At 34.9% G+C, this 62,551-nt stretch overlaps 5 protein-coding genes and 1 pseudogene across 5 annotated transcripts; 4 read left to right on the plus strand and 2 right to left on the minus strand.

The window, feature by feature from the left end:
- Positions 1-18,235: 18,235 nt before the first annotated feature.
- Positions 18,236-18,819, plus strand: LOC123661823. Its single transcript, XM_045596763.1, has one exon. It carries the CDS (start codon positions 18,236-18,238, stop codon positions 18,710-18,712), a length of 477 nt encoding a protein of 158 aa, XP_045452719.1. The 3' UTR covers positions 18,713-18,819.
- Positions 18,820-21,228: 2,409 nt separating this feature from the next.
- Positions 21,229-21,901, minus strand: LOC123661351. The gene has a single exon (XM_045596320.1). The coding sequence runs from the start codon at positions 21,899-21,901 to the stop codon at positions 21,335-21,337; it is 567 nt and encodes a 188-aa protein (XP_045452276.1). The 3' UTR covers positions 21,229-21,334.
- Positions 21,902-35,327: 13,426 nt separating this feature from the next.
- Positions 35,328-36,034, plus strand: LOC123661927. Its single transcript, XM_045596859.1, has one exon. It carries the CDS (start codon positions 35,328-35,330, stop codon positions 35,892-35,894), a length of 567 nt encoding a protein of 188 aa, XP_045452815.1. The 3' UTR covers positions 35,895-36,034.
- A 7,280-nt stretch (positions 36,035-43,314) lies between these two features.
- Positions 43,315-43,903, minus strand: LOC123661824 (protein FraH-like). The gene has a single exon (XM_045596764.1). It carries the CDS (start codon positions 43,901-43,903, stop codon positions 43,367-43,369), a length of 537 nt encoding a protein of 178 aa, XP_045452720.1. The 3' UTR covers positions 43,315-43,366.
- A 10,259-nt stretch (positions 43,904-54,162) lies between these two features.
- On the plus strand, positions 54,163-54,549 carry LOC123661825 (36.4 kDa proline-rich protein-like). Its single transcript, XM_045596765.1, has one exon. The coding sequence runs from the start codon at positions 54,163-54,165 to the stop codon at positions 54,547-54,549; it is 387 nt and encodes a 128-aa protein (XP_045452721.1).
- A 2,960-nt stretch (positions 54,550-57,509) lies between these two features.
- Positions 57,510-57,626, plus strand: LOC123661961 (annotated as a pseudogene).
- Positions 57,627-62,551: the final 4,925 nt, after the last annotated feature.

Below are 62,551 nucleotides of genomic sequence, written 5' to 3' on the forward strand. Positions count from 1 at the left end.
TTTTGTCACAATTATTGAAACTAACATAGTTAACGAAAAAAAATGTTACTAACAGAAATATGGACATACGTCTGAAATAAATTACAATAATAATTATTATTATTATGTCAGAGATTCTGAGAGCTCAAACCAGTGTTTCTAGAAGCAGAAATACTCGTACACCGTATGGTGGTGGCTTAAAAGTTTAAAAGTAAGTTTATAAAATTTAATGGGAAACAAAACTAACAAAAAATAGTGTGTGTGTCAGCTCCGACTCACGACCGGAATTTTCTCCTTCAGATCCACTCTAAATTGGCACAAAAAAGACTTATTAGTCTAAGAAAAAGATAGTAGCTTCCCGCTGTCTGTATGCTAAGATTAAATCTACTCCACGGATTTTAATGCGGTTTTCTTCAGTAAATAGAGTGGTTCCAGAAGAAGATTTATATGTATAATACATGCATTATATAGTTAGTAGAGGAACACTGATTTTCAACCGTGCGAATCCGGGCGGGTCGCTTGTATAGAATGTTAAATAAACGAATCAAATAACGTCATCTATCGGCGATAGATGGCGTTATTAGAAAACATCGTCGTCTATCGGAACCCTATTGAGTTCCTATAGATGGCGTTACGTAAAACGTAAAGAGGTCATTCGTTCAGTAGATTTTACTCTTCATATTTTTTTAATACCGGGGGCCTTATATGAAGATCGATTTTTAAGGAGTAAACTCCAAAAAAGATTTGAAATCTTTTCTGAAGTTTTAAAAGAAAGGATCATTGAAATGACCGGAATGAAAGTACCTGCTGTATGCTTGGAACCAGTGCGGTGACCCACTGATTAAAAACTATAGGGGGCTATAGTTATATAGGCAAGTAGACGTTAGGAAAAAAAAAGTTCCCAATTCCCAACTGCTTATGTTTTTGTAAATTAATTATTGATGCAGCTTTAGTCAAGACTTACCAGTTTGAATTATCTAACAGTTTATAGCATTTTATTACATAGGTACTTAAACATTTTGACGATTTCATCCATTTACAAATAATTATATTCAAAGTTTATACATTTATTAACTAAAAATGTGTGATATGTTAGTGGGGATTATATCAACTACTGGCTTAGAAATACACAAGCCGAAGACGGGCAGTAGCGTCTTCGATGCGATAAAACTAGCCCTGCTGTCACCAACCCGCCTGCCCAGCGGTCACCAACCCGCCTGCTCAGCGTGGTGACTATGGGCAACACATGAGTTTCCGCCATTTTTAGGGTGAACTTGTGGAGGCCTATGTCCAGGAGTGGACTGCGATAGGCTGTAATAGTGAGCGAGTAGTGAGTAGTAGGGGTAAACAAAATTTAAACCTGACGAACCATGATTGTTACTTATTTAATTAATATAGGTACTTAATTGATAGCATTTTATACTCTGAAGAGTCTCATGACTTATCCAAGTTAAATGAGTTGACACTGTTGGTCATGAAAAACTTACCAGTTCAGTACCAAGTACTAGTATGATTTGCTTAATATCTTAAATTATTTGATATTGTTAAGTAACAAAGCAATAACAGCATATTTACCTATCAATTTATAACGACCTATTGTGAAGGTTATGTAATTTTCATTACAGTTATTTATCTTCCATACTTTTCCATTTACTTTAGAAAACTTATTTGTATAGTGTTGTGCTATCGTAACCTGATATCTCGACAATTCCATTTTTTCTTGATCATCCCTATGGAAAAATCTCATAAAACATGTACAAATGCAGACCAAATTATCATACCGAGTTATAAGAATCTATCAGATCTCATAGACTTTCATAACCCTGTATGACAATTTGGTCTGCATTTGTCCATGTTTTATGAGATACGAGTATATTCCATAGGAATCGCTTTGAAAAAATTATAAACTAAACAGAATTTATTGTTTCAAATTAGTTAAATTTTTAGCATCGCTAATTAATTATAATTTAAGCTATTCTGTTGTATATAAATAAATAAAAAAAAAAAAAAAAAAAAAAAAAAAAAAAAAAAAAAAAAAAAAAAAAAAAAAAAAAAAAAAAAAAATAAGTTTTAATAAAACGAAAATAAAAACAATATTGTTATATGATTAGTCGTCAAAAACATTTTAGTATCATACAATTCAAACTACTTAACACTTGATTACTACGTGAAAATAATAACATATTTAAAATATCAACACTTTTAGTAGGTATATTAAACGTTACTAAAAATTAATAGTTTCCCGTATATGTTTTATGTGATTGGCTATGTAGACATTGACCTGTCTTTATTTACATTTGTAATTTATATATAAAAGTACCGTGTGTGTATGTGTGCTGTGCGTGACTGTGTGGCTACGGCATTAAAGAATATAACCATCCGCCCTCTTCCCGTGGGTTTCATAAGAGGTGACTATCGATAACACAGTTCCACTACCACCTTGGAACTTAAAAAGCCGACCGATGGCGGGATAACCATCCAACTGCTGGCTTTGAAATGCACAGGCCAAAGACGGGCAGCAGCGTCTTCGGTGCGACTAAGCTAGCCCTGCGGTCACCAACCCGCCTGCCCAGCGTGGTGACTATGGCAAAACACATGAGTTCGTGCCATTTTTGGCACGAACTTGTGGAGGTATACGTCCAGCAGTGGATTGCAATAGGCTGAAATGATGATGATGATGATGATGAGAGAAAAGTACTTAAGTATTATCTTAATATTATTACTAATTGTTGTTTTAAGTGTGTGTGTATTTACTGACACACGTCTGTGTTTTTTTTTTTTTTTATAATTATTCAAGTAGGTACCTATCTAAATAAAGGTTAGGTAAGTTATCAGTGTGACAAAATATACATTTATTTTCTAAAAGGAACGATTATGTGATTACATGTATGTGTATTTTTTCTCTGGCTTCGATGTCTATCCTCGTGGGTCTTCCCACCGTGTCTCAGAGAGTATGTAAGCTCTCGGTCCCGGTTCTTATTACATGTGTAAACCGATAGCTATTGTTACTCGTAGTACAGAAATATATCTGCCAACTCGCAGATGAGTAGCGTGGTGGATTAAGCTCCGATCCTTCTACACGCAGAAAGAGTCCTATGCCCAGCAGTGGGGAGATATTGTGCAGGCTGAATCGTCGTATTTTTTGCTTTGAATTGGTATATTTTTTTAAACTAAAAAGCTATTGATATTTGAAATAACAAATAACAATTTTTAATTTCTGAACGATTGCTCTTTAATATGGTAGGAGTTTTTTGTCATATTTAATATTCTTTCCAAGCCCCCAGAAATAAATTTAACAAAATAAAACTTACGAGCATTCTTGTTTATGTAAAATATTAGCTATCCTTTATATACGGACATAAGAAAATATTGAGAATGTAGTTTTCCATTCCTGAGTAGGTAATATTAAAATATTTAAATTAGTTTTATTGTATTCGTTACTTCCTGGAGTCTCATTGTATTCTATGCATGCAATATTCATATAGATTAGATTCAATTGAAACTCCACTTAAAAATGTATAATAAAGGCTGGAATACAAATACTAGTATAATAAGTATGGAAACTAAAGTAGGCAAAAGGTAAGATATTAAGACGGGGAACATTACTAAAACTGTAGTTTAGAGATGGAAATTTAAAAAGTATAAATAATAAGTTCTAGATGGAAAATATAATTTTGTCATTGAGCGTTTCAATGTATATTTTTCAAATTCACATTTAAATTTACTTATTTTTAACCCCCGACGCAAAAAGAGGGGTGTTATAAGTTTGACGTGTCTGTTTGTCTGTCTGTCTGTGACTTCGTAGCTCGCGAACGGATAAAGCGATTTTAATTTATTTTTTTTGTATGAAAGGTGAGTTACGGGCAAGTGTCTTTACATATGTTTGATGAAAATCGGTTGAGTCGTTTAAAAGTTGTAGGGGGTAAAAGTGGGGAAGAATAACCCGAGTAGAAATTTTTTCATCTTCCTTAGAGGGACCGGACCAGGCATGCCTGATCAGGACTAGATAAGGCATGTAACGCAGATGATTGGTCTGGACCTGATCAGGATGAGATGAGATTTCCTGATCGGGTCCAGATCAGGAAATCTCATCTCATCCTGATCAGCCGGTTCGGTCCAGTCCTTTTAAAAAACACGAATGTATATTCTTGAAAAAATTGTTTAACCCTTTAACCGCCATGTCATAATTCGCGTGAAGTGCCTGTAGCGCCCAGCAACCTTTAGGTACAATTTTGCATAGTGTTGTAAAGTATAGTTATCGATGAACAAAGTAATGAAATAAATAAAACTTACCAAATTTTAATCAAAGTTTTAATTTCTTTATTAAGTATAGTACCGCACATAAAACACAAACATACGTTAATCAGCATTTAAACATACTTAATCAGTCTTGATTGTTTTTTCTTCATAAAAAAATGAATATTCTAGAGATGGACACGGGCTGAAAGTCTCTTGATTTTGTGTTAATTTGTGTTGTCTTTTGCACGAGCACTACGTATTAAAATGATGTTCGTTTCTCACTGCACAGTAAATTTAAATAAAACAATTTAATAAAATATATAATTACTCCTTCATCAATATCAAATTCTTCGTCTGACACAAATTCTTCATCGTCATCACCTTCTAGAATTCGTGTTAATTATTCAGCAGTCGTCATTGGTAAATTTCAATTTTAAAAAGACGAACGTAAAACTTACGAACTCACTGCTATATCACAAAAACACGCTCAACACTAATGGAAAATTCCACACGGTTGTGACGTCATGAACGGTCGTGTTTATCCGACGCAGGCGCTGGCTATGTACTGGCTATACGGGCGACCAGGACTCAGTCTAGGGATGGGAATTAGCATTTATAGTTGTCCGTACAAAAATAACTAAATTGCTAATTTCTTACAAAATATAGATTTTCACAGAGCAAAAACAACACGTTATTAAATAACAATTATATACTTAATGTACTTTTTTTTATTCAATAACTTGGTATTTAATATAATATTTTTGTTTATGAATATTCCATATCTTATAAATTCTAAAAAACATTATGTCTTATCACTACTGTCGGATAAATACGACATAGGTGTTGGAAGTCAACACACTTTCTCCGGGATAATATTAATAAATTTACCTTAATTGAAATAATATTTTATTTGGTTTCTTGATATAGTACCACTCTCCGACTCAGGCGGTAAAAGGGTTAACAAAAAAAAAAGCGAATTGATATTATAAATATGTTACTTAACATAATTATTATGATATTTATTTCCGTTTATTTTTTCCAATGTATTATTTATTTATGTTTTTACTTTAAATATTAATTATTTTTATTTATTTTTATTTTATTAATTAATTACTATTATTAATTAAATTGTATTTATTAACTTCTAATAATTAACTACTAATTAACTATTTCCTATTACTTACGACTGCTTCACTGTGTAGAAATGGACTGCTAGACTGTCCTGATAACTGTGTATATACTAAGTGCGCTTAACCCATTCGCTGCGGCGGACGCCTATCGGCGTTTTTTGATTTAACTTTGAGGTGCGAAGGACGCCCATCGGCGTTTTTTTTCAATTCCTTTTATCTTGGCGAAAACAAGTCACAAAAAATTATACTTGCAATATAGGCACATTTTTTTAAAAATACAACAAGGTACTGCTCGCCGTTTCCGAATATTTGTTAGAAAAATAACTTTTTGAAAAATGCGTATTCCATCCTAGGTGCGGAAGACGCCCATCGGCGTTCGCGACGAAAACCTTCCCGCACCTGGCTAATAAGCGTAATTTTTATCGCCGCAGGGAATGGGTTAAAAACATTAATAGCGCGATTCAGGCTCAGTTCGCGTAATTTCTTTAAGGCTATCCTGATCTGGACCGGACCGGATCCTGATCCAGTATGCCTTACCATACTTGATCATATTTTACATCAGACTATCCTGATCTGGACCGGATCGGGTCCTGATCCAGTATGCCTTACCATACTTGATTATATTTTACATCAGGTTATCCTGATCTGGACCGGACCGGGTCCTGATCCAGTATGCCTTACCATAATTTATTATATTTTACATCAGGCTGTCCTTGTCTGGACCAGACCTGCAGGCTTACTCTTGAAACTCAATCCTATTTGAAATTTAGGATTGGGATCGAGAACTTGTCAATCCGTACTCTTGAACACTACACTAGCGCACGATTTGACTCAATTACAGTGGAATTTTATGTAACTAATAGAAATTGGGATTTCTCGATCTTAAGCATTTTTTGCACTCTTGACAATATTTTGACGTTGACTATCGACTTGGAAATCGTGTTTGGGATCGAATTTACTCGTTTCAATAAAGTTAACTTTTTAGTGTTCGATTGTGTATCTTAAAGTGTTTTTTATTAAGATAGTGGTGCGACTGGCGCTTATTTTTAACATATTAACTATGTATATTTTTATATTATCAACAATATCACAATCACAGTATTTTGTTAAAATAGAACTAAATACTTAACAATTAGCTTTTTATCCTCTTTTAACCTAAGGTAGCAATTTTTAAATATAATTCACAGTATTTATGTTTCTAATATTTAAATAAAAATCACAGTATTTTAGTCTCTAATATCTTTTGTTTTAAGTATATTAATAAACTTTTGTATTCACTAATTTAAACTTAACACGGGTAAAATTGCAGAAATTATTACAGAAGTAAATAAAGAAAGAAGATAAGTTAATTATTAAATATAAATTAAGAGAATACGTAATCGAGATAATTTGAAATTTAGAAGTCTCAAAATTGCGCCAGTCGTGAGCTTTTTTTTTAACAACAACACACATGCCAGAATGTATAATATATCTTGCGTTTTTATGCTTAAAAAAATCAGTTTTAGGTTTAGTTTAACGAATTACAATATAATAGATAATAATTAATTATTGGACACATTATAATTTAAAAAACATAAAATTTTATGAGTTAAATTTTATTTTCTTATTATTTTTTATTATAACGGCTACACCAGAAACCGATCGTCAATTCGATTCCAATTTCAATTCAATTGAAAGCTCGATTTGGTCAAGAGTACCAAAATATTACAGATTGGAACTGGAACTGTATTGAATTCGTGTTTTTGTGAGATTGGGATTGAAGTCAAGAGTAAGCCTACTGGTCCTGATAGAGCTTGCCGGATCTGGCCTGCCACATTTTATCATGATCCGGTCCAGATACATGATCTGGTTGAGCCTGACCTTTTTTCTAGTCGGAAACCGAATGTCTGCAAATATAATCTAGTGGGGTCTCAAATGAAAGTGCATCACGTGCACATTACAAAATAATGTGTTCTACTAAAATCGGTTGAGCCCTGAAAAAACTCTGGGGTAAAAGTGGGAAAAATACCTAATATCTGCAAATATATGTGGTGGTGACAAAATGAGGATGGAAAGCCGAATGTCAGTAAATTGGTGGTGAGAAAATGAGGATGGAAAGCCGAATGTCAGTAAATTTACCCAAGTACTAAATGAAATAGCATCATATGCACTTTACAAAATTAATAATAAAAATAAATGAAAACCTGATGAGGTCCCCCAACGCGATGTATTTTTTTTTTAGAATTATTAATACTCGTACATACTTAGGTATTTTAAGATTGAGTTTCTTTAATTATACTTTACTTTTTAAAGGCAACTCAGGTTATTGCGTCGGGGTTTTTTTTTAATTTTTAATTTAATTTTTATTAGATAAGGGCTGTCGCGTTTCCTTCGCTTACCTTAATACTTACATGGCTTGTGTTGTAAAAACTCGGTTTTGCGATTTAAAATTGATGGACTGGAAAGTAATGACGGTTAAAATTGATTATAATATATATTTGATGAATTATAAATTTCTCCGTGACAAAGAATATTTATATACCTACATTTAATTTCGTAACTAGCATTTGGAAACTAAACAACATATACTACTTGCAATTATTTTAAATTCCAACATGACGCAATTGTTATGTCATCACTTCAGCCTATCGCGTCCACTGCTGGAAATAGGCCTCCATAAAATCGCGCCAAAAATGGCGTGAACTCATGTGTGTTATCCACAGAGTACTTTGTATATATAGGAAAGTGTTATCAATAGTCACCACGCTAGGCAGGCGGTTTGGCGGGCAGGGCTGGCTTTGTCGCACCGTTGACGCTGCTACACGTCTTCGGCCTGTGTATTTCAAAGCCAGCAATTAGATGGTTATCTATAGTGGAACTGTGTCATCCCTTAATTACCTTTTGCGACACCCAAGGGAAGAGAGGGGGTGGCTATATTTTTTACTGCCGTAACCACACAACATTTATATAAATATTTAAAATTCTCATAAAGTACTTGCACAAACACGATCAGTGTCAAAGTTGTTGTCAATATTTATAATCATACTAGCTGCCCGGACAGACTTTGTTTTGTCTCAAAGTAAATTTTTATTTTTTTTTTTTTACCTTCCGTGGGCCGTAACATACGAAAAAATAAATTAGCCGAATTGGTCGAGCTATTCTCGAGTTATGCGCTTAGCAACATTCATTTTTATTTATATAGATAAGATATGTACATAGATGCAGGTGATAACTCTATTGTAATTGGTGATAAAAATCCATTTGAAAGCGTTGTCAATATTTCAATCATTAATGTTAAAAAAGATGACATTTTCTATTCATAGTTTGCCTTTACAATGACTTAAATGCGAACTCTTTTTAAATGGATAACATTGTTGATCTAACAGACTGTAAGACGCAGGGTTATCGGATAAGGAATATTTCTATTTCTATTTGTTAACAATTTGCGTCAGCGATGAAATCAAGAGAATAATATTTTATATGATTATGTCGTCTTTCTGTATTGAATATGAATATCCTTATTTTTAAATTACGTTACGTTTTAATGATATTAAAATCTAATTAATTAAGTATGTCCGCAGGTTTGCCTATATGTATTTTTATTTATTTTTTATTTTGTTTTATTAGGAAAGCATACAGTGATACATTTTAACAATTGCTTTGAAAAAGGAAATATCTAAGCACCATTTAGTTGCTTTCGCAAGCACAAATCTATTATATTGACAATTGCTTTAAAAAAGGAAATATCTAAGCACCATTTAGTTGCTTTCGCAAGCACAAATCTATTATTTTGAATGCTTTAAGATAATTACAAATTTAAAAAAAAAATCCATCATGAAATTAACTACATACACTATATATGAACTTAAAATAAGGAAAAGAGGTTTATGATACCATATCGAACCAGTGTCTTGCCAGTTTCGTTCTAATTGTTTTGACAGAAGTGTTAAATAGGTCAAAGTCGGGGAAGTCATTCAGCTTATTGATTTGATCTGCGGACCTCAAAAGAAAGGAGTTTTGCCTATAGTTTGCCGAGCAACTAGGGACATATAAATAGTTGAGGGGATGTCTTAAGGATCTTTTAGGTAGTTTTAGGTAAATTTTACTAAGAAGATCGGGAGAATTTAATTCACTTTGCGTTATCCTAGTCAACGACGTAATGTCTGCTATTTTACGCCTTTCATGCAACGGTAATATATGATGTCTTTTGCATCTATGTTCGTAACATTCGTCAAACTTGTTAGAGTTTAACTGAAGATATCTCATGAATTTACGCTGGATTGTTTCTAACCTATTGATATATACAACATATTGAGGATTCCAAATCTGTGAACAGTATTCGAGTATGCTACGCACATATGAGCAATAAAGGATCTTGACAAGCTTAATACTATTAAATTGAGTGCTTTGGCGTAGAATGAACCCCATTGACTTATTCGCTTTTTTTACAATATTGTTTATATGGTTCTCATACGTCAGCTTAGAGTCATGAGTAACGCCTAAGTCTCGTATTTCATTTACTACTTTAAGCTCCTGCTGTCTTAGTAGATACTTAAATTTGATGTTATTAGTTTTACGTGAAAATGTGATCGAAAAGCATTTTGCGATATTTATATCTAATTTATTTATGAAACAATAATTTTCGAATCTTAAGAGATCCTGCTGTAGAAGATGACAATCCTTTTCAATACGTACACTTTGAAAGATCTTCATGTCGTCAGCATAAAGTAGGAATTTTGAATGCTTGAAGCAAGAAGCTACCTATATCATTTATGAAAATATTGAACAGCAAGGGACCCAGCAGTGAGCCTTGTGGGACTGCAGATGGTACCCAGTTCCATGAAGACATATAGCCATTGAGAACAACAGCTTGAGATCTCATTTCAATGTAAGCTTTAAACCACCTGTATAAGTAAGTTCCCGTGAATACCAGCATCTAAAAGCTTTTTCAAGAGTATTGTATGATCAATACGATCAAAACAATTATTGTAATCAGTGAATATACAGTCAACCTGTGCACCTGAATCCATACTCAATGTAATATAGTCTGTAAAGAGCAGCAAATTGGAAGTTGAGCGTCTCTTAACGAAACCATGTTGCTCGGAGATAAACGAAGATGACAAAAAGCTATAGACTTGGGTATGACCTATCCTTTCGAGTATTTTTGCGAATATAGATAATTTAGAAATCGGCCTATAGTTTTTCACCTCACTCTTATTTCCACTTTTGAAGATTGGGGATATAAAGGCGGATTTCCAGATTTTGGGAATGATACCTTCTTTTAATGAGCGTGTAAATTGTATTACTAGGGGTTTAGTTAGGCTGTCCGAACATCTCGTAATAAATAACGGTGGTATATGATCGGGACCGGCCCCTTTGGGATTTGAGTAGCTTTCTAATCGTTTCGGGGGTTATTTCTATGTCTGTGATTACATTACTATGGTTGGGAGACGGAGCATGAGTATTTTTTTATTTTTTTTTTTATTTAAATTTTAACATCCATAGGCTCTTGAGTGCCCATGCCTTTTTTATTTAAATTTTAATTTTCAAGTATTGAGGCGTATTATTTTCAACATTGCATTCGAATTACGAACTAAAGCTTATTTTCTCTATTTCGTAGTGAGTCCAGAACTGACCGTGAGAGATATATATAATTATATAATAATAATAATTAGAATAATTATTAGAATTAAATTAAATAACAATAACTAGAATAATCACTTACGTCAATTTTTTTTTTTTTGCTTACATGCTCCATTAATTTTATAATGCACTACATGCTTTATAATTTACATTGTTAATTTACCGCATTGTCGACGGCCACTCTCATTTTTCTAAACCAGCGCCCGCCGCCAGTTTCGCGAGCACATCCTCAATAACATTCGCATCCCTATTATGGATCGCCATTTTGAGGCTGTGCTCGAGAATCTGCCTACGGTTAGCCTCCACCGCCCTTCTGACGAAGTAGCCAATTGCGTCGTCCTTGTCGTCGGTGTAATAGACACAGGTGTTAGTGTGTCTAGTCACCGCGACCACCGCGTGCGAGACACTATCATGGATTCGAAGCCTCTCCGCCCTCGTCTGGATAACAATGACGTTTTCACTCGTCTGTCCCTGCGCCTCATGAATGGTCAGAATTCTCGACCCCTCCCCAGCTCCGTATCCCCAACCTATCAACGCCTTCTTCTCCTCTTGCGTGAAAGTCAGGTACAGGGTCCGGTCCTGTTCTGCTGGTATTCGTGAGTCGGTGAATCCTTCCATGCGCAACGAGTGGATGATCGGGCTCGAGCTGTAGATCCCGCCGTACACCTCACTGATGGCGAAAGCAACGTCTTTTGGGTTTCGATGCGTGCAGTACAGCTCGCATGAGATACCTACTGTCAGGTAAGGTCTGCTGTACCGCATCTCGAACAGGTTTTCCCTGTCGATGTACGGCAGCTGGTTTACGTCTCCGATGAGGACCACCTCTTCTGCTGCCGATAGCCGGGCAGCCATGACTATGGCTCCGAAATGGTTCATAAGGGCTTCGTCTACCGTTAATCGGCTTATCTTAACGCCCTCACGAAAACCATTTGCCAGTATGGACGCCATTGTGCGCACCTTCGTTTTGGCCTTATTGCCATAGCGGTGCGCCAACTTCTCTTTAAGATCTTTCGCTGCCTCGATCGTGGTTGTGACTACGACTTCGCCGTCCTCATCGAAGTTCCTGACTATGTGAGTTGTCTTGCCGCATCCGGGTACCCCGTTTGTCCATCTCAGTTGCGGTAGCCTCCAAGCCCCGAAAGCGCCTTCGGCGTCCGGGTCACTCATGATGGTTTTAGCCATCCCGAGCACCCTATCACCCAGCATCACTCTCGTGCACTTGGCCACCACCACCAACGAGTCCCCTTTCGGTGTGTGAAAGGTCTGAATCTCGTCGTTCTGTCCCTCGTCCTCGACTGCGTCCACGAAGCCTAACGTGATGTTGTATGCAGCCATATATCTTCCCGACATGTTGCCCTTGAGGACTTGCCGGGTGTCGTTATTATAAATGGCTGCTTCGGCTTCTTCGAGTTCCACCTCCAGCAACTTTTCATGGTTGTACTGGTAGGTCTGCATGATTTTCTTGCATATGGCCAGGCTTACCTCGCGGTTAGCATTTGTTATGGCCAGGAACTCGATCAGCGCATTTTCCGCATGCTGTAGTGGTGTGGATGCTGGTCGAAGTCTGGGTGGTGTTACTTGCCCCATGTCGGCCCTCGTTCGAGTGGCTGATGGTGCTTGAGAGTACCTCGGACTTTCGTCCTTAGTAAATCTGCTTATTGCTTTCATTTGCAGCTCACTCGTTTCTGCCAATTTTGGGGAAAGGTGGGACAGTCGTTTACCTCTTTTGGGGGAGATGGTAGCCTGGACGAACTTTGCTATCGCCACCAGTCGGGGCTTCGCCTTTTGAGTATTGTCTTCGGGGTCGCGTCGTCCCTCCATTATCTTTTTCGCCTCAGCCTTTTGTTGCAGTCGCTCCGAGCCACTGAGAGCAGTCTCCTCGAGAGTCGGCAATGCAGGGGGTGAAAGTGGTTGTGATCTGGGCTTTAAGTAGCCCAGATCCTCCCCCCTGTCCTCATAGGCTATGATTTGGTGGTGTCTTGACGCTAGTAGGCAGCCGTATCTATCCGATACGCCACCTCTATCGTAACCAACTCTCATAGAGTCCACGCTGATTTTTCCAGGGACACCCCCGGAGGATTCACCCAGCTGTTGCAGCCACGAGCTGGCCTGCGCAAAGGCTGACTTCTCCCCCCACTCGAATAGCACTATCGCTTTATTGTGCAATTGCACCAGACGGCAGGTAGAGTCGTCCCCGTATTTTTGCGCAAGCGGGGAAACCACCAGTCGATCCCGCCCCTCGAAGCGACAGAAACTTACTCCCAATCTCTCCGCTTCATTGTCCATGAAGAGGGCTATGCATTTGGTGCTTATGCCCACTTCTCCGCTACGGTTGCCTTCTCCAAGTAGGGACTCTATCGTCTTGCTCGGAGCAGGTGATTCCGGAGGTGCGTTTTGATTGGCCCTCCTCTGTATAATCTTCAGCAGAGGAGACCGGATGGTCTGGGTGATGTGGCCCAGCAGCGTTCGGGGTTGTGGGCACTGAATGGCAGGCACGGTAGTCGACCGATCTGTTTGTTGTGTTTGTGTATGTGTAATTGTATTTGTATTTGCGGTGACTGTGTGTGTGGTCTGTGGTACGGATGTCACAGCTAGAGGTAGAGCGGTTGAGCCATTTCTTTTGGCAGCCCTTGATGCGGCGCTTCTTGCGAATGCGAGGAAGACAGCCCTTTCGGCATCGTTCTCCATGATGGTGTGGAGCGAAGATTGCTCTAGTCTCTTCTGGAGTTTTATTTCCAAATCCAGTCTCTCTTTGCTAAATCTCGGGCATTCCAATATGATATGTAGAATCGTCTCCTCGCAATCCGGATCGCAAATACACGAAGGACCGTCTCGGAGGTGGAATCTGTGAAGATACGCCGCAAATCCTCCGTGGCCGGTCAGAATCTGTGTGTCGACAGGTGTAAGCGCCTATTTCCTTACCAGTTTGCAAGCGGTCTTTGCATCTGGTAGGAATATTTTCGTAACCGATCCAGTTTCCGAAGAATTGTATCTATCCTGCCACAATCTGACGGTCTCTTCCCGTATCAGCCGTCTGACGTACGATATAGGTACTTTATCGTAGTCAGGGGCTGTTTTCTTAGTAAGGGCCGCCTTTTTGGCCAATTCGTCCACTCTTTCATTGCCCGGTGTTCCCACGTGAGCCTTCAACCAAAAGAACCGCACTGTCCTATTTTCCTCATGGATCTGCCTGATGCAACTCTTCATCTCAATGGCCAGAGGGTGAGTTGCCGAAGGACTCCTAAGTAGATCGAGTGACGATCTAGAGTCGCTCAAGATGTTAATAGAGCCCTCCTTCGACTTTCTTGCCATGTCCACAGCTCGAAAGAGTGCGTACATCTCCGATTGGAAGACGGTATTGTGCGGTTCTAGCCGGAATGTGGAGTATCTGAGTTCCCTACTTTTGTCCCACCAGGTTAGGGCAGCTCCTACTCTGCCCTCGATTTTGCTACCGTCAGTGTAGATGAGTGAGCCGACGATGTGGTGTTTTTCCATGTCTTCGGGATTCAGACTCTCCAAGCAATCGTACTCGGTTGTCATGAGTAGAGATGGATGGGGATTTTGCATCGGGCCCACCTTGCGCTCCAGCTCTCTACCTGGCGGAAGAAAGTCCTCGCAGTGACCTTTCTTGGTCTTGAAAAGTATGGCCGCTTCTCGGATCCGAAGGTCAAGGGGGAGTAAGCCTGATAGGATGAGTGCCGATGTTAGAGACACCGTTCTATACGCTTTGCAGATCTTCTGCGCAAAGCCTCTCTGCAGTGAGTCTAGTTGTTTTCTAATGGACAACTTCTGTGCTGCTGTAGACCACGCGCTTGTCGCATACAGGACGATGGGCTCTATCACCGCCACGTATATGGTCCGTACTATCTCTCCGTTTAGACCCCAAGACACCTTTGCCGCTCGCGCTAAATGTTTATATATGTTCGCCGCTTTCTTACACACAGCGGACGCGTGCGCATTAAATGTGAGCTTAGAGTCCAAAATGAGCCCCAGCAGTTTTATTTCTTCTACAAGCCTCAGGCGAGTGCCGGACATATGGACTATGGGGATGTCATATTTGAGCTTCTTGGTCATGACCATTGCATTGGTTTTATGTGGTGCGAAGCTCAATTTATTGCGTTTACCCCAGTCTTGTACGGCAGCTAGGGTGGATTCGGCCGAGGCTTGCAGGTTGCTGGTTTTCTGGCTCGAGAAAACGAGGACCACATCATCCGCAAAGGCTTGGCAGTACACTCCCATACCGTGTACCTCCCTAAGGAGCGAGTCTAGGATAATATTCCAGAAAGTCGGTCCACCTATGGATCCCTGGACACAACCTTTCGTCGTTTCCTTCTCGCATGGAGCATGAGTATTATCATCATATATCATAATATTATCACTGTAATAAGCTGTTATATAAGGTGTTCGCCACCTAATTGCTTTTCTTTAAATGGGGTTAAGGTAATTTAGGCGCATATTACTTTCCGTGTGAATAAAAATCCTAGTCTCTCATTATGTGTTGCAAAAATTATTTTGGAAAAAGGTTATATGTCAGTTCCGACACATATTCGGAATTTAATCTTAAATTCCTATTCGTATTGGTACAGTAAATTCCATGGTTCTTATTCCTGTATCTTACATAAACAGTTAAAATCGCTGTCAGATGTCGCTCGCAGCGTCACTAAGAGTCAGCGTCAATAAGCGTCAGCGTGATTGAGCGTTAGCGTCAGTTGTTTCACTTGAATTTACTCTCCATCGTCAAAAGTTTATAACTAGTAGGTACTGTTAAATAGTTTGCATAAGCTTATAATATGTATAACAATAAAACTTCTATTACCATATAGATAAGACAGATAAAGATATATCTATAGTACACGTTTTTATCTTTTTTTATGATTGAAACATCTTACAACTTACTACACAAAAACTAATCAGTATTTTTACTAATACAGAAATAAATTTTGTAAAATTATGCAGTATATAAATGCATTAAGCGTGTAACATCCCTCTGCTGGGCATATGAATTAAAACATTTATTTCGCCATAAGGTGATACATACACTTAACGAAGGTCAAAAATAATATCATTTACAAAAATAATAAAAAAAAAACTCAACAATAATAAAAGAAAAGGTAGCAAAATTATCAAGCAATAAAATTAAAATTTATATTGTAACATTAGGTACATTACAAACTTAGGTAATGTCATCATCATCATCACTTCAGCCTAATACAGTCCACTGCTGGACATAGGCCTCCACATGTTCGCGTAAAAAATGGCGTAAACTCATGTGTTTTGCCCATAGTCACCACGCTGGGCAGGCGGGTTGGTGACCGCAGGGCTGCCTTTGTCACCCTGAAAACGCTGCTGCCCGTCTTCGGCCTGTGTATTTCAAAGACAGCAGTTGGATGGTTATCCCGCTATCAATCGGCTTTTTAAGTTCCAAGGTGTTAGTGGAACTGTGTTATCCCTTAGTCGCCTCTTACGTCACCCACGGGAAGAGAGGGGGTGGCTATATTCTTACTGCCGTAACCACACAGATGATGATGATGATGAGCACAATAAAAGTATCTATTTGAGAATATTAATATTCTTTGTTACCTACATTAATAAACTGTTGTTATGGATAATAAAACACCAAACGTATACTGCAATATAAACTTTTAATTATAAAAACGAAGCTTTGAAAAAAATACTCTATAAAATTAACAAATTTGGTTCATCTAGCCAAACTTAGGCTAGTTATAATAATTATCAGTCTCTATTTTTTTAATTACACTTTTATAAATCTACTTATCTGAAAAAAAAACAAAACACTAGAAAGAATCATCATTATTTACACAATTTGCATAGAAAGGCACTATATGTTGAGGACAAATATCTTTGTTGCATCCTTGATATACATGGGTACTTTTGCGGTCCTTACTTGCAGGGCACACCTGACCTCTTTTACGAACGTTGGGTGTTTTTTTTGCTGCAGATTCGTCCATAAGTTTGCCGGGAAATTGTCCGATTCTTTTACGCAGCACTCGCGGCAAATTTTTAACGCTTCGGCGGACTTTCAAGTGCTCACTGGCAAGAGCAAGGCCAAGATTCTTTAAATATCACCGTCGTTTTAGGCTTGGTTCATTATTTATGCGATATATTATAACTCCATTAATTGTCGCTATGTTCAACGAAGCATAAAAAATTGTATGCGGCCACTTGTTTGAGTTACGGCACACGCCATACATAGCGCATAATTCACCAGCAACATCGGCCCCACATTTGGTTGTGTCCGGTGTTGATCTCCGGTTTTCTCATCAGTGTCATCATGGTACAGGATTGAAATCAGCAAAGCTATCTTATTCTATAAACTTTCTTTTCTTATTTTTAGGCGTATGAGAAACAAGAGATATCTTTTTGGAAAGCCAATCGGGAGGTAAAAATCACTAGAGGTAAAAAATGGGGAGGTAAACTTTTAGGAATCTGCACTTTGCATTTAATTATTGACAGTGGAACCTTATCATTATCCGATATCTCTTGTTCAGTGTCACTAGGTTGACTACATCCACTCAAATGCTCATCAACCTCACCAGACCCAAGATCAGACGGTACTATCCGACTCGAATGAGTCAGATTCTTCAATAACCGCTAAGATACGTCGTCTTTCTAATTTTTTAATAGTTTAAAACCATATAATAATGTCAAAGTCGCATGAATGGTTGTAAAATTATAGGCAAATTAAAGAAGCGCGAGTAATTTTGACCCAGCCCCGGGTTAAGGACTTTCCTACAAATTAATGAGAGCCTAGACCCATTTAATCCGGCTCTACCGAAAAATCCGTTCTTAGCGGACGTTTACTAACTGTAAACTTCGGATGAGCGAATGACTCAAAGATTTTATATATTTTTGAAGTAAATAATTTACAATATGAATATACATATAGAAACCATCATACATGTCAATAAATTTGTAATGTTTATATATATATATATATATATATTTTTTTTTTTTTTAATTCGGCTTGGCTTATCACTAAGCTTATTGCTTATTGCCTCCCAGATATTAACAAAATCCAAAAATAATTAAAGTCACCTACGTATTTCATTGTTTTATTGGCTTTATATTAACGTGTAGATATCGACGATGATATAGATATCACATTTAGTATAAAAGCATAGGTGACTGTTTGTAAGGCATCATTGATCAAAAGGAAATTGTATGTATTTTTGAATACATTGGAACATATTCGCTTATAAATTGTTTTTTAAATTTATTACTGATATATTGTTGTCAGGTTCAAAATGAAATTCTTCATTGCATTTGCTGCTCTCATCGCCGTCTCGGCTGCGGCCTCGTTCCACAAGCCCTCGTCCAACTTCGACGCAGAGTTCCAAGCAATCATGGATGCTATCAACAGCCCTAGCACCGACCCAGCCACCGCTATTCTTCTGCAAGAGCAGCTGCAGTCAATTCTTGGAATCGATGTTGAACCAGTCATAATTCCTGACCCAGTTCTCGTCGACGAGCCTCAAGAAGTACCACAAGAAGTACCACAAGAAGCAGCCCCTGTTAGCTCTCCTCTTGTTAAAATCACCATTAACGTCAACACCGAGTCTGCTCCTGCTCCTGCCCCTGGTAATGTACGTCCCGAGCCCGTGCCAGTTGATTTCGAGACCATTGAGACTAACCCAGTTATCATTGATCCCGTTATCGTTGATCCCGTTATCGTTGCTCCCATTGATCCCGAAGCTGTTCTTCTCCCCGGTATCCACAACTAGTTAATTATTAATATCTATAAGTATAAAAGTACAACGTATACTTGACACGTCTATAATGTTATAAGTATTTTAAGGCAAACTTAATAAAGCCATAACATATCATGAAATAAGATTTTTTTCTCTCATCATCTTTGATTTAAAACTCTGAATAATCTCAAAACTATTCTTCGTATACTCACATAAAATAAATACTTGAAAATATATGTAAAATAAAATTGTATATAAAATCTGTTGCTATGTTCCAAGTGATGTATCTTTTTAGGGTGTTTTTTCCTTGAACTTGAATCTCAAAATATTAATGTTAGGTAATGTTTCATATGCTTTGTATACTTACGTGCACTATTTAACTATTTAAAATATTATATATACAACTAATATTTTCCATATAAAATTCCATATAAAAGTATAATATAATGAAACAACGTTTTCGGATTTTATCAAGGTTTATTAAGTTTTGGTTCACGGGAGGACTCCTCACGTGACCATGGTTGCATTAAATGTAAAGTATCCGAAACGTCGGGTATCTAAAAAACTTAATAAGCCGCGATAAAATCTGAAAAAAAGTTGTTTCATTATAACGAGTGAAATTCTCGTATACATTAGAAAACAATACAATAATATGTAAAAAGTAAATAAAAAGTAAAACTTTACTTTTTAATTTTTTAGTCTTAGTTTAATTAGTTTAACAAATAGTTGAGTAAAATGAAGGTACAGTTTCTTTACTGATAAACTATTTATACAAAGTGTGTTGAATGACGGTGCTAAGGGACTAAGGAATTCCCGTTCCAAACTGTCAAAACAATCGAATTCCTGAGGAAGGGTTTTGTTGACAGCGCGGATAGGGTGACAACGTGTTTGTAATGGTGGTGCAGGCTCTTGGTGTTGCAGGCGACCACAAGCGATGTTGACAAAAAAACAAAACAGTTTAAAAAACCTTTTAATAATCTAAACATTAATTAAAATACACACAATCAAGCAGTAAATTCAAGTCCTATATTTTATTCAAAGTCATTAAATGTGAAACCCGAAAATCTCTCAGTTATTGTTGTTTTGAGTTTAGAACATTGGTACTAATATACTGGGAGGATCTTAGAAAGAACATCTTTTCTTTTACTGTCGACTGCCGTTGGATTTATAATAATCCTGGTAAGACATATGTAAGATGAAATTCACAACTAAATTGGAAGATATGAAAATATATCCAAAATTTTGGTAAAGGATTTTTTGTTTCCCCAATCTTCCATTATAGGGGTTCAAAGGAAATAGAAGTTTGTATGGAGGAATGATACAATTAAATTAAGTAGCAGTCGTACAAAATAACTATAGATTATTTTGAATATTGACTGTGTTGATAGTTTAAAAAATATTTTTAAACTAGCTTCCCGGACAGACTTCGTTCTGTTGTTCTTCTTAAAAAAATTTTTTGGTATCAAAACCTTCTGTGGGCCTTAAGAAACATACTAAAAAAAATGAGCAGAATTGGTCGAGCCATTCTCGAGTTATGTGCTTAGCAACATTAATTTTTATTGATATAGAAGATTATCTGCCTGCCCTGCACGAGCCCGAAACTGTTCTGAGCTTACTAAGAATAATTGTGAGGTGTACGACTTCTCCAGATAGAGTAGTTGTTTTTTGATTCTTGTGCATTTCACATTGTATCTAAATTAATATATTTTTAAATAATTAGTATCTTCAATTTAAATAAAACTTATATATAGTGCATCATATCATCACGTTCATATGTCTTATTAGATATCAATTCTGAAGAATTTTAACTATATGGCGCTATTAATTTTTTGGCAATAATAATTACTTACTCTAAATTAAACATAAGTAAAGAATAGTATTAGGTATTGAAAAATTGCAAAGGTGTGTGTGATTTAACCTGATTTCTTAAAACTGGTCATCAAATGTAACTTGGAAGTGTTAAAATAATTGTAATAAAACTATATTACCTATAAACTATACCACCCAAGATGTGTAATTAGCAGTATAAATTTGTAGTAAAATATAGTACATATATGTATATTCATTAAAATTTAATTGTCTATGTTCTTTTCCTTCCTTCTTCCAACAAAGAAGGAGGTTCTCAATTCGATTGTATTTTTTTTAATGTATCTTACTTCAGAACTTTTGACTGGGTGGACCGATTTCGATAAAAAATATTTCGATAAATATTTTTTTTTTAATTAAAAGGTGGTATGTGTCATTTGGTCCCATTTAAATTCATTTGAAATCTAACAACTACTTTTCGAGTTATATCTAATCGTCGACCTACGTTGTATTATATCGCATAGCTTTTTACTGGGTGTACCGATTTTGATGATTTTTAATTTAATCGAAAGCTGATGTTTATCATATGATCACATTTAAATTTCATCGAGATTTGATTAAAACTTTTTGAGTAATCTATGATAACGCGTATTTACTTGACTATTTTTTCGTCTACTTACTTTGTATTACTTGCGATTAAATTGAAGTCGGTTTTTTTTCGTTTGCGAGCAAACACAATTATAAAATATAGCAATATATTTTTATTCACACACATAATACATCATATATCACAATGATTACGTAAGATCTTCTGATTGTGAACCTTTCCTTACATCGTTTAGTAATACTTTAGTTGAGGGTGTCGGGAACGTTGACGGGGAAAACGGGGTCAATAGGAGCTACTTCGACGGTCTCCGGTTTCTCTACGACGATGACGGGGGACGGATCGATGTCGCTGCCGTTGTCGATGATTACGGGTGAGGTTTCGATCTCGCCAACGTTGTCGACGGTCACGGAGTCCGCAGAGCCAGAGTTGACGTTGATGGTGATCTGGACTAGAGGAGAGGTCGCGGCGGGGACGACGGGCTCAATGATTGCGGGTCCAACATCGATGGGGTGGAATTCTTCGCTAGGGTCGATGATGGCAGGGCCAACATCGATAGGGTGGAATTCTTCGCTAGGGTCAATGATGGCAGGGCCAACATCGATGGGGTGGAATTCTTCGCTAGGGTCAATGATGGCAGGGCCAACATCGATGGGGTGGAATTCTTCGCTAGGGTCAATGATGGCAGGGCCAACATTGATGGGGTGGGAGTCACCACCAACTAATGCGGGTCCAACGGCTATGGGTACAAAGCGCGCGGGGCCAGCAACGGTCACGGCGAGGCAAGCAGCAGCAATCAGGAAAGTTTTCATTTTTGCTACGAAGGAAATAATAAATTAATAAAAAAAAAATGTTGTGAAACAAGGAAATATTTTAAATTAAAAAAAAAACATTTCTTACTTGTTTGTGGTATTGCGTTGAATGAACTATGATCACTTTGGGAAAAAGTGGAATTTTTATACTTGTCTTTATCTATAAACTTTAATATCAAAAGATTATCATTTAAGTATCTTTTACGATTCGAACGTCTTTATCAAATTTTAGAAATAGGCCAGGGAATAGGAAATATTTATATGTATAACTAGCTTTTGCACGCGGCTCTGCTCGCGCAGGACACCTACCCAAGGAAGTACCTAAGGGTTAGACCATTTATTTTTTCAGTCTATGCTGAAAGTAATTCTTTATATACTACATTAGAGGTTCTGCCTTCAGATGCTATCACGACCAAGTTGTTAGATGAGTTCACTCTCGAGCAGGCCATGTAAAACTGGCCGTGCGAGAAGCAATCCCCTCTAAGATCAATTTCTGCTCTTTTCTGTGACTGAGACTTATTCATCGTCATTGCGAAACAGACTTTAAGGGGGAATTGCAATATTTAAAGGCGATGCCAGAATTATCGAATTTTGGGAAAAATTATGGTACAAAATGTAATATGTATTACTCCAGCACAAATAAAACATTAATTTAAATTAATGTTATAATGATGTATTTGAAGTTCTCAAACTTATAATTATTTATTTTTTATTGGAGTACACCTACGAAGGTTCGAAATGAATAGTCACCCCATAGTGGTGGAACGGGAGTTCAGTTTAATTAATTTTATGTCATGTTCGTCGTCTTAGACTTCGAAATAACTGCCATTTACGTAATCAACGTCCCAAAAACTTAAATAATGACACCCATGTCGATTATTTGGTTTATTTACCCCATTTCACCCACTAAGGGGTTGATTTTCGGAAAATCACGAAAGAAGTTTTTACTTATTTATTTTTGGGAGTACCCCTACGAAGTTTCAAATCGAAATGTCTATTTAATATTGTTTCGCCATACAAATTTTGAACCAGCATTTTACCCCTTTAGGGGTTGAATTTCGAAATATCATTCCTTATTCCTCATATACATCATAACGGGAAACTCTGTGCAAAATTTCAGCTTTTTAGGTTCAAGGGTTTGGGCTGGGCGTTGATGAGCGAGTCAGGACTTATCTTTTTATATATAAAGATACATGCATAATATAGTAGAAAAAATACTGATAATTTTAGAGGTTTCTAATGTAATTATTTTTTTTTATTTAAAATTTTACATCCACGGGCTCAAAATGCCATGCCTTTTGTTAACATGCATGCATTATTTATTACTACCAGAGGCGATTCTTCATTGCGACTACCAATTGATAGTCCTGTGACTGCCTAGTAAAACATGGGCATAGGGCATGGTCCGACGCTGACGGTATTTTTTTTCGTTGCAATTACTTTTTGATGGAAAAGCATACACATCATTCATTCATTCGTAATTTCTGAACATATTATTATTTTTCTTATCTATGTCTATATTTACACTTATTTGCTAGTTATCATATATGTACACTTATTTCCTAGTTACCATATATGTACACTTATGTTCTACTTACAATATACACTTAACCTATGTTATTGTTAGTAAGGTTTTTTAAATATATTTATTTATATATAGTTATTATTAATATTTATTTATTTATTATTTATTTATTTTTGTTATTTACTTACATTTCACTACTTTGCATACTTACCTAAATACATCTATATAATTATATCTAATTTATTTCTACTTTATTTTTATATCAACCGCCGTACTGTGGTCACTGATTCATAGACCCCGATCACACGCCTGCCCCCAGCATCTTGAGCGGAGCTTTGCCTTTTGCGACATATCACGCTTGTAGATGGTTCTTTTTATGTTGTGCTCCATGATGGTCTTCGTCAAGGCACCCAGCGCTCGACTAACGAACCTGGCGATTGCGTCTTCAGCGTCGTCTAAAGTCGTGTCGGTCGTGGCTGGTCGCTAGTATGTATTTTGATTTTTTTTATACTTCCTATTACCAAGAGCCTACAATCGTGTCAATACCAAGTAAAACATTTTTTTTTTTTTTAAATATTACCCGACTGCAAAGGAAGGGTTTTTCGCGCGTATCTTGTATATATGTATGTAATACTCTTTTTTACCTCATATCTCTAGAACTGCTGACATGACATATTTACAAAATTGAGGTATCGTTAGATTCGTCTTAGCGGACCAAATATTCTTAGATAGGTGAAGTTAAAAAAACAAACATGGCGGCTGTGCGAATCCAAAATATGCGATTTTTTTTAATATTACAATATGGGTATTAAATTAAAAAGCTCGATGGAAAGATTTTAAAAAGGTATATCGTGATTATTATTACAGTAATGCCAGCTGACTAATTTTCCACTGAGATACAACCAGCTGATATTAATTTTCATTTATAGTAGCATATAAACTACCAGGTAAATTTTTAGTTGAGAAGAAATCATTGAAAATATTTTTTTTCATGTTCAAGCAGCCAGCTGACGTACAATCCAGCATGATATGGTCAACTAACTTTATTTTTCCTTCAATATACTAGGTTCCGACAAGAAACTATATTCCGACAAATTTTAAAGTCGGAGGAAATGACTAAAAAAAAAACTTTTTTTTTTTGAATATCATATCAAAAATTGACCGCTCCAGCGGGATTCGAACCCGCGTCTTCGACTGACCGTGTCGGCGCTCTAGCCAATTAAGCTATGGAACGATGTACCCGCTAGAGCGAAACTTTTGATATGATGATTTTTATTTTCGGTTTAAGCGAGCAATTTTTGATATGATATTCAAAAATGTTTAGAATTCGTAATGTGAGGGTAACACAAAAATAAAATCGTACATATTAAAAAAAACTTTTTTTTTCTCATCATTACAGCCTATACAGTCCACTGCTGGACATAGGCCTCCACAAGTTTACGCCAAAAATAACGTGAACTCATGTGTTTTGCCCATAGTCACCACGCTGGGCAGGCGGGTTGGTGACCGCAGTACGCTTTTTTTTCTCAATTTCAATCAAATCAAATTTGTACCTGGCTCCCGGACCAATACCTATACATATTATAAAAATAAACAAGATTTTATGCGTGCGTGTGTGTCAAATATATGCTCTCTAAGCTCTTTTAATATCCATAAATAATTTATTATAATATTGAGCTCTTTCAAAAATGACATTTTTTTGTGCCTTATTTCTTCGTGATCTATGTGTAAATATAATATGATCAGCGTTTGTAAGCCTAATTTTACTTATTTATTTTATTTATAGTGTTTTATTTATAGTTACAGCCGAGAGGCACTAACACACACAGTGGAGATTTCGAGCATTGTGATTGGTGAATTTACGGTCCGCTGCACCCCGCTCCGCTCCGCGGTCAGTGGAAACGCACCCTTAGACCTGGTTAAGTACTGATTAAGAATAAATAAGTATTCCGGTCTTAACGAAAGTTTTCACCTCAATATATCTTAAAAGTATGTCTATTATATTGGAAATTAGAAGCATGTAATTTTAGGTATTTGATTGCATATTAAATAAATGTTTTAGCGTTTGCGAAAATTTAGGATAGTTAAATAGGAGATTAGGTCAAATTACTAAAATTATCTGATAATGACTAGAAAAGGCCTAAAGAAAGACTGTTTGTCGCAGAATTGTTCTATAAAGTCTGATCGAGAGTGAGCTCAGCGAGCTGGTAGCTCTGGCGCATGAAAGTCGATCTATAAATGTGCTATAAACGATGTCTGAAATTATTGTAATATAATGATTAGATACTACTTTAGTGCCTCTCTGTAAATATAATCAAATTTCTACGCGTATATTTGATTGTTTACATTGTTTTTTTTTTGTATTCGTTGATTTTTGTAAAAATTCTATATTGATTTGCGCAATTTCTTACAAATGATCGAGTAATTATTGAAGCAAATATAAGTCCATGAAGGGTGAAAGTGACGAAGTTAGGTTTTGTTTTTGCACTCTTGGAGTGCATTGATGCATGTCGGAAGGTTTCTTCTGCTATGGGATCACGCCGTAAAATGCACCTAATATGTACATATACATGATACATATATGATAACTAGCAAATAAGTGTAAATATAGACATAGATAAGGAAAATAATAATGTTTAGAAATTAGAAAGGAATTATGTGTATACTTCTCCATGAACAGTATTTAGTAATGAAAAAAAAAAAACCGTCAGCGTCGGACCACGTCCTAGTTTTACTAGGCAGTCACAGGACTGTCGATCTGCAGTAATAAAGAAAAATTGCTAACTAGTATTTTTAATCATGGTGATAATTTATAATGCGATAAAATACTTCTTTTTACCCATGCGCGTTTTGATAAATCATAAATGTTGTAACTGTGTCGATCAAACCTTTCGTGTTTATAATATTTTTATAAAAAATCAAAAACATTTTCCTGTTTCCTTTTCCTTGTCGTTGCATACTTTAAACGTAACATGTAAAATCATTATACTAACACTAATTCATGTGTTAAGCTCGTATGACATAGGTACAATAAATAGATTAAAATGATTTTCTTATCAATGACTTTTTTACTTTTGATGACGAATGCGAATTAATAAAAAAGCTGACATTTAGATATATATTTTTTGATTAATAATGTTGTAAATAAAAAAGGAGCCCGCCGCTATATAACAAATGAATTTATGATAGTAATATTACAATTTTATTGACGCCTTACGGAAGTTTATCTCTTAATTTACGACTAAAGTACTTTTTAAATATAATATTTGACAGCTATTTATCGTCCATAAACTAAAAACAATTTTTGCAAGTAATTCCTAAATTCACAATTTTAATAACTCTAATAGTGTTTTTGTTGTTTGATTTAATCGTTCATTTAATTTTCAAAATCTTTTTGAAAATCTGTTTTGTGATTATTTTTAAATTATAAATTACAAAAGTTTTCTATCATTAATTGAGTTAATACGAACTTCAATAAGATTAAGTGTGGCCGTGGACAAACACTTGGATTTTATCCGAAATAAAAAACAAAAACAATTTAGTGTTTGAAAGTTCAGTGAAAACATATAACAGATATATCATCGAATATGTAATAGAGCTGTGTGAGGAGTGAAACTTTATCCATCTTATAATAAAATAATTATAAATAAAAAAAAATCACTGCCATTAATTATTGAGTAAGGGTACATACAGTAGGAATTGTCTTGCTCATAATCTGAAGCGGGCTGATTGATAAATACATCACATAAATACATAAATCTTACAGAAGATTACAGAAAAATAATACGGTTTACACATAGTGTTGTGTTCCTGAGGTAGTCATAGCTAATTGATTGGTTGGTTTAATATAGTTAACACGAGCTATAATGCATTGAAACCGGAAATGACTGACAGTGGGCGTAGGGTCAGTGAAGTTAATTTAATTTTTCAGCTCATAAGCAACTTCAACACCATAAACATTAAATTCACTTCATTATGTATTAAATATGGTAACCACTAACCATCAGACACACCGGGAACTTGCTTGCATAGGTATAAAAATGTATTACTTATACTTCAAAATGAAATAGTTACTATGATACTTGTTTGTAACCATTTTCTTTCATATAAATTATGATGATACATTTTTTATTAGTTGGGCTTGGCGAAATTTTTTTTTTTTCGTTTTTTGTACCCTAACAATCTGTAAATATTTAGTTCTTAAGTTGTGAATTGTAAATATGTATAATATTTTGTAAAATAAAAGTTTAATTGCATATTTATTTTTGAATTATATCTATATTTATGAGATATTTTTAGTCACATAAATTATATCAATGCTGTGTGGTTACCGCATTGAAGAGTATAGCCACCCCTTCTCTTCCCGTGGGTGTCGCAAGAGGCGACTAAGGGATAACACAGTTCCACTACCACCTTGGAACTTAAAAAGCCGACCGATGGCGGGATAACCATCTAATTGCTGGCTTTGAAATACACAGGCCGAAGACGTGTAGCAGCGTCTTCGGTGCGACAAAGCCAGCCCTACGGTCACCAACCCGCCTGCCCAGCGTGGTGACTATGGGCAAGACACATGAGTTCACGCAATTTTTGGCTCGAACTTATGGAGGCCTATGTCCAGTAGTGGACTGCGATAGGCTGATGTGATGATGATGATGTGATGAAATTATATCTTAAAGATGTAGTTTATTAATGGCCTGTTCTACCTCACGCTGTTAATGTCTATTTGTATCGTCATCGGTCAAATAGTGTTTTCTACAACTGTACAACAGGCCCTTAGTCTTAGATGTTTCAATTAGTCATCATCATCATCATCATCATTTCAGCCTATCACGATTAATTAGTCGACAAAGCAAAATAATTGAGAACACAACACAATAAAATAACAATATAACTTAGTACAAAAACGTTCATAAATATTTTTAATGCTCTAATCAATAAAAACTGACTGTGAGCCTATTATAATAATTTTGAGTAAGTATATCAACATAATTACATTCTCAAACAAGCTTAAAAAGATTAGATTTTTATATTTTTTATTGTTGAATTAAAATAACTAATGCAAAAATTACACGTTTGTTATGTCACAAATATTAAATTGACAGTAAATGAAGAAATATAAACTTAAGAACAGAAAAAAATATACCAAGTTATAATTTATGTTTTTCAACGTAAAATATAATTTAAGGAATAAAACGAAAATTTAAACACTGCAAACATTGTCAAAATATTTACGTGTTCCATACAAAACAAAAACATTCTCAGAACTATCATTGTTTTATTATTATTAACATCTTGAACGGAGTAACGATTGAAGACAATAGCTATGTTTTCTGATTTTCTCACAAGCGAAAAAAAAATGAATTCAGTTGTCATCGACAAACTTAATTAAATACGCATTAGGTAGAAATCAAATGTATCACTATCACATCATTTTCGACTAAAGAATGAAAGTAAAAAGTTATGAGGTACTACCATAAAGAAAACTTGAGTATTGAGAGCATCCTCCTTTTTTGAAGTCAGTATTACAATGATTCTTTGTTAGATCTATCTAATGTTAAGAAGTAGGAATATTAGATCCGACCGCAGTAATTTAGATTCAAGATAGGATAAACTAGATGATAATAGTTTTCCTACCTTAAATGTAAAATTGCTGGAAACATAAATTCTTTTACACAGAACATGTGAGTACATAAGTACTATCATAATAACTGTTGTAAAAAGAAAAAGATTACCTCTAATCCTTGTGATAAATTATGTATTGAACTGATGAGGATTACCATTGAAAGGTATAATTTGTAAGAAATGTAAAGAACCAAGGTGATATTTAATAAATAGGGATTAAAATGTGAGGTCATTAGCAGACAGTTGATATGCTATTGATAGTTTTGATTGAGTTCATTTATTTGAATAAATGTTTTTTTTTTTAAATAATGACGTAATGAATACTTCGTAATAGATAACAAATATTAGTTAAATTGTAGTATATATAACGTAGTAATATAAGTTAATTGTAGTTAAATATCGATTCGAAACAAAAAAAAATTACCTGTTGCTTTTCGAAGTTTTCTCCATAAGAAACGATATAAGGTGCAGGATAGGTAATTAATATTATATTTAAACTAAACAATAAAAATAAAATAAAAATAAAGTTATGTGGTGTCATGAGACACCAGGTAGGAACGAAGTTCTTTCGGATAGTATAGAAGCAACACAATTTAAGTAAAATTAAAGCAACAAAAAAAATGTTGAATTTTATATATATTTTTTCTAGTTCTTGGTTTTTTTTTTATTTTTTTTGTTTGGTTTTTAATTAAGTACATAAAAGTATTTAGGAAATTTAGTATTTTAGAAAATAACAAATACCGTAAAATAAAATAAATCAAACAAAATAATAATAATAATAACAATTCAAACTATTGTGAAATAAAAAAAAAACATATTATGGCTTTTATTTATTTTTGTCAACAGTATAAAATTACATAAATAATTTAAAAAAGATTACTAGTAATATTTTAGTTTTACAAACGTCATATTATACATACGTGTGACTGATATTAAGTCACTTCCGTTATATATTTTTCTTACGGTTTTAGTATCACATTTTTTTCAGTTCGGCCGCCCAGCCAAATGTCAAGCCTGCCGTAAGGAACTTCGTTCCAATAATGTATGAAGTTAAATCGTGTAAAACAACGCTGAGACTGACGATTTATAGTGTTTTTAACTATTTGTGCCAGATATAGGTACTGTTTAGTCCTAGTTAATTTAATCATGAACTTAAGAACCCATCATTTTATCTCAGTGATTAGAGCCTAAAATAGTTTAAGTGTATCTGTGTAGCAATATAAATATTTGTTAATTTCTCATATAATAATAATAGATATAACATATATATATATATATATATATATATATATATATATATATATATATATATATATATATATATATAACATATATATATATATATATGTTATATATATATGTATGTATATATGTTATATATATATGTATGTTATATATATATATATATATATATATATATATGTTATATCTATTATTATTATATGAGAAATTAACAAATATTTATATTGCTACACAGATACACTTAAACTATTTTAGGCTCTAATCACTGAGATAAAATGATGGGTTCTTAAGTTCATGATTAAATTAACTAGGACTAAACAGTACCTATATCTGGCACAAATAGTTAAAAACACTATAAATCGTCAGTCTCAGCGTTGTTTTACACGATTTAACTTCACACATATATATATATATATATATATATATATATATATATATATATATTTGTGTGTTATATCTATTTTTATTATTCATAGGAGTATACAACAATATTATCCTATTTATTATAAGTATTCACTGGTTATTATATCCTCCGCAACACGGCTGACTGGTAGAGATAGCTTTTTAGCGTTAAAGCCGTCAATATACAAAGCTTAAACTACGAGTATGTTGTAAATCTAAATAAATAAATAATAATAATAAATAAATATCTACGCAATACACACACTGTCGTCTGTTTCTAAAGTAAGCAACTTAATGCTTGTGTTATAGGTAACAGCCGACTGGTATATAGCTACATTTTTTTTCGATATACATACTTATAAATAATACATATATAAATATATAAATAAATATTAATATTACACCCAGACTCAGGGTAGGAATCGAACCCACAACCCTCGGAGCAGAAAGCAAAAAACTGCGCCAATGGGCTAGTCAAATATATATTGTATTTATCCTTGTTGACAATAACCAAGCAAGTATCATTTATGGTTTGATGCAGGGTGTGTGTATTGAGATTTAATTATTATTTTTTTAATAAAACTAAGTCGACAAACGAGTCTACAGCTCACCTAATGGTAAGCGATTACCGTAGCTTATAGACACTTGCAACAAATCAGCAGTATTATTTAGCTGCGAATGCAGAGGTAAGCTAACCAGAATATACTTCAGCTCAAATTTGATTCAGTAATTAGGAAAAATTTTGATAACCATAATCTTTCTTATGGAATAAGCTAATCGTGCGTCGAAGTTGACACACACTAAAGATATATTTTAATATATTATATTTCTTCGTGAAGATTTCATGTGATTTGTTTAATCATTATGCTCAAAAAACTCATGATGAAACGCATGCTTTTTAACCGACTTCCAAAAAAGGAGGAGGTTCTCAATTCGACTGTATTTTTTTTATATGTATGTTACATCAGAACTTTTGACCGTGTGGACCGATTTCGACAATTTTTTTTAATCGAAAGGTAGTGTGTGCCAATCGGTCCCATTTAAATTTATTTGAGATCTAACAACTACTTTTCGAGTTATATCTAATAATGCGTTTTTACTTGACGCTTATTTCGTCGACCTACGTTGTATTATACCGCATAACTTTCTACTGGATGTACCGATTTTGATAATTCTTTTTTTGTTGGAAAGGGGATATCCCTAGTTTAATACCATGATAACGAAACTAGGATCTGATGATGGGATCCCAGAGAAATCGAGGGAAACTCTCGAAAATTCGCAGTAACTTTCTACTGGATGTACCGATTTTGATAATTCTTTTTTTGTTGGAAAGGGGATATCCGTAGTTTGGTACCATGATAAAGAAACTAGGCACTGATAATGGGATCCCAGAGAAATCGAGGGAAACTCTCGAAAATCCGCAATAACTTTTTACTGGGTGTACCGATTTGGATAATTTTTGATTTAATCAAAAGCTGATGTTTATCATGTGGTCACATATAAATTTTATCGAGATCTGCTAACTACTTTTTGAGTCATTTTTGATAACGCGTAGTTACTTGACTATTTTTTCGTCGATCTACGTTGTATTACTCGTCGATGTAATTGAAGTCGGTTATTTTTTCGTTTGCGTGCAAACACAATTATACAATTAGTATCAATACTTAACTTGCTGAGTTATCATTAGTATTACAAAAGCACGTTGTCGACGTATTGACATGATGCGTAGAAATAGGAATTATTTCATTAAAAGTGCTTTTTTAAGTTTATACTGACATGAATATAATGCATAATTCAGAAATTGGTCTACAATAATTAAACGTATTGCTGGATTCAGAAATCAGGACAATGTGTGATTTTTCCAAATTTAAGAATTTTCGCCTCGGTTAAACGACTTGCACTATATTATGAATATGGGGTATAAAATGCATTGCATAAACATTTTTACAATATCCTATGATTAATAAATTTTTGAGATATTTTCGAGTCTTATATATATGTATATTATTCGTTTGAACCATAAAAGCACATTTATAACACAAACACTTGTAGGCCTATCATATTTTTAAAAAAAGAATCATCGAAATCGATTCAAAACTAGTTCTGAGGTTCTGAGGAATTGAGAATCTCTTCCCTTTTTGGAAGTTAGTTAAAAAAGAGTAAGGTCCAGTAGATGTCAAGCGGTTACCGTAGCCTACGATACCGAAATCATCGCAAACGCGTTGCCCACCCTTTTTTTTTAACGTGGGGAAAATCCATCATGGATACCCTCCGGCGCGGGGGCGCCAGAGGGTTAAGTTAGGTTAGTCAGACTCCTACTGACAAAAAAACCACCACGTCCGCCTGGGTGGGACGAGATGGGGTCGCGCTAGCATTCGCCACCTCGCCCCGGCAAACACGCACTGCCCACCCTGCCCGAGACCCTCGCCAGAAGCTCTGGCTTCCTTACTTACCGCAGAAACAAAACACTACTTGAGAGCACTGCTGTAGTCGGGCTGGTCTAGACTTTTAGCAGGATATATCTTGCTGTATTCTTCCCCAATATTCTGCTGTGCCCTACTTCAATTAAAAAATACTTTAAATTAGTAAAAATAAATTAAATAAAAAAATTTGTAAAATAATTAATTAATTTTGTTAATAATTTGTCGTAAAATTTGCGAGCATTACAAACTGTTACTTTAGATACTTAGATTCACAGAAACAGAGATCTCGTTAAAATGAACAATTCAGATGATTAAATCGAAAGGTCATTTCGCTAGATTTGGCCTGTTACTCCAAGACGATCTTGTTTTTTTAATAAGCACGCAACCCACTGCATGACATTACAAAACAATTAATGGTTTACGTATTTGTGTGTTGATAAGTAAATCAAAAATTAACATCATATCCACATCCTTTTCAATTTTCCTTAAGTTTTCAATCCTTCGCCTATAACGACCATTACCTTTTTTTTTATACAAGTGATATACATCCACGGGCTTTGAACCCATGTCCTTTTTTATTCTAAAAACATGCAATTTTAATTTTATTTTTTTTATTTCAAGGTAGGCGTTACTCAGCAACAAAACCATTACCTTACAGAGCAAGTAATGCTATCGATCCCTTAATGTTATTATCATAGACCCAGGGGTCTATTTAGTGATCAATACTCATTGTAGGGATATACCATCAACCCACAGTGGAGCTGCTTGTTGAGTTAAGGTCCGATCGATCTCTTATATAAAAAAATAAAGCTATGGCAGTGGAATGGTACAGGCTGAATCATCTTCAATCCTACTTATAATATTCCTCATAAAAGCGCCATCCTGAATATTAATATTTGTTTAGTCTCTTTTGCCTTGTTTTATGTATATTAACTAAAAGAAGTACCAATAAATTTGACTGACAGCTTGAGATTTATCTAATGTACTATTTTTTTTTAAATATACAATGATAGGCTTGCGTTTGACCACTATTTCACCTGATGATAAGTGAAAATGCAGTCTAAGATGGAGCACGCTTACCTAGAAGTAACCTACTCACTCGCGACTTCAAGATCCCCAGGTTATAATTTTCTGGAAACACAGACGCTGGTAGAGAGTTCCATTCTTTGGCTGTACGGATCAAGAATGTACTAGCGTTATAGATTATAGAAGTATAAAAATTATTAAGTTTAGGTACAATTATTGTATTTAATAAAGAGTTTATATTCGTCTTATTTATCGGTTAACCGCAAACCACCTACTACTATTTCATGATTAAACGACGTAAGTTAGCCAAATAATACACATGTTACGGAGAAGTTTCCATATAGGAAAATAAGAGAAAATCTATAATATAAAAATGAGTCGCTGAATGTGTTGCTAAGCGCAAAACTCGAGAACGGTTGGACCGATTTCGCTAATTCTTTTTTTAAAATATTCCTTGAAGTACGAGAATGGTTCTTACGGAGAGAAAAATTCTAAAAAAAAAATTTAAATTGCCTGAAAAAGTCTAAAAACAACACTTTTCTATACTCCCATACAAAAGATTTGTGATAATACTTAAAAGTCAATTTGAACTTTAATACCATACGATTGTGTTAGGCGATACGAAGTTCGCCGGGTCAGCTAGTATTTAAATATTTTTAAACCACTTCAAAAAAGGAGGAAGTTTCTCAATTCGACCGTATATATTTATATATTATGTTTGTTCGCGGATAACTTCGTCGTTTATGAACCGATTTTGCTGATTCTTTCCTTCTTCTTGATGATAAGCAAAACAGGATCGGATGATGGAATCCTAGAGAAATCGAGGTAAATTTTTTTTCGACTACTTACGCTTTATTATCTACTTGTCGATCTAATTGAAGTCGGTTTTTTTCGTTTGCTAGCAAACACAATTATATAGCTTTTAATTAAAATCAAAGAGATACTTACAAAGATATTAAAACTAACCAAGATAAAAACAAGTGATATACGAGTATAACAATCTTTTAGATATTGAAAAATAGATAAGGCAAAGTATAAAAAGTCGACTATTTTACTAAAATGGTTATCATTTTGTCAACGCAATAAAACAAGTAAGACGTTTCACATATTTATATATAAAAATTTAAGTACTTCCTGTGATTAAGAAGTTTTTTTTTAATAATTTGTTATTACTTCCTCAGCGAAAATGAAAACTTTCCTGATTGCTGCTGCTTGCTTCGCCGTGGCCGTTGCTGGCCCCGCGCGCTTTGTACCTATAGCCGTTGGACCCGCATTAGTCGGTGGTGACTCCCACCCCATCAATGTCGGCCCTGCCATCATCGACCCTAGCGAAGAATTCCACCCCATCGATGTTGGTCCTGCCATCATCGACCCTAGCGAGGAATTCCACCCCATCGATGTTGGCCCTGCCATCATCGACCCTAGCGAAGAATTCCACCCCATCGATGTTGGCCCTGCCATCATCGACCCTAGCGAAGAATTCCACCCCATCGATGTTGGACCCGCAATCATTGAGCCCGTCGTCCCCGCCGTGACCTCTCCTCTAGTCCAGATCACCATCAACGTCAACTCTGGCTCTGCAGACTCCGTGACCGTCGACAACGTTGGCGAGATCGAAACCTCACCCGTAATCATCGACAACGGCAGCGACATCGATCCCTCCCCCGTCATCGTCGTAGACAAACCGGAGACCGTCGTAGTAGCTCCTATTGACCCCGTTGTCCCCGTCAACGTTCCCGACACCCTCAACTAAAGTATTACTAAACGATGTAAGGAAAGGTTCACAATCAGAAGATCTTACGTAATCATTGTGATATATGATGTATTATGTGTGTGAATAAAAATGTACTGCTATGTTTTAAATGAACAATTAAAATTGCATTTTCATAAGTATATTTCTACATTCATTTTTATGACTAAGGGCATCCATTAATTACGTTACCTTTTTTTTAATCAGTTTAGACCCCTTACCCCCTCTTAGGTCAGATTTAGTGAGATTTGCCTGGACCCCCCCCCTTTTAAATGATTTTGACGGTGAATATAATAGAGATTGAAGGGAAATAATAAACTGTTCAAGTATACTATAGTTAATTTATTTAAATTAAATAAAAGTCAAAGCAAAAACGAAATGATTTTAATAGCCATGAGGTTTATTTTACCGGGAAAAAAGAACACTCAAAATATTTTTTAAATATATTTATAATATATTTTATATTTTTTTGAAGTTTATTTTATTTTATTTTAAGAAGGTGAGATTTTCGATTATCCCCTCTCAGTTTAAATAACTTTTGGTGAGATTTCATTGGAACCCCTCCCTTCAGTCGGAGCTCACGTAATTAATGGATGTAACGTCCCCTAATCTATTATGTTAATACAAGTACCGTGAGTATTTAATCATATTGTCATATTTAACATTGTTTTTAAGGCTTCAAAAAATTTATTCTCAATAAGATAATACAAAATCACATTTAATAATATAATAATATTTTTTATTGTACGCCAATAAAAGAAACAACGAAATCTATACAAATAAGTACAATTGGAGTGTATGTTTTTAATATTAAAATAACCGCTTATTATTTTATTTTACGGTATTTGTTATTTTCTAAAATACTAAATTTCCTAAATACTGTTATGTACTTAATTCAAACTAATCAACAAAATAAAAAAATAAAAATAATAATCAAGAACTAGAAAATATATATAAAATTCAATTTTTTTTTTCAAATTGTGTTGCTTCTATACTATCCGAAGGAACTTCGTTCCTACCTGGTGTCCCAGGACACCACATAACTTTTTTTACTGCACATTTTTCATTTTTTTTGTGTATGGCTTTAGCACTATACAGTTACGGTATATGGTTTTTATGTATACATACACACAGTCATACATGCACACAAACATACACACATACTTATACATTTATATAATACTAGCTGACCCGGAAAACGTTTTCTTGCCGTTAATCGCTATTAAAAAATAGGGGTCGTTGGTAGAAGAGTGAAAGTTTAAGGTGATTTGGATTTTTCAATACCACATCATAATAAAAAAAATATACAGATTCTCAGAACTACCCGATATGCACAAAAAAATTTCATAAAAATCGGTCTAGCCGTTTCGGAGGAGTATGATAACTAACTTTTATTTATTTCTGTATATACTTATTGTTATTATTGTCCACAAGTTTAAAGTCGCTCAATGTACAATGGAACGGGCTATGCTTGGGGTTTCTCTCAAAGATAGGATTAGAAATGAAACTATCCGCAAGAGAACGAAAGTAACCGACATAGTCCACAGAATTAGAAAGTTGAAGTGGCAGTGAGCTGGTCATCTGTGTCGCAGGACCGATGGCCGTTGGAGCAGACGAGTCCTAGAGTGGAGACCGCGTCTTGGAAAATGCAGCGTGGGACGTTCTCCAGCCCGTTAGACCAACGATCTACGTAAGATTGCCGTTGTAGGCTGGATGAGGATTGCGGAAAACCAGGATGTCTGGCGCGAACTTGGAGAGACCTATGTCCAGCAGTGGACTGCAATAGGCTGAACTGACTGACTACTCATCCCTTACCTTCAAGTTAGTGTACTTCCTATGTATGTAAATTACACAGTCCACAGGTATTACTCTATTTCATAGGCCTGGACCTTACGCCTGCTCTTAGCATCTTGAGTAAAGCCCTTGCTAGCTACACATCGCGCTTGTAGATATTTCTTTTCAGGTTGTGCTCCAAGATGGTCTTCTTCAAGGCACTCACCACTCGGCTAACGAACTTGCGGATTGCGCCGTCACAGTCCTTACGGTCGTTCGTATGTCTTGTTCACCGCTACTACCGCATGAGGTACACTCCCGTGGATTTGGAGCCTCCCGGTCTTCGTCTCGATGATGACGACCTTGCTGTAGGTTTGCCTTTGTGCTTCATGAATCGATCGCGCGATCCTTCGCTGGCGCCATATTCCTGGTCTATTAGGATTTTTTTCTCTTCCGGTGTGTTCTCACCTATAGGGTGTCCCACTGAAATTTTGGTATTGCCGTGCCAGTGTATCTATTCATTCTGAAGGAGTGGGTGATGGGCGAGTACATGTTTACGTAAACCTCATGTTTTTTTATATAACTTGGTCAGCAAACAAGCCTACTGCTCACCTGGTGATAAGTGATTACCGCAGCAGCTACGGCGTACCTTATAAATGTGCCCAATTCACCTCGAGTACGTCAAACAATTTGTTTAGTATTAGGAATTAATGAAAGAATTAAAAAAAAAAATTAGTTTATTCTGAACACTTCAATAAATAAAGTCCTTTAGGAATTCCTTTAGGAGCTTTATTTCAATTTAACTTTTTGAGCTTGTTGACTAGACTAAATATTCAATATTATACTGTAGATCACAATGTAAGTCTTTTTAGTTGAAGTTACAATACGGACAATTAAATAAAGTTTTTATTATTTTATGTTATATGATTTGAAGTTTTGTAGTTTTAGTAGCACTGTCCTAGAAGATGTGATTTGACTAAAACATAGTGCGTTGTATAACGTAGTTTTGTTGAATATGTCGAGTAACGTTTCGAAAGGAGCCCAATAGCGACAATAACTTATTTTTAATGTGAGTATACCACTATAGTAGTAGTAGTTAAGGTTGCTGGATAACACTAGGAACTAGGAAATTGATATTTTTGCAGTTACGGATCTTTTTGAAGTAAAACCTCTTTACGCACGCTTGACTCGGGGAGTAAGCTGGTGAATGTGTGATGAGAGCGTTACGGAAAGTGTGATCGGGTGAGGCGAATGAAAGTTGAGAGGGAAATATAAGTTAAAGAAGATAGAAAGACAGAGTATAGCATAGTTTCGTATATTACTGTAGCAGCTAAAGAAGTTTTACTTTAGACGTGTGGTCTAAAGCGCACTCGTTTTTTATTTATTTCTCTTTTATTTTACTTTAAACGTATTTATTTATGAAATCTCCTTGCTTTTTGTATTCGTTTCTTTAATTTTTAGACCTTCCATCCTTTGACATCCTTTTCTTCAATTCGATTTCTTATTTTCTTTTTCAAATCCTATTGTAATTATATCTCTCGCATAAGTACTAAAGACGTTATTCTGATTTTTACCAGGTGCATCTGAGTTCTAATCGTCTTTTGAACCTATCTTCAAATTTATAAAACTTTATGAAAGTTTTGCTAGTTAGCTAAGTACCAAAATACAAGTTTATATAACTATTTAAATAATACCTACTCTATCTTCAGTGTTTATTACACAAATTGTTGCAATTTTATCAAGGAATCGCAATTTTCTAAAAGCTTCTGAAGGAATTCATTAAGGAATTTATTCATTTAAATGTTCGAAATGCACCATTTTTTTTTAATTTTTGAATTAATTAAACTTATTTAAAATTCCTTAAATGCTAATGGTTCCTTAACGTTTAGTAGTTATTAGCAAAAAACGAAATTCCTTCTTTTTTGGAAAATCCTTCCGACCTATTTTTCTAAATGTCATTCCGGATTGAATGAATTATGGCTTACGTATATTTTTAGGAGTTTTTCTCTATTTAACACATGTTTGAACTTGTTGACTAGACTAATGATAAAACTATGCATTTTAAATGTATGTGTATTTATTCGTAAATGCCTTAAAATTGTTCGCACCGATTTAAAATTTACTTATTGTAAAGAAAGTTCTAACCGTAGTAATCGCCCTCATGAATCATTTTGGAGCCATAGAGGTAACGGCTTATATGCATATAGGCAAGGGCAAGGGATAAACAACGTCATCGTCGGTTACGGAGTCCGCAGAGCCAGAGTTGATGTTGATAGTGATCTGAACTAGAGGGGAGGTTGCGGCGGGGGCGACGGACTCAATCACTTTGGAAAAAAGTCGAGAACTTGAATACCGAAAGATTATTATTTAAGGATCTCTTTTACACCTCGAACGTTTTTATCAAACTTTAGAAAAAGGCTAATTCAAACAAAACAATATTTAATTACTTTTTTATTTTGTGTTTTTTAATTTATTCACTTAAATATAAAAGTATTTGGTTAAATTTTAAAATATTTAAAAATATGTAATATTATGTTTTTTTTATGTACTTCCTACTACCAAAAGCCTACAAACGACTCAATGCCAATTAAAACATTTATACAAAAGATTATTTTCATATTGTTAAGAGTGTCATAGATATCTTATGTTATGAAATATTGGCTGATATTTGCGATTTGCATAGAATAAAACGTGAATCCAGAACCTCCTCGTTTTATGTAAGTCGGTTAAAAAGGAGCCAGCCGCTATATAACAAATGAATTTATGACTATATATTACCGTTTTATTGGCACATTACGGATGTTTATCTCTTAATTTACAACTAAATTAGTACTTCTTCAATACAATATTTGACAGTTATTTTATCGTTATCGATAAGCTAAAACCTAAACATATTACAAGGTAATACGCGAATTCTGTTTGCTTGTTGTACTTATAGATCTTCTCAACATACCTCAGAGAGCACGCAAACGTCTGGTTCTTGTCATGTACACCTTTTAACTAATACTCTTGTTAGGAAAATTAGTCGCAAACGCCGAGTGGTGTAGCGTGGTAATTTAAGGCCTAATACATGTTATATGTGAATAGGTCTTGGCCGACAATAGTGAGACATTTACAAACATTTTCAGTACAGTTCAGTTATCGATCCAATTACAATTCAGATCCAAGAACAGAACATTTTAGATTTATTAAAATGTGGTCGTTAATTGTCATCATAAATAAATTTTATTTGTAACAGTTTTATTCCAAATCCTTCTCGAGTTCAAGTGAATAATAGAAGAAAACCAAAAGATTCGGTGTCAAGGTTCATTTAGTTAGTCCGATTGGAACTGCTATTTTAGTTACACAAAAAAAAATCACTATAAAATAAATAATGTCAGGTGCCTACAACTCGAACAATTTGAGTAGTAAATATTACTTCAAAATAAAATAATAATAAAAAATAAAATAAAAAAAACAACCGAAAAGGCTGGAGCAAGATAAAAATTCAATAATTACACAAAACCTTAGTTTTAGTACTTCTCAAAATCCGTTGTTAGCGGACGTCTATATACTAAATATTTATATATACCAAATTTTAATCTTTATACGTCAAGCGGTTTGGATGTTTCGTGACGAGTGAGTTGCCTCAAATATTTTAGAATGATTCCAAAGATTTGTAGGTTTTAAGTCTGGAGAGTTTTAATCCTAGATTTTTTTTTCAACTGTGTCATATGAAATTTAAACAAACTGAGCCCAAGAAAATCTGACTGTACAGATGTGCTGGTTCATTGTTGGATTTTTGATTTCGATTGTTGTTACGTATCCAAGGTCATCTCAGCTCTTTTTACTCGACTTCAAAAAGGAGGATATTTTATGTTCATCTGTGTGATTTTTTAAATATGTTTACAGATCTCATGGTTGATTGTAAAGAAACTTTTGAAAAATATCATGTACCACGTAACTACGACAAGATTAAGATTCTTTAACCTATTATTTATACATGATGACGCGTTGGCACAACGATCAACAGCACTGGTTGTGGCTGTTGTGCTGGCGGTTGCGGGTTCGATCCCCACACGACAAATATTTGTATTGGCCATACAGATATTTGCCGTTATCTGGGTGTTTGTGCAATCCTTGTGAGTCTCCCCACCGTGCCTCGGAGAGCACGTTAAGCCACCAGTCCCGGTTGTTATCATGTATACCTGATAGCGATCGTTACTCCATAGTAGAGAATATATCCGCTGACTCACATTGGAGCAGCGTGGTGGGTTAAGCTGATTCTGATCCTTCTTCTGTATGGAGAAAGAGGCCAATGCCCAGAAGTGGGATATTTACAGGCTGAAGCGTAAACGTATTCTTCATTAATTTCCAGAATTTTTTATTATCACTTTTAGTGTTGCTTATTTTATTTTTTTCATAGTTCTTTTTTTCTTTTTTTAATAGTGCAATACAGAAGTTTCGGTATCGACTATAAAATATCTTTAGGATTAAGTTATGAGGAAAAAGTTTAGTTTTTTTCAATGTGATCTGTCTCTATGTTTCATACAATACAATAGGTCCAGCTTTATTCAGGATGTTAATATTTTCTTTCATGACAACAAAATGATGCAGGTAGTATTTTCGTAAATGACCTCTTTAATCCCGTTATCAAAATATTCGATGGCATGGTTAGGATCATAAGAAGCAAAAATAGGCAATATGTTAATTTTTTACTTCGTTATACCTCGTGGTACCATAGACACGGTCTACATTCAAATTTACTGATATCATAACGGGAAAGTGGTAAGTTATTATTGTCTGCGGAACAATAATTATAGATGGAAAATTGGTCCTTATCAAAAAGTGATACAATGAAAAAATAACTTGCTTCGCGGGTTGTAAGATTATGACAAGCAAAAAGTCCATGATAAGCAGTTAAAGTATGATATATACTACTAATTAAATCTATTTTTTTTAATATCAATGTTAACCTGTTTAGTTTTGACCCGTCGTAATATTTTGAAACGAATGCAATTTTCGAAGAACTGTGTAGACACATTAGAATGTCGTAAAAAATAAATAAATGTTGTGGTACGATGGCGATCTGTAAATGGATATAATTGCAATATAGTTTCTTTGTGTCGCAATTAAATAGTTGCTTTCTTGAAAAGAATGTTCTTGTACAGAAAAAGACAAATTATTCCCGATTTAAAGAACAACACCATCATTTTGTTGCTCGCTGTTTCGAGTTTATAATGAGTTATACTATTAAGTCCAGGTGTGAAGAGAGTGTTGTTACCATGCCAACTTTCAATATGTACTACTATAACATCAAATTCAATCTCCAAACTATGAACCAAAACCTCAAAATCGGACATATTTTTATAATGCTACGTATATTTTATTTAATAATTTTAAGACTATTAGTAGAGTTCCCCAATAATTTGTGAAATTATCGTAGCTTATAGACACCCACAACACCAAAATCACCGCAAGCGTGTTGCTGACCCTATCCCTGACCCTTACCAGGAGCTCTGGCCACCTTACTCTCCAGAGGAACAAAATATAACTTGAGAGTAGTATTATTTAGCTGTGATCATCTGTAAGGTTGAGGTACTTTTCCAGTAGGGCTGCTCCTGCTGTGTAGATAGATTATTAGCTGTTAATAATAAAATAAACAATATTGTAGGCATAATTGTTTATTGATTCACATTTGTCACAGATACGAATATATTTTCTTAGTTGAGAGTGTCAGGCAGGACTACAACGGGATCAGGGATCACGATGGGCTCAACAATGACGGGTTCAACAGGTGCTTCAGGTTCGTCTACGACAATAACGGGAGAGGTGTCGACATCTTCTTCGACGGGTTCGGGACGCGGAACCACGGGGCTATCTTCGATAGACACGGCGTTAGAAGAGCCAGAGTTCACATTAATGATGATACTGACGAGAGGAGAGCTGGCGGCGGGGGCGGCGGGGGCATCGGGGGCGACGGGGTCGACGATAACAGGTGATACGTCGATTTCGTGTAAGTCTTCGTTATCAATGATGACAGGGCCGACAGAAATGCCCTCTTCGACGGGCTTAGCAGGAGCGAGAATCTCATCGAGCAGGGCCTGGAGTGCGGCAGCAGTAGCGGGGTCGGTGTTCGGGTGTTGGATTAAGTCTAGGATTTGCTGGATTTCAGCTGCCTCAGCGGCAACGACGTCGGGGAGTTCGAAGCGAGCCGTAGCTGCGGCGACGCAGAGAGCCAATACAATGAGGAATTTCATTTTAATTTACTGAAAAACAAGTTTATAATTTAGTAAGGTGTACATATACTGCAAACATTAAGAAATTGTCAATATTTTACTGTAAAAATATTCAAAACTAGCTGTGTCCCGCGGTTTCACCCTCGATTTGAGGAAAAAAAGGACTAAAATTGTATATAGCCTAAAGCCTTCCTCAGTACATTTAGTACTACTGTCTAACATAAAAATATTTTTTCAGATTAAACGCGTAGTTCTAGCGATTAGCGCATTCAAACAAATAATTGTTATGCCAACAAACAAAACAAACGGATTGTTATGCTTTATAATATTGGTAAAGATAGTTTTACTTACTTGCCGTTTCGTGCAGTAGATTACTTATAAAAAATAATTTTCGCTGTGGTTTTTATAATATTTGTTTATCTTGAGCAATAATGATAGAGCAAGTGCAATAATGATATCATAATCCGTACTAGCAATGGCGTAGTATACTAGTAGTCATACATAGATAGCGCGACTTCACGTGTCAGCGGGCACATAACGGTAGTTGGATGGCTGAAACGCTATTTAAAAAGGAACGATATTGTAATATGTTGATGTTATTGTTGCTGTTATAAGATGTAACCAGCGTCGTAGCATATAGTGATTTCAGCGACAGCGAAGGGAGCGGCGCTAGGGTGTCCGCATCAAGCGAGATCGACGATGGCTCCTACGATACTAATTTAAGTTATGTGGTGTAAACATTATCAAAATGGGCATGAATGCTTAAGAGAACTAAAGCCATTTGATGATGATGATGATGATGATTAATGCGGTATCCGTCTAAACATTAGTGATCGATGAAAGTTCCCGGGCAGTTTAATTTGTTTCGATGTTTTGAACAAATCAACGAATTTACACAAAACTTAATAAATTATTTTCTTCAACCTATCTACCAATCACAATGTCCATTATTACTGAAAACCGCATGAAAGTACTACAACAAACAGGATGGAGGACTTTGTGCTATAATATAATATACACGTAGTTATGGAGGGCAATTGTACAAAAGGGTTAGAGGGAGATAAACTTTTGGTTTATTATTACCGACTGCAGGACAACTATTTTGATATAATTAAAAAGTAATCTAGGAGAGCGACGTTGCATAACGTCCGTCTGGTATCAAAGATTCAATTTTTATTATGTTATTACTTCTTCTTTTTGAGTAAGATTTTTCTCTTTTCATTGGTAGTTATCTCACGGCATCGTTCGTACCACAACAAATTTTGATGTAACGAACAGATCTTAATAAAGAATGCACTAACTATTAGGTACATGATTTAGATTTGAAGTCCGTTAATTTAAGCATTTACGTCAAGTATCATAGTCTAAGATCCGAACTAGACAAGATTTTCACCAATCTGCTTAATGAATAAATATTATTTTATATCCACTTTATTATGTTAAATGTAAATCGCAAAAAGGTTGACTGGAAAATTACTGGCCAGGCTATATTATTAAAATTAACCGCCAAGTGTCGTTAAATGTGCTGTGTGGTTAGAATATAGTAATAGTACAGTAAGAATATAGCAACCCCTTCTCTTCCTGTGGGTGTCGTAAGAGATGGCTGAGGGATAACACAGTTCCTCTACCACCTTGGAACTTAAAAAGCCGACTGATGGCGGGATAACCATCCAACTACTGGCTTTGCAATACACAGGCCGTAGAGGGGCAGCAGCGTCTTTGGTGAGACAAAGCCAGCCCTGCGGTTGCTAACCCGCCTGCTCAGCGTGGTGACTATGGGCAACACACATGAGTTTACGCCATTTTTGGCTCGTTCTTGTGGGGGCCTAAGTCCAGCAGTGGACTGTATTACGCTGAAGTGATATGATGGTGTCGTTAAATAGTCACTACAAAAAGCGCTCCCAGTGTCCTCAATAATGATAATGACTGACTTCAGGTTAACTGACATATCTTGCTCATAATCTAGAGTAGCCCAACTGGGGAAGTACCTCGACCTTACAGAAAATCACAGCTAAATGGCACTGCTTTCAAGCAGTTTTGTGTTCCTGTGATGAGTAAGGTGACCAGAGCTCCACCAGACCAGAGCAGGTCGGAAACGAGCTTGCGATTCAGATTCATTGTGATCATGAGAGCTAGCAGATTCTATTTAAACATTTAGTTATTTTCAGTTTTACATGTTTTTTTAACATACACATTACTTTTGTAGTTACAGACACGTAAATAGACATTTATAAATAAAAAAATGTAGAAAAGTATATAATTATTGTTTTTAGATCCCTGTAATAAATTGCGTCAAGAATTCTAATAAAAATTTATTAACTATGTAAGGAAATACTACTTTAAATCATTCAATAAAGATAGAAGTCAATCATAAAATTTATTGCTGATTAATCTATTTTCATGGTCAATAGATGAATATGAAATATCTTCTATTCTCTACAAAAACAAACTCAAGAATAATTTAAAAATGGACAAAACAAAGTAGGAAATAATTTGATAAAGTAACTTAAGTTTAAAGTATGTTTAGTAATACTACAATTTTTTTTTCGGTAATTAATTATGTTACAAATCATATGAATATGGATTGGTGTCAAGAAGGACACCGGTATTCTCCAGCTGAACCACGGTACCGATTTTTAGGGCAAAAAATGCAACATTAGACTGTTCACCAGTGGAGACAATGAGGGGAGTCAAATCTTTTTACGCTTCTACCTTACTAAATTAAATAAGCTTTATACTAGTGATTAGTTAACTATTTTACCCTAACTATTCCATAATATTTGTTACCCTAATAATCGAAGATTTAAATTATACTAACTAAAATTTTGGATGTAAGTGTAACACAACACAGTAAGTGTTGTTTTAAGAAGTTATATTAGATCAAACCTAATGGCAATCGATTTTTATACCCTAAGAGGTTCACCTCGTTTGCATTTTGCTCTGCATTGGTGTTTTGTTTTATATAGATTTTTTTGTTCGTTACGGTTTACATATGATTTAGGATGTGGTTATTATAACAATATAATTATGATGTCCCAGGAATTAAAACTTTCTTTGACGTTGCATTTATTTTATTTGAGAACTGTCTAGAAAACACCTTACCTCGCATAACCGATGAATTGACGGCTGGTGACGTTGATGTGCGTCTCTTGAACAGTATTTCGTGTCATACAAGATACTGGATGTTAAATAGCTAAATAAATATAGCTAAATGAGTTAACATGTTTTTCAGTGTTTATGGAAATTCTATTTATACAGGAAGGAAATAGGAAAAATAATTGTGTTTGCTCGCAAACGAAAAAAAAAAACCGACTTCAATTACATCGACAAGTAATACAACGTAGATCGACGAAAAAATAGTCAAGCAACTACGCGTTATCAAAGATTACTCAAAAAGTAGTTATCAGATCTCGATAAAATTTATATGTGACCACATAATAAACATCAGCTTTCGATTAAATTAAAAATTATCAAAACCGGTACACCCAGTAAAAAGTTATTGCAAATTTTCGAAAGTTTCCCTCGATTTCTCTGGGATCCCATCAACAGATCCTGGTTTCCTTATCATGGTACTAAACTAGGGATATCCCCTTTTTAACAAAAAAAGAATTATCAAAATCGGTACATCCAGTAGAAAGTTATGCGGTATAATACAACGTAGGTCGACGAAAAAAGCGTCAAGTAAAAACGCATTATTAGATATAACTCGAAAAGTAGTTGTTAGATCTCAAATAAATTTAAATGGGACCAATTGGCACACACCACCTTTCGATTAAAACAAAATTTGTCGAAATCGGTCTACCCGTTAAAAAGTTCTGATGTAACATACATAAAAAAAAAAAAAAAAAAAAATACAGTCGAATTGAGAACCTCCTCCTTTTTTGGAAGTCGGTTAAAAATTGTAAGGAAATTCGTCATTTTTTAACTGAAGTCGAAAAAGGAGGAGGTTTCTCAATTCGACCGTATATATATTTTTTTTAATGTATGTTCGCGGATAACTTCGTCGTTTATGAACCGATTTTGATAATTCTCTTTTTTAACCGACTTCCAAAAAAGGAGGAGGTTCTCAATTCGACTGTATTTTTTTTACTTGACTATTTTTTCGTCGATCTACTTTGTATTACTTGTCGATGCAATTGAAGTCGGTTTTTTTTGTTGGAAAGGAGTTATCCCAAGGGTGGTATATATAAGGAAACCAGGATCTGATGATGGCATCCCAGATAAATCGAGGGGAACCTTCGAAAATCGTAGTGACGACTAGTCTGTTTGTTAATTTTTTTCATCTATTTACGTTGTATTACTTGTCGATGTAATTAAAGTCGGTTTTTTTTTCGTTTGCTAGCAAACAGAATTATTACTTATTATGTTAAAAGTATTGATCTTTGTTTTTGTGCTAACCAAAAATGAGTAAATACAAGAATTTCATGAGGGAGAATTAGAGGTTGAAGGTAATCATAGAAGACTGTCTGAATTTTAAAAGGAGGTGTAATAAATAGGGTCAGCTAGACTAAGTATTCTTATATTTACTACGACTATTTTTTAAACAGAATATTATTGGGTTTGAGTAAATCTTGTTTTATATGACTTCTAAGAGATCTAATTATTTATTTATTTATTTATTTATAAGTCACCACCTACAAGTAGTACAACTATAAATATAGTAACAAAATATAAACAAAGTAAGCATCGGTATTTAGATTATTGCCTACTTTTTTACATGTGTTCCTTACTTAGAATATCATTAACATCGAAATAATACACATAAAAATTGTCCATGTAGCATACTACTGTATAGATATGCAATATCTAATTTGAGAATTATTCTCGCGTACATGAAAAACATTTATATTAGCCATACAGATGTTTACCGTGGTCTGGGTGTTTGCGCAGCCCTTGTGGGTCTCCCCACCATGCCTCGGAGAGCACGTTAAGCCGTCGGTCCCGGTTGTTAACATGTACATAAGTAATGCTGGGTGACCGGATGCTACGGATGGCAAAAACCATCACGGTCGACCGGGCCGAAGCCGGCTTACCGTACGTGACCTGGGAACTACCATCACTGGAGTGGATAAACGGGGTACCAGGATGCGGCAAGACAACCCGAATAGTCAGGGACTTCGATGGGGACACGGAAGTCGTGATAACGACCACAGTCGAGGCGGCTAAAGATCTAAAAGAAAAACTGGTGCACCGCTATGGCAACAAGGTCAAGCAAAGGGTGCGTACTATGGCCTCCGTTCTGGTAAATGGCTTCCGCGAGGGTTCAAAAATCAACCGCCTAACGGTGGACGAAGCCCTCATGAACCATTTCGGAGCCATAGTAATGGCCGCCCGACTATCGGGAGCTGAGAAGGTAGTCCTCATCGGAGACATAAACCAACTGCCGTACATCGACAGGGATAACCTGTTCGAAATGCGGTATTGTAGACCAAACCTTATAACGACTATTTCGTGCGAGTTGTCGTGCACGCATCGTAACCCCAAAGACGTCGCCTTTGCCATCAGTGAGGTTTACAAGTCCGTGTACAGCTCAAGCACAAAGATCCGATCTTTGCGAGTGGAGAGTCTCACAGGCGCGCGCATTCCTGTAGGAAGGGACCGAACCCTGTACCTGGTATTTACGCAAGAGGAGAAGAGATTGCTGACTGACCAGGGATACGGGTCCGGTGAGGGATCGCGCGTCTTAACCATTCATGAGGCGCAGGGCCAGATCTATGAGGACGTCATCGTCCTCCAGACAAATACAAGGAGGCTCAAGATCCACGACAGCGTTTCGCACGCTGTAGTCGCAGTGACTAGACACACCAACACCTATGTCTATTACACTGACGACCGTGACGACGCAATTGGTCGCTTTGTGGCGAGGGCAGCGGAGATGACGGACAAGAAAATCCTTGAGCATAGTCTCAAGATGGCCATTCACCATAGAGATGCTGCCGTCATTGAGAATGTGCTCAAAATGTTGAAAAATGTAGAGGTGTGAAGACATCATTGTATTGTAAGTATAAATTATGCGTAGATAAAAGTGTAAAGTAAGTAATATAAATAATAAAATTGAATGTAATAGTATAGGAATAGGATAATGTAATTGTAATGATAAGGCTTTATAATTTACTTAATAAGATAGGATTAGTCATATAATATATTAATAAAAATTAAAAAAAAAAATGAAATTTAAATGGATAAAACGATTCCTAACCACAAAAAAAAAAGTACCTAACTACTAACAATAACATAGGTTAAGTGTAAATTGTAAGTAGCAAATAAGTGTACATATATTGTAGTTAGAAAATAAGTGTACATATATCGTAGTTAGCAAATAAGTGTAAATATAATAAAAATAATTAGTATATAAGAATATAAAATAAGCAATATGTAGAATAGTCTTGGTCAGTGGACTCGCGTCGACTTTTAGAAATTTGAAATTTTAAGACTAGTTATTAAGGCTTCTAGATTCTAAGTTGCGGTGAAGTACCGATGCATGTTAAAAAATAATAATAACAATATATGGAATAACAAAAGCACGGGCATAATAAGCCTGTGGATATATCACATAATTAAAAAAAAAAAAAAACATGTACACCTGATAGCGATCGTTACTCATAGTAGGGAATATCTGCTAAGCCACGTTCGAGCAGTGTGGTGAATGCAAATTTATGGATGGTTCGATGGCCTGTAATAGCTATATGTATAGCCTTCTTCCCCCATGTAGGAGAAGGATCTGAGCTTAATCCACTACGCTGCTCCACTCAGGGTCTGCGGATGGTCATATATTAAACAGTAATAAATATTCAAAATAAGATTAATGGCAGTGAGTAAAATAAGAGTCAAAAACATCTAAAGTTTGTTACCATTGAATGTGAGTGTATAAATACAAAAAAGATTTTTACATAATTGTGTTTGCAGGCAAACGAAGAAAAATCGACTATATCGACAAGTAATACAACGTAGGTAGACAAAAATATAGTCAAGTAAATACGCATTATCAAAGATTACTCCAAAAGTTGTAATCAGATCTCGATGAAATTTAAATGTGACCACATGATAAACATCGGCTTTCGATTTAATTAAAAATCATTAAAATCGGTACAACCACTAAAAAGTTACGCAAATTTTCGAGGGTTTCCCTCGATTTCTCCGGGATCCTATCATCAGATCCTGGTTTCCTTATCATGGTACCACACTTAGTATATTTCCTTTCCAACAAACAAAGAATTATTAAAATCGGTTCATAAGCGAGGAAGTTATCCCCGAATATACATAAAAAATATGTATATAGGTCGGATTGAGTAACCTCCACCTTTTTTGAAGTCGGTTAAAAATACACGAGCATTGGTAAATACATGGTTTATAATACATGTTGTTATTATACATGTTTTACAATTGGTAAATACATACATATATGGTCACAGGAGATATATAAATATTTCTCGACATTTCGGTGCTACCCGTCTAGGCCAATAACCTAACCTTACAAAAGATCACAGCCAAATAATACTTCTACTAGTTGCAATGGGTTCATATGTATCCGCTTACCATAAGACCTTGTTTGCCACCACCTGAGTGGCCTGGTGGGGCGGTATGTATTATGTTATTACTTCCTTCTTTTTGAGTAAGATTTTTATCTTTTTTTCGTAGTTATCTCACGGCATCATTCGTACTATAGCGACATCTATCGCGCGGCACACAAACTAGAGAAATAAGACGTATCCTACATCGCGCTATCAAAGTTATTAAAGTGATTGAGTGTATATACAAGATCCCGACAACAACCGTTGGGGCCAGTAGCCCACCAGACACAACACCCGTCTGGTTGGAGGATCCCCCTTTGTGAGGGTGGATGAAGAACTTCACAAACCATATTCCTCGCAACACCCAAAGTACCACAACAGATTTTGATGTAACAAATTGATCTTAATAAAGAATGCACTAACTATTATGTACATGATTTAGAATTGTAGTCACTTAATTTAAACATTTGCGTCAAGTATAAGATCCGAACTAGACATGATCTTTACCAATTTGCTTAGTGGCAAAAAATATTTTTTATCTAATGTAGTATGGTAAAGATAAACCGTGAAAGGTTGGATGGAAAATTCCTGACCATTAAATATGTAGATGAAAGTAAGTAGCATAAATTTTGATTAATATACCCCCTTATACCCCCTAACCCAGTAATGATGCCAGGAAAATATAATAGACAAACCAATGTATGCATTTTCTACAGGATTCATACTGTCGGCAGTTATTTAAAACTTAAATTTTGTTCTTCAAACTCGTAGGTGCATTTTCAAAACAACAATATGTGTAGTCAATATTACTTCAAAATTAACTCACATGTTACATACATCTTTTCTAACAACGACGTACACGAATTGTCAACCCCTATTACACCCGCTTACCTGTAGATCTATTCAAATCCATTGTCAGCTGACGTCTACTATATTATTTTCAACTTTTAAGGCTGTTTCCCTGACATGAGACGGAGCAAGTGTGTCAACGCAGGTTCCGTCCAACAAAAGCGCCCGTCCCCTTTTCCAGGGAACCAAGGTCAATCCATCAGGTCTCTTGCCTAAATTGCGACTAATTCCAGTAGGCTCGATAAGAGCAGGAACGTCGATGGTGGCAAGAGCTCTTTTTATGGTATCGTTTAGGGAACCGTGGCGGGAAAACCTACCTGAACTCTTGTTACAGGAAAGGCCGTGTATTCCGAAAGAATCGACCTCTTTTCCGCGCGGACATCTGTGTTCAAAGCACAGTAGAGCTCCCAAGCGGAGACCGAGAGCAATTCTAAAACTTTCATTGTCTAAAAGTGTCCCAAGATTTTTTGACGACATTGCGTGTAACCAGTGACCTGACTCTTTATTTGACACAGCTAGAAGCCTGGCACGGTTTTTGTCACTTGTAAGATTTTGCGTGAAACTTATATGAGTATTGTGAACTATTGGCATATCCCAAAGTTTTTATTTTGTAACGTCCTTCCGGTTATCGCCACTAGGACACATTAACTTCCAGTTCTCTATTGCATCTGTAGCATCTGTAATTTGGACTGAATTAGATTTTAAGATGTCAGAACATAAACCCTTGATACTATGCACAGAAGCAAGAAACGCAGGAAGAGCGACACTGGAAATTTTTCTCACGCTGATGCCACCAATTGGTAAAGTAGCTTGGGTCCACGAATTTTCATCAAAAGATAAATTTACAATTTTTTCTAATGAATTTTTTAAAGTGGCATCAAGTTTTTCGATCATTCTAGGAAATAATTTAAGTTGTGTATTGTAAATATATATAATGTTTTATTAGAAATAAAAACATAATTATTTATTTTCAACAGTTCCAGACGAAATTTAAACGAATTGAGCCTATTTTGATCTGACTTTTTGATCTTTGAGTTCGATTGTTGTTATTTATCCGAGGCCACATCAGCTCTTTTCACTCGACCTCAATAAGAGGATATTTTATGTTCATCTGTATGATTTCTTTTAATATGTTTACAGATCTCTTGGTTAATAGTAAAGAAATTTTTGAAAAAATTAAAACTACCATGTATAATGTAGGTACCTAAGACAAGACAATATAATAAGCACGTTCAAGGCCATGCTAGCAATGTACATGTTTCTGAACAAATCAGTGTGATTCTTTTCCTTAATTGAATGTGCGTTTTACCTAGATAGTTCCGGAAAAGTACGATTCTTTTCTCTCTACTTTGGGAACACACGACTGTGCTACTTAAGAGTTGGTATTAAATAAAAATAGGTCCTATGAGGCTTTTTACTTTTTATTTTATCTTTACTAAATGCATATCAATGCAAATTTCATGATTCTTCCAAGAAATAAAACATTTTTAATCTATCTATTTATGAAAATAAACACGAGTATTTTAAAAACTTTTCGTTTTTGCAATGTTTTGGCGTTGTTTTGATGATTTAATGTACTATCTTTGTTACAATTTTTATGACATGTTTTATGCCTATTATATTATAATTAAGATTGTAAATTAAAACTGCCTATTTTTCCTGAAATTTTATTTATCTAAATGATTTTTAGGATTTCTTAGATAACTTATTGTATATAAACCGATGTTTAAAAACATAACGCATAGTTTGTCCAGAACTGAACGTAAGTATAATTAAATATTACAAATTAATTTGCTTATACAATACTTACAAAATAATTAAAATCTCTTTCAACAAAAAGTACATAATTTTAACTTAATTAAGCTTTCTTAACGAGTAAAGTCGTTAGTATAATTAATATTATATTTACAGGATATCAATATGAAATTCCTCGTAGTACTCGCAATTTTGGCAGCCGTAGCCACAGCTCAACCCAAACATCATGCTGATGACCGCATTTTGAATATTATTGGAGGAATTCTGGACCTCTTCAAACCAAAAGAACCGATAAGCACAGACCCTGCCATTTTGCCGCCTTATGATTACCCCGAACACCCTATTGTCATCGAAGACCTCGAGATACCCGGACCGGCGCTTCCTCCTGTTCTTCCCGGACCCATACTACCTGGACCCGCGCTTCCTCCTGTTCTTCCTGGACCCGTACTACCCGGTCCCGGCATTCCCGAACCCAACCCCGCTCCCGTTGTCTCACCAAATCCCTTAGCTAATTACTCGCCCCTCGTTAATGTCATTATGAATATTAACTAATCAAGAAAATACCAAGCAACATCCTCTAAGACTTTATTTATTGGAGAGCTCAGCTTGGAGCTCTCAATAAAGTAAATGGCTTGTGTAATGGGATAGTATAATATTATATTTTAAAAACATTTTGCTTCTGATAATAAATCTTGCATAATATACTAATATCTTCAATTTTTTTTCTTTGGTCTTTTTTTACTCGCGATGTGCTGTCCAACATCAAGTTACAAAACATACTACAGTAAACGTAGTTGTGTTGCTATAAATATTTTAAACTTTTTTTTTGGTAGAAAATCATTTGGTTACTAATTGATGATAAATTCTACAACATACAAAGTATACCTTAACGAATCATTAAACAAGAAAAATAAGCAATGGTAGCTGTCAGAAAAGAACAAAAAATATATTTATCTTTGACGTCAGTCTACTGCTATAAAATGCCATTTAAAAAGTTAATGGCGAGGTGTTGACCAAAAATATTTATATTTACCAATACAATGAATTATTTTAGTTGACATAAATATACTATATAAATATACTAGCGACCCGCCCCGGCTTCACACGGTTGATATGCTAAAACGAAATATACCTACTACAGAATGTCTTTACATACAACATTCACAGCTCTTTGTCATTAGACAGAACAAACATTTTTTCTTAAGAGGTTACTCTTGAATTGACAAATTACGGTTTTAGTCTAATTCTATCTAACCTAATGTATGTACTATAAATGCAGTTTAATAATTAACATTAATACCGACGACGAACACACAATTGGGAAAAAATTTCGCATCGGCATCCCGGCCGAAATTGCGGCCACCGTTATGTTCCTGCATTTTAAATCTATAATATCTTGGAAATTATTCATTTAAATTTCATGCTGTTCAGGACCACATTGATCTACATTAAATACAAAATGCATTTATGGTACTTAATTGGATGAGGATTAATGGTGTATGTTAAAATCGCTTCGTAAATAAGCCATTAAAAAGTAAAAGATAATACACGGTTATTGTTGGTTATTCCTACGAGATAAGCATATACCATCGATGACTTTTTTGTAGACCTTTTTAAGGTGTACAATACTGTAGTACATTATTTTCATTCATCTCGTAGGGTTCAGCCAGCCTTTGCAATGTAAGAACCTCGAAAATTATCAGTGTTTCTCTACTTTATAGTGCATAAACCTTTCTCTTGAATCACCCTATCTCTTAAAAAAAACCGCATCAAAATTCTTTGCGTAGTTTTAAAGATCTAAGCATACATAGGGAAAGACAGACAGTGACAGTCCTTAAGGAAATAAGGACGCTCCGCCTGTGAACGCCCCAGGAGGCTTCTGAGCTTCTGGAAGGAGCTGGGCTGGCTGAATTAGTCAGTCCTCTTTTCACGCATAACGGACCACCTCTGTGTCTAAATGCGGAAAACTGAGCCCACAACAAAAGAATACAATACAATACAGACAATGGGGAGCGACTTTGTTCTATACTATATAGTATACTATATAGTTACATATATGTAATGATTTAAAAACATTGTTGAAAGTACACAAGTAGTCTCTAATTACTTATTATATCACAATAATTTATGATCTCTTTGTATTTTTGATTCGGCTTTAATGTGCTAGAACTACCAGACTGCTCACAGAGCTCGCTCTTGATCATGCTTTATTGAACAGTCGTGTGACCATTCAGATTTTTAACAAATGCTGTACCTCTTATATATGTATATGCAACCAAAACCCTAAAAATATAATTTCATGCTTTTAAATTTTCTATTTTTGATATGACAGGAAACTTATAAGATGTATTGAGGGATAAAAACTCCGTTATGACTGGGTCTAAGAATCAAGGTATACAGTACTTTCTGTGATTAGTGATATAAGTCAAATTATACCCATTTTGTGATTGTAACATGGGCATTATCAGAAAAAAAGAATGTTTTAGTCCAATTCACGTATCTGCTATAGTTACGGAAATAATTTTTGACATAAAAATTTTTTACGCACGCTTGACTTGGGGAGTAAGCTGATGAATACATGACAAGAGCGTTACGAAAAGTGTGATCGAGCAAGACGAATGGAAGTTAGAGGGAGATATAATTTAGTGAAGTAGAAAGAGAGATGATTATATTTCGTAAGTTTTACTTTACTTACTTCAGTCGTGTGATCTAAAGCACACTTGTTTTTTTGGTCGTTTCGGTTTACATATGATTTAGGATGTGGTTATTATAACAATACAATTATGATGTCCCAGGAATCAAAACTTTTTTGACGTTGCATTTATTTTATTTGAGAACTGTCTAGAAAACACCTTACCTCGCATAACCGAAGAATTGACAGCTGGTGACGTTGATGTGCGTCTCTTGAACAGTATTTCGTGTCATACAAGATACTGGATGTTAAATAGATAAATAAATATAGCTAAATGAGTTAACATGTTTTTCAGCGTTTATGGAAATTCTATCCATACAGAAAGGAAATAGGAAAAAAAAATTGTAAGAAAATTCGTTATTTTTGATTTTACAAATATTGAGCTTTGTTTTGATGCTAATAATAAAAAATAAGTAGGTAAATACATTGGGAAGAGTCAGAGATTGAAAGTAGTTATAGAAGACTGTTTAAGTTTAAAAAGTTAGAGATATGACACTTCGTTTCTTCCCTACTGATCGAAAATGACTAAATACCCGTTTGAGCGTTTTTGGAAATTTTACCCCTAAGGAGGTGTAATTGGGTTAGAAAATTTGTATTGTTATATAAATAGTTATTACAGATATTATATTATTAATTATTTTTAACCGAATACCAAAAAAGGAGGAGGTTCTCAATTCGATTGTAAGCTTTTTTTTTATCTATGTTACCTATGCGCTTTTGAATGGGTGGACCGATTTTGATGATTTTTTGAAATGAAACTTCTTTAGGCGCATTAGGGGTAAAATTTTTACGAATCAAGCGCGTCACGGGTCACGAATTTTTAAGCGTCCATACCACGTTGAGTACACCGGTTCTCGTCCGATCACCGAAGTTAAGCAACGTCGGGCGCGGTCAGTTCTTGGATGGGTGACCGCCTGGGAACACCGCGTGACGTGACGACTCTTTGTTTTTTTCCAATTCTTTTTTTAATTTTTTTTTTTTTATTATTAGTATGCCAAAGAATTGTCACTTCTACTCTGATATGTGTACTTTGTACGCACGCAATTTTTTTAATCGAAAGGTGGCAAACTTTTGAATTTAATTGAGATCTAATAAGTTCTTTTCGAGTTATATCGTCTTATTTATATTTACTTGACTATTTTTTCGCCGACTTTCCTTGTAGGTACTATACCGCATAACTGTCCGCATGTCTGGAAGAGATGGCTTTTTAGCAATAAGATCGCTTGGTTGTACAATTTGTTCCTAGAATTGCTTGTAATGTAAATTTTGTTCTTTATTGAAATGTGCAATAAAGTATATTATTATTATTATTATAACTTTTTAGTGGGTATACCGATTTTGATGATTCTTATTTTAATCGAAAGCTAAGGCTTGTTTTATAGTTTAACTTAAATTTAGTCAAGATCTAATGACCACTTTTTCAGTAATCTTTGATAACGCGCATTTACTTTACTTTTTTTCGTCTACTTACGTTGTACTTCTCTTCTTGAAAGAAAGAAAGAAAGAAAGAAAAGTTCTTTATTGGCCATTATAATTTAAAATTTTAATAATACAATTAAGTTAGAAGGCCAACCAGGTCTCTGCCTCAGCATTGCTTAGCAGCAAATTGTTACTGCTAAGGCGCTGCTCTTCCGTCAGAGCCTGCATCGGCGACTTCAGACGCCAAACGCCACAAGGACATAATGTGCATAATAAAAAAGAGAATATAAAATAAAAGTCAACGAAAGATAGACACGTAAAAAAAGAAAAAAAAAAAAAAACTTAATAATGAGAAAAAAAATAACAGAAGTAACAATAAAAATATTCCAGAAAAAAAAAAAAGAAACTTTTCTTCTTCTTTTTCTTTAGCAACTTACGTTGTATTACTTGTGTATGTATGTAATTGAAATCATGTCAGATTCATGTCAGAGAGTAAAATAAAAAGGAGTGAAAACATCGAAAGTTTATTACAATTGAGTGTGTTAGTTACCAGTAAGTTACCATTGAGTGTTAGTGTATAATTTTGGAAATATTCAAATGTAAGTAATGTAGATCATAATAAAGCAGTAATTATATGCCAAATTTCATTATTATTAACTAGCGACTCGCCGCGACTTCGCACGGTTGCAAAAACTATCAGTGTTCCTCTACTATATTATATCTACATCCATAACTTCCTCAGGAATCACTCTATTTACTAAAAAAAAACTGCATCAGAATCCGTTGCGTAGTTTTAAAGATCCAAGCATACAGACAGCGGGAAGCAGCTTTGTTTTTTAACCGACTTCAAAAAAAGGAGGAGGTTACTCAATTCCGATCGTATATACAGGGTGAGTCTGCATAAAGTGGACATATCAAAATCAGGGAAACTACACCCTATTTCATCGATGAAAAAATTATCAAAAAAAAAAAAAAAAATTATATTTGATTTTTTATGAATATTTTAAAAATTTTAATTGCCGCTGCTAGCGCTATTTAAATAAATCGGTATAACTTTTAAACTAAATGTCCTGTCACGATGGAGTAAATTTTATAATGCTTGCTAATAATAGGCTATGCTTATAAAGTAAAAATATCTTAGAAAATTAATGCTATAAATTTAGAATAAAAAAGAATTTGATGAAATTCTGTTTTTTTTTTTTTCATCATTTTTACAATAATGTTAAAATTTCTTAAAACATCGTCCCGATAACCCTACTTTTTTCTAATTTTAAGTTATTCTACATGATATTAGCTTTCTAAAAGTAAAAATTGCACACTCATTACTAAGATACAACATTTTAAATCAGCGTTTAAAAATAGCAATTAACACAGTTAAACACCGAAGTAGGAATAAAACAAAAATATGTATCTTCATAAATCATTTATTATTTTTAGCAAATTAAAATCAAATACTCATTATGCTTATTATTTTGACCTAATGCATCAAATGTTCGAAATGACCACCCCGTTGTTGCAAACACATTGCAGCGCGAAGCACAATTTGCTGCGTTGCCCTACGAATCATTTCTTCTTCATTTATGAACCGATTTTGATAATTCTTTTTTTGTTGGAAAGGAGATATCCCTAGTTTGGTACCATGATAAGGAAACCAGGATCTGATGATAAGATCCCAGAGAAATCGAGAGAAACTTTCAAAAATCATACGGGTGACTAGTAAATTTAATCATTTTTTCATTAAGTACTGTAAAGCACTACTATTTAATAAAGGTCTGGAGTCGATCTGATGATGGAGAAGAAAGATAGTCGAGGGAACTTTTCAACAATTTATAGCAATTACCTGCTGTTTGAACTTAATTCGTTTCTATTGATGAGAACTTTGCATATATTTGAGTTATAAGTGCCATTTCAGTCTGGTGATGGAGAGAAAGATAGTCCAGGGAACTCTTCTACGACTTATAGCAATTACCTGCTGTTTGAACTTAATTCGTTTCTATTGATGAGAACTTTGCACCTATATGAGTTACAAGTGCCATTACAGTCTGATGATGGAGACGAAAGATAGTCGAGGGAACTTTTCAACGATTTATAGCAATTACCTGCTGTGTGGTCATCTGTGTCGCAGGACCAGGTTTGATGATGGAGCTCATAAACACTCGAGGGAATTTCTCAAAAATTTACAGCAGTTACCTTTTGCTGTTTGACGACCGCTTTGATATAATGGTGCATGTGCCGTGTCGGCGGCGCCTAAACACCGACGGTCGCGGGTTCTATTCCAGCTCGGAGTGGATATTTATGTTTATACAAATATTTATTTTCGGTCTAGTGGTTAATCCTTGTGGTTCTCCCAACCTAGCCTCGGAGAACACGCTAGGCTGTCAGTCCCGGTTGTTATTACGTACACCTGATAGCGAACTTTACTCATAGTATCTCGACGCGTTAGCGCAGCGGTCACAGCACTGGCTATTGCGCTGGCGTTAGTGGGTTCAATCCTCGCGCACGACAGACATTTGTATTGGCCATATAGATGTTTGTCATGATCTGGGTATTTGTGCCTGTGTATTGTGTATGTTTCCGGAGCCCCGATACAAGAGAAAAAGCATCCTTGTTAGGTCTACCCATCACTAAAAATTGTAAAATAAAATAATTTTTAACAAAAAAAAAAAAACCTCTTCAAACAGGAAACTAAAAAGTGAAAAATAAATTTACTTAGTACAAAGTAATTCGTATTTTGATTTAGTTAATCAGAAATGATTAAATAAATATTTTATAATTTTGAAGTCGGTGCCAAGTACCTAAATACTACAACAACCTGACTACAATGACAATACAAACAACACACACACAACAAACAAATACAAAAAATATTATTAGATATGTCAAAACAATAACAGAATAATAACAGTATTCAAACTAATAGTCAATGAAACAAATTATGAAAGAAAACTGAATACAACTTACGAGTAGATACTAGAGTAGTTATTGTTTTACTTGTTGCTTATATACTATGTAATGATAACACTGGAACATTTTAAAATGGATTCATTAGAGAAGCGTAGGAACTCATCCGATTTATTATTTTTGTTTAAATTGTTACGGTACAATATTTACTGTTCTGAATTACTGTCAAAATTTAATTTCACTATCCCTCGCAAATATCCTAGAAAACCAATTATGCTCCTGTATTCCCCTTTTCGAAGATCAGTTTCACGGCTAAGTAAGATATACAATCACTACAGCAAACAGATTGATGTATTTGGCACAACATTTCCGCATTTTAGGAGCCATGTCCATTATTTTGCTTTTGATTTGCCATCAGTTTTGTAGCATCAGTTTAATCAATGTTTTAGATAACTGATTTTATGTTTGTTTACTGAATTGTATTTACCTATATGCATGCGGTGTTTACCTACATGAGTTGTGCACTGTTTTAGTGTAATAACTGCTGGTAAACCAATAAATAAATAAATAAGATACGTTGTTGTTAATTTCTTAAAGTTTACTAAATGATTACGATTTGTTATTCTTAAAACTTAAGGAATTCTCGTATCTGAACATGCTATAATAATTAATGATCATTTTATTTATTACCTATGGATGAGTCGCAATCAGACGACAGTATGGAACAGTACATTACAGTTGCAGGACATTTGCGTATAAATGATACTTCTAAGAGGAGATATGTTTGATTATGTGTGCACTATAGATGACATGCAACGCATATAGGATGGGCCCCAGAATAGACTTAAAATCTATGACAAAGTTAGGGTTACCAATTGCTAGTTTTCATCTTCTTAAGGTTCAAGAGGATATGCCAGCTGGTGTGGCACACTGGTGTACAAATATATACATAGGTGTATATATATATATAATAACTCTTTATTGTACACCAAAAATAAAAACAGGAGATAAGTACAAAAGGCGGCATTATCGCTAATGAGCGATCTCTTCCAGGCAACCTTTGGGCAGAGGAAATAGTATATATGTGGATGGTTTAGGTGTACAGTTTTACCTAAACATATACAATATATTATTTAGACAAATAAATGATTTAAAAAAATAAAAAATTAAAATAAAGTAGGTATATGTACGTATATGCCATATATAAATGGAAAGTTGTAATAGACATACATAGACGTATACAAAGTTAATGAATTATTGTGATAAGATTCAAAGTGAGGGCAGGAGATAATATGTTACTAGATACAAGGATTAATTGAAGGAAATAGAACAACTAAAAATTGATATTTCATTTAATTTTTTAAATTGGTGTTAAATTTTTGATGTTTGTTTTTTTAGTTTCTCATTTTTATAGTAATATTTTTCACTTTATGTTTAAGTTGATTATTATCGATAATAAAAGAGTTATTGATTTGACATTTATCAATGTCAGTTTCTTTACTAATGTAATTACTACCGTACTCTTTTTTTATCTCGGTAAGT

Source organism: Melitaea cinxia, chromosome 17 (assembly GCF_905220565.1).
Source record: "Melitaea cinxia chromosome 17, ilMelCinx1.1, whole genome shotgun sequence".
Lineage (NCBI taxonomy): Eukaryota > Metazoa > Arthropoda > Insecta > Lepidoptera > Nymphalidae > Melitaea > Melitaea cinxia.

What these genes read in the sequence shown, in the direction of transcription:
- LOC123661824 (XM_045596764.1), bottom strand. Translation starts at nt 43,903, where the DNA reads ATGAAATTCCTCATTGTATTGGCTCTCTGCGTCGCCGCAGCTACGGCT.
- LOC123661825 (XM_045596765.1), top strand. Translation starts at nt 54,163, where the DNA reads ATGAAATTCCTCGTAGTACTCGCAATTTTGGCAGCCGTAGCCACAGCT.
- LOC123661823 (XM_045596763.1), top strand. Translation starts at nt 18,236, where the DNA reads ATGAAATTCTTCATTGCATTTGCTGCTCTCATCGCCGTCTCGGCTGCG.
- LOC123661927 (XM_045596859.1), top strand. Translation starts at nt 35,328, where the DNA reads ATGAAAACTTTCCTGATTGCTGCTGCTTGCTTCGCCGTGGCCGTTGCT.
- LOC123661351 (XM_045596320.1), bottom strand. Translation starts at nt 21,901, where the DNA reads ATGAAAACTTTCCTGATTGCTGCTGCTTGCCTCGCCGTGACCGTTGCT.